This window comes from Hylobates moloch, unplaced genomic scaffold (genome assembly GCF_009828535.3).
Source record: "Hylobates moloch isolate HMO894 unplaced genomic scaffold, HMol_V3 SCAFFOLD_6, whole genome shotgun sequence".
NCBI lineage: Eukaryota > Metazoa > Chordata > Mammalia > Primates > Hylobatidae > Hylobates > Hylobates moloch.
Window position 1 is genome coordinate 50859051 of NW_026652281.1, and position 72089 is coordinate 50931139.

The window sequence follows — 72089 nt, forward strand, 5'->3', positions numbered from 1 at the left end:
CTGCACCTATCAACTCATCATTTATATTAGGTATTTCTCCTAATGCTATCCCTCCCCCAGCCCTCCACCCCCGCCAGGCCCTGGTGTGTGATGTCCCCCTCCTTGTGTCCAAGTGATCTCATTGTTCAACTCCCACCTATGAGTGAGAATATGTGGTGTTTGGTTTTCTCTTGTGTTACTTTGCTGAGAATGATGGTTTCCAGTTTCATCCATGTGCCTGCAAAAGACATGAACTCATCCTTTTTTATGGCTGCATAGTATTCCAAGGTATATATGTACCACATTTGCTTTATCCAGTCTATCATTGATGGGCATTTGGGTTGGTTCCAAGACTTTGCTACTGTGAACAGTGCTGCAATAAACATACGTGTGCATGTGTTTTTATAGTAGAATGATTTATAATCCTTTGGGTGTATACCAGTAATGAGATTGCTGGATCAAATGGTATTTCTAGTTCTAGATCCTTGAGGAGTCGCCACACTGTCTTCCACAATGGTTGAACTAATTTACACTCCCACCAACAGTGTAAAAGCATTCCTATTTCTCCACATCCTCTCCAGGATCTGTTGTTTCCTGACTTTTTAATAATCGCCATTCTAACTGGCATGAGATGGTATCTCATTTTGTTTGGATTTGCATTTCTCTAATGACCAGTGATGATGAGCATTTTTTCATAAGCTTGTTGGCTGCATAAATATCTTCTTTTGATAAGTGTCTGTTCATATCCTTCGCCCACTTTTTGATGGGGTTGTTTTTCTCTTGTAAATTTGTTTAGAAATAGTTCTTTGTAGATTCTGGATATTAGCCCTTTGTCAGATGGATAGATTGCAAGATTTTCTCCCATTCTGTAGGTTGCGAGATTAATGTGTTTATGTCCACTAACGCAACCTCCATTTTGTAGCCAATGGAACAAGAAGTAATTTTGACTTTCACATCTTATTATTTAAGAAATACATCTTGCAAGGCTATGGGTGCCATACATAGTGAGTCCTCTGTTAGATCTTGGCAATGTAACTTGAAAACCTTCTGGAAAGGATTCACCATTCTAGAAAATAATAATAATATTTGTGATTCCTGAGAGGAGGTCAAATATCAACATTAATAGAAGTTCGGAAGAAGTTGATTCTAATGTTCGTGGATGACTTTGAGGAGTTTAAGGTTTCAGCGGAAAGAGTAATTGCAGATGTGGTGGAGACAGAATGAGAACTAGAATTAAAAATGAGCCCGAAGATATGACTGAATTGCTGCAAGCTTATAATAACACTAACCTACGAAGAGTTGTTTCTTACAGATGAGCAAGGAAAGTAGTTATTGAGATGGAAACTTCTTCTGGTGCAGATTCTGTAAACATAGAATTTAGAATACTACGTAAACTTAGTTGATAAAAGAGTGGCAGGGTTTGAGAGGATTGACTCCAATCTTGAAAGAAGTTCCACTGTGGGTAAAATGCTATCAAACATTGTAAGCTACAGAGAAATCTCTCATGAAAGGAAGAGTCAAGTGATGCAGCAAACTTTATTGTTGTCTTAAAAAATTGCCACAGGCACCCCAACCTTCAACAACTACCACCCTTATCAGCCAGCAGCCATCAACATTGAGGCAAGACCATTTATCAGCAAAAATACCATAACTTATTGAATGTTCAGATGATTGTTAGTTTTTTTTAGCAATACGGTATGCTTTAATTAAGGTATGTATATCTTTTTCTTAGACATAATGCTATTTCACAGTTAATATACTACAGTATAGTGTAAACATAACTTTTATTTATTTTTTTTTTTTTAAAGTTTCATATAGTAAAAGGTTTTTTCTACATGCACTTCAACTTCACAGCAAGAGTGGCAGAGAATACCTAAACACAGAAGAGAGCATTCATGCAAGATATCTAATTCCTTGATATAATAACGCATACAATTCAAAATGATTACACTATCATTACATCTAGGGCTTTCTGCAACTACACAGTGGTGGTTATGGAAAGCATTGCCCCCAGCATCGACATCTAGAAAGCATCCACCACCTTCTACATGTGTTCTCTTTTTGCGTTTTTTCTTCATTTTTCTTAATCAACTCTGCTGTTGTTGCTGCTTCTTAGCAAAACTGGTAAAAACAAAATTGTAATCATTGAACATAGCACTCTGGCAATCAAGACGCTTAAAACCTTCAATCTTCTGGGGCGAAGCAAGCACTGTGCGACATTTAGAACTCTGATTAACAAACAAGGTGGTCACAAATTTTCCTGGCTTGAAGACTTCTACAACTTTCCTGATCAGGTCATCATAGGAGGTCTGACTTAAGTTTGTTTCAAAGCTAACATAAGAAAATTCTGGTTCTGGAGTGATGTGAATAGTCCAATAAGTTCCATCCGATTTCATTCCATTCATCGAATACCCACAAGGATTGAACATTGTGGCATCAATGACAGAACCTGGTATCAGGTCACGAATTCCACTCTCACGAGTGACATCCTTTGCAGTAACACCATCTTTCATGTAGAACTGGTCCATAACTGCTGGGTCAAGCTCACTCATCAGAATTTCCAAGGTTTGATCCGGCTGACTGATTACCCGACTCTCTGGGAAATCCAGAGTATATAAGTACCAACAGTCAGAATTCATACGTCCCATACAATATGCTGCTCCATTTGGGAAAATTGCATTAAGAAACTCTATTTCTTCCTGGAAATTCCGGTGTGGGTACCCTTGGTGAGAAGGCTTCATGAAATTCTTACGAGAATAAAAGAAGCTTTGAATTGAGTCAAACCCACTGTAATCCCTAGCAAGCTTCAACAGGGGAACCAGTGCTTTCAGCAAGAGGGTGGTACCACATGTCTTCAAAATGAAACGTCTCTTGGAGACAAACATGCTACTCTCACTGAGTACATAAGCTTCCTGCTTGTCAGTTTTTGTCACACTTATGATTGAACATTGCACATCCTTCAAAAGTATGTCCCACTCAGATCTTGGGATAGTGCGAAGATCCCCAGATCCTTGGTTTGCGTCGGGCTGCTGCCGAGAGAACCACACCTCCAGCAGCTTCTCGGTCCCTTCGAAAAAATGTGCAGCTTCCATCACCGTGAGACTAGCGAACAACCAACAACCACAGAAAATCAACTAAATTAAACCTCTTCTCCCGCCGCTGCCGCCGCCGCTGCGGATTGTTCCAGCTGTGTTACTAAAGTTCAGGTTCCTTTTTTTTTTTTTGCTATAATTTTATATTAACTTTTTTTAAAAAAAGGACTAATAAAATTTTCCCGGCTTTGTGTGAGCGAAAGTTGAACGTGAGTCTTTTGGAAATAGAAGCAGATACAGTTCAGTCTCTTGTATTCCGCTGCTTTCCCGTTAGAGAGAGTAGAGCGAGCGCTAGCTAATGTCGCCGGCCATACTGTGTAAGCCAAACATAACTTTTAAATGCACTAGGAAACAAAATAATTTCTGTGACTTGCTTTATTGCAACATTCATTTAATTGTGGTGGTCTGAAACCAAACTTGAACTATCTTCAAAGTCTGTATAAATGAAGCCTAGCAGGATACCATCCAAGCAGTTAATAGTGGTAGACAACAGATTCAAATCTGTATACTTGTGCACTATTTAAACCATTTAAATAAGCATATATCACTTCTCTAATAAAAAACAATCTTTCATTGGGTAGATCTGTCCAATATCTTGCTACCCACCTAATTATTAGTAAATGCTTCGTGATGTAATTATCTGGGAGGCAGAGCAAGATGGCAGGATAGATGACTCCACTGATCATATCCCCTGCAAGTACATCAACTTAACATCTATCTACACAGAAAAAAATAAAAAAACACCTTCATAAGAACTAAAAACCAGGTGAGCCCTCATAGTACCTGGTTTTAACTACACATCACTGAAAGAGGTACTGAAGAGATAGAAAAAAAGTCGTGAATCACCAGTGCCACCCAACCCCTATCGCCCCAGCATTGGCAGCATGTTGAGAAGAGCATCTCTGGGTGCTGGGGGAGGGAGAACACAGTAATTGTGAGCCACTGAACTCAGTGCTGTCCTGGTGGAGCAAAAAGCAAAACCAGATCAAATTCAGCTGATGCCCAACCACAGATGAGCATTTAAAAAAGCCCTAGCCAAAGGGGAATTACCAATCCCAAAGGTCCAAACTTGAATTCCCACAAACTTCACCACTAAGGGCCAAAGTGCCCTGAGTCTCTAAGTAAACATGAAAGGCAATCTAGGACATAAGGACTGCAACCCTTAGGCAAATCCTAGTGCTGAACCAGGCTAAGAGACAGTGGAGCACACAACCTACTGAGACAGCTGGGGCAGCTAAGGAAATGCTGGCATCACCCTTCCCCTAACCACAAGCTGCACAGCTCCTGACTCCAAAAGAGACCTCTTCCTTATGCTTGAAGAAAGAACAGGAAAGAGAGGGGAAGACCTTGTCTTGCATCTTGAGTACCAGCTCAGCCACAGCAGAATAGGGCACTGCTCAGTCATGAGGCCTCAATTCTAGGCCCTAGCTCCCAGACAACATTTCTAGACACAACCTGGCCCAGAATGGAATCTATTACCTTGAAAAGAATAAACTATTCTTGGCACCATTTATCACCTGCTAACTGAAAAGCCCTTGGGCCCTGAACGACCAGCAGCAATACCCAGGAAGTATATTGAAGGCCTTGGGTGAGCTTCTGAGATTCACTGGCTTCAGGTGAGATCCAGCATGTTACTGGCTGTGGTGGCTATAGGGTGAAACTCCTTCTGCTTGAGAAAAGCAGAAGAAAAAGTACAGGGGAATTTGCCTTGCACTTTTATGTACCAGCATGGCCACAGGAGAATAGAGAACATCAACTGGGCTCTTGAAGTCCCTGATTCCAGGTCTTGACTCTTATCAAGTATCTCAGGACCTGCCCTGGCCCAGAGGTGAGCACACTGCCCTAAAGGGTGAGTCCCAGGTCAGGCAGCATTCATCACATGCTTATTTAAGAATTATTGGGCCTTAAGAGAATATCAGCAGCAGTCAGGCAGAACTCCTCATGGCCTGTGGTGGCCGTGACTATGAGGTGAAATTTCTCTGACTTTGGAAAGGGGAGGAAAGAGTGGAAAGGACTGTATCTTGTGGTTTGTGTGTCAGCTCAGCCGCAGTACAAGAGTACACCCCATAGACTTCTAAGGTTTGTGACTCTAGTCCCTGACTCCCAGACAGAAACTGTGGATTCACTCGGGGCCTGAGAGAACTTGCCACCCTGAAGGGAAGGACACAGGCCTGGCTGTCTTTGCCACCTGCTGATTGTAGAGCCCCAGGGACTTGAGCAAACATAGGCAGTAACCAGGGAGTGGTTACAGCAGGCCTTAGATGAAACCCAGGGCTGTAATGGCTTCAGGTCTGATCCGGTGCAGTCATAGTGGTGGTGGCCACAGGGGTACTTGTGTCACTCCACCCCTAGCTGTAGGTGGCTCAGAACAGAGACAGACTGTTCGTTTACTAGAAAGTAAAGGAAGAGAACAAGAGTCTCCAAGGGGTAATGAAAAAATTCTCCCAGATCTTGCCCAAGACCATCAAGGTGGTACATCAGTGAGTCTACAATAACCACAGCGTTATTGGGCTTGGGGTACTCCCTGAAGCAAATGCAGGTAAGATCACAAAACCCAAGCCCTTGAAAATATCTAGAAAGCATTCCCAAGAAGGATAGGTATAGACAAGCCCAGATAGTGAAGACTACAATAAATACCAAACTCTTCAATGTTAAGACACTGAAGAAAATCTGCTAGCATTAACACCGTTCAGGAAAACATGACCTGACCAAATGAACTAAATAAGGCACCAGGAACCAATCCTGGAAAAAGAGATGTGTGACCTTTCAGACAGAGAATTCAAAATGGCTGTCTTGAGGGAACCTCAAAGGAATTCAAGATAAAACAGAGAAGGAATTCAGAATTCTATCAGATAAATTTAACACAGATGAAAATAATTAAAAAGGATCAAGCAGAAACTCTGAAGCAGAAAAATGCAATTGTCATACTGAAGAATGCACCAGAGTCTTTTATTAGTGGAATTGATCAAGCAGAAGAAAGAATTAGTGAGCTTCAAGGCAAGCTATTTGAAAATACACAGAAGAGACAAAAGAAAAAAGAATAAAAAAAAGAAGCATGCCTGAAACATATGGAAAATAGCCTCTATAAAAATAGCCTCAAAAGGGCAAATTTGAGTTCTGACCTTAAAGAAGTAGAGAAAAAGAAGTAGAAAGTTTATTCAAAGGAATAAAAACAGAAAACGTCCCAATCCTACTGAAAGATGGCAGTATTTGAATACAAGAAGGTTATATGAACACAAGCAGACTTAATCCAAAAAGATGACCTCAAGGCATTTAATAATCAAACTCCCAAAGATCAAAGAAAGGAGTCTAAAAGCAGCAAGAGAAAGGAAAGAACATACAATGGAGCTCCAATATGTCTGGCACCAGACTTTTCAATGGAAAGCCAGGAGAGAGTGGTAAGACATATTTAAAGTGCTAAGGGGTGGGGGCAGGGGGAAGAAAACTTTACCCTAGAATAAATATCTGGTGAAAATATCCTTCAAACGTGAAGTAGACAAACAAAAGCTGAAGGATTTCATCAGCACCAGATCTGTCCCACAAGAAACAGTAAAAGGAATAATGCAATCAGAGAAAAATAAGAATGTTAATTAGTAATAAGTAATCATCTGAATGTACAAAACTCGCTGGTAATAGTAAGTACACAGAAAAACGCAGCATAGGGTAACACTGCAACTGTGATGTGTAAACTACTCTTAAAGACTAAAAGATGAATCAATCAAAAATAATAACTACAACAACTTTTCAGGACATAGAAAGTATAATAAGATGCAGATAAAATCAACACAAAGTTTAAAAGTTGGGGGGATGGAGGGTGAAGTAAAGGTGTGGAGTTTTTATTTTACATACACTGACTCCAGGCTTCCCAGTGGAAGTGACAGCAACTCCAGCAAGGCAGGAGGTTGGACTTCTGTACGTACCCCTTTGAAGGGGACTGAATCCAGGGAGCCGAGCAGTGACTGTCTTTGGGCCCCACTTCCACAGCACCACACAGGATAAGACCCACTGGCCTGGAATTCCAGCCAGCCACTAGAAATAGCATTTCACCTACCTGGGACAGAGTTCCTGTGGGGAGGAATGGGCTGTCATCTTTTCTGTTTGGGAGACTCAGCTGTTCCAGTCTTAGGGCTTTGGAGAGTCCAAACTGGCCAAGGGCAGAAGGGATCCCCCAGCACAGCACAGCTACTCTACCAAAACATGGCCAGACTGCTTCTTCATGTGGGTCTCCAATCTGTACCTCCTCGCTGGGTGGGACTTTCCAACCAGGGCCTCAAGCCACCCTCACCAGTGTTCTCAAGCCGATAGAGATTTGAATACACCCTGAGAGGAAGTTCCCAAAGGGAGGGGCAAGCCACTATCTTTGCTGGCTGGGTGACTTAGACATTCGAGCCTGTGGGCTTTGGAAATCTCAAGCTGACTGGGGCAGAAGTGGTCCCCCAGCACAGCAGAGCTGCTCTATGAAAGGCATGGCCAGACTGCTTCTTTAGGTAGCTTTCCAATTATGTGTCTCCTCACTGGGCAGAACCTCTCAAACAGGTCCTCCAGCCACCCCTGCTGGTGTTCTCTGTATGACAGATATTTGAATTCTCCCAGGGATGGAGTTCTCAGGAAGAGGGGTGGGCTGACACCTTTGCTGTTTGTGTGACTGAGCCATTTCAGTCTGTGGGCTTAGGAGAGTCCAAACCAACCAGGGTCAGAGGAGATCCCCCAGCACAGCACAGCTGCTCTAACAAAATGTGGCCAGACTGATTCTTTGAATGGGTCCCCAATCCTGTTCCTCCTGACTAGACATTACTTCCTAACAGGGGTCTCCAGCCACTTCCTACAGGTGCTTTCAGCCAGCAACACCCCCATACCTCTCTGGGCTGGAAGTCCCAGAGGAAGGAGAAGGCTGCCTACTTTGCTGTTTTGCAGGCTTCACTGGTGATGGGGTGCTGAAAAAATCCAAGGCAACTGGGAACTGGAGCAGACCCCCAGCAAATGACAGCAGCCCTATGGAAAAGTAGCCAGACTATTAAAAGTAATAGAAAACAAAAATTCAAAGGTCAGCAACCTCAAAGATTGAAGGTAGATAAGCCCAAAAAGATGAGAAAAAATCAGCTCAAAAACAATGAAAATTCAAAAAGCCAGAGTGCCCTCTTTCCTCCAAATTACTGTATCACCTCTCCAGCAAGGACTCAAAACTGGGCTGAGGCTGAGATGGCTGAAATGACAGAAGTAGAACTCAGAAAATGGATAAAAACAAACTTCACTGACCTTAAGAAGCACCTTGTAACCCAATGCAATGAAGCTAAAAATCATAAGACATTATATAAGCTGACAAACAAAATACAGTATAGAGAAGAATGTAACTGAGCTGATAGAGCTAAAAAAAAAAATAAAAGAATTTCATAATGCAATCACAAGTATTAATAGCAGAATAGACCAAATGGAGAAAAGAATCTTAGAGCTTGAAGACTGTCTTTCTGAAGAAGACAGGCAGACAAGAATAGAGAAAAATGAATGAAAAGAAATGATCAAAACCTCTGAGAAATATGGGATTATGTAGAGAGTGAATCCATGACTGATTAGTGTACCTGAAAGAGATAGGGAGAATGGAAAGTTGGAAAATATATTTCAGGATATCATCCATGAGAAATTCCCCAACTTAGCTAGGCAGGCCAACATTCAAATTCAGGAAATGCCCAGAACCCCAGTTACACTACTCCACAAGGATCATTTCCAAGACACATCATCATAGAATCTCCAGTGTCAAAATGGAAAAAAAAAGTTAAGGGCAGCTAGGGTGAGAGGCCAGGACACCTACAAAGGGAAGCCCATTGGACTGCCAGCAGTCCTCTCAGTGGAAACCCTACAAGCCAGAAGAGACTGGGGGCTAATATTCAAAATTCTTAAAGAAAAGAAATTCCAATCCAGAATTTCATATCTGGCCAAACAGAGTTTCATAAACAAAAAAGAAATGAGAGCTTTTTCAGACAAGCAAATGCTGAGGGAAATTGTTACCACCAGACCTGCCTTACAAGAGTTCCTAAAGGCAGAACTAAATATAGAAAGGAAAGATCATTACTAGCCACTACAAAAACATGCTGAAGTACACAGACCAGTGACACTATAAAGCAACCACATAAACAAGTCTGCAAAATGGCAAGCTAACATGGCAGGATCAAATCTACACATATCAATACTAACCTTAAATGTAAATAGGCTAAATGGCCCAATTAAAAGACATGGAGTGGCAAGCTAGTTAAAGAACCAAGACCCATTGTTATGCTGTCTTCAAGAAACTCATCTCACATGCAGTGACACACATAGTCTCAAAATAAAGTGATGGAGGAAAATCTACCAAGAAAATTGAAAACAGAAAAATGCAGGGGTTGCAATCCTAGTTTCTGACAAAATAGATGTTAAACCACGAAGATCAAAAAAGACAAAGAAGGGCATTCATTACATAATGGCAAAGGGTTCAATTCAACAAGAAGACCTAACCATGAGCACCCAGATTCATAAAGTAATTTCTTAGACAACTTCAAAGAGACTTAGACTCCCATACAAGAATAGTGGGAGACTTTAACACTCCAATGACAATATTAGACAGATTATCAAGACAGAAAAGTAACAAAGATATTCAGAACCTGAATTCAGTTCTGGGTCAAATGGATATGATAGATATCTATGAACTCTACCCCAAAACAACAGAATATACATTCTTCTCATCAGCACATGGTACTGCTCTAAAATCAATCACATAATCAGAAGTAAAACACTCCTCAGCAAATGCAAAAGAATTAAAATCATAACAGTTCCTCGGACCACAGTATGATCAAATTAGAACTCAAGACTAAGAAATTCACTCAAAACCATACAATTGCATGGAAATTGAATAACCTGCTCCTGAATGACCTTTGGATAAATAATAAAATTAAGACAAAAATTAAGAAGTTCTTTGGAACCAGTGAGAACAAAAATGCAACATACGAGAATTTCTGTGACACAGCTAAAGCAGTGTTAAGAGGAAAATTTATAGCACTAAGTGCCCACATCAAAAAGTTAGAAAGATCTCAAGTTAATAACCTAACATCACAACTAAAAGACCTAGAGAACCAAGAGAAAACAAATTCAAAAACTAACAGAAGACAAGAAATTACCAAAATCAGGCTGAACTGAAGGAGATAGACACACACACACACACACACACACACACACACACACACACACACACACAAATTTCAAAAAATGAGCAAGTCCAGGGGCTGCTTTATTTGGAAAAAATAAAAACTAATAAAATAGACAGACTGCTAACTAGACTAATAAAGAAGAAAGAATGTTCAAATACAAAAAATCAGAAATTATAAGACAGATATTACCATTGACCACACAAAAATACAAATAAACATTAGAGAATATTATAAACACCACTATGCAAATAAACTAGAAAATCTAGAAAACATGAATAAATTCCTGGACACATTCACCCTCCGAAGACTGAACCAGGAAGAAATTAAATCCTTGAATGGACCAATAATGAGTTGTGAAATTGAAGCAGTGGTAAATAGCTTACCAAAAACAACAACAACAATTAAAAAAAAAGCTCAGAACAAGATGGATTTACAACTGAATTTTACCAGATGTACAAAAAAGAGCTGGTACCATTTCTGCTGAAACTGTTCCAAAAAATTGAAAAGGAGGGACTCCTCTCTAGCTCAATCTATGAGGCCAGCATCAACCTGGTACCAAAACCTGGCAGAGATACAACAAAAACAGAAAACTTTAGGCAAATATTATATTCTTGATGAACATTGATGCAAAAGTCCTCAAAAAGTACTGGCAAACAGAATCCAGCAACACATCAAAAGCATATCCACATAATCAAGTAGGCTTCATCCCCAGGATGCAAGGTTGATTCAACCTACACAAATCAATAAACGTGATTCATCACATAAGCAGAACTAAAGAAAAAAGACACATGATTATCTATATAGATGCAGAATAGGCCTTCAATAAAATTCAACATCACTTCAGGTTAAAAATTCTCAATAAAGTAGATATTGAAGGAAGAAACATACCTCAAAGTGATAAGAGCCATCTATGACAAACCCACAGCCTCCAATATACTGACTAGGCAAAAGCTGGAAGCATTCACCTTGAAAATCAACACAAGACAAGAATGCCCTCTCTCAACACTCCTTTTCAACATAATATTGGAAGTTCTGGCCAGAACAATCAGGCAAGAGAAAGGAATAAAGGGCATCAAATAGGAAGACAGGAAGTTAAACTATCCCTGTTTCAGATGACATAACCCTATATCTAGAAAACCCCATTTTCTCAGCCCAAAAGCTTCTTAAGCTGATAAGCAATTTCAGCAAAGTCTCAGAATACAGAATCGATGTGCAAAAATTGCTAGCACTCCTATGCCTCCAACAGCAGTGAAGCCAAGAGTCAAATCATGAATGAACTACCATTCATAATTGCCACAAACATAATAAAATATCTAGGAATATAGCTAACTAGGGAGATGAAAGCTCTCTACATGAATTACAAACCACTGCTTAAAGAAATCAGAGATAGGCCGGGCACGGTGGCTCACACTTGTAATCCCAGCACTTTGGGAGGCCGAGGCGGGCGGATCACGAGGCAGGAGATCAAGACCATGGTGAAACCCCGTCTCTACTAAAAATACAAAAAATTAGCCGGGCGTGGTGGTGGGCACCTGTAGTCCCAGCTACTTGGAGAGGCTGAGGCAGGAGAATGGTGTGAACCTGGGAGGCGCAGCTTGCAGTGAGCCGAGATTGCACCACTGCACTTCAGCCTGGGCGACAGAGCGAGACTCCGTCTCAAAAAAAAAAAAAAAAGAAATCAAGAGATGACACATACAAATGAAAAATCATTTCATGCTCATAGATAGGAAGAATCAATATTGTGAAAATGGCCATACTGTCCAAAGCAATTTATAGATTCAATGCTATTCCCATTAAGCTACCATTGATATTCTTCACAGAATGAGAAAAAAAATCTATTTTAAAATTCATATGGAACCACAGAAAGAGTCTGAATAGCCAAGGCAATCTTAAGCAAAAAGAACAAAGCCAGGGGCATCACACTACCCAACTTCAAACCATACTACAGTGCTACAGTAACAAAAACAGCATAGTACTGGTACAAGAAGAGACACATAGACCACTGGAAGAAAATAGAAAACCCAGAAGTAAGACTGCACATCCTACAGATATCTGATCTTCAACAAACCTGACAAAAACAAACAATGGGCAAAGGGCTCCCTATTCAATAGATGGTGCTAGAATAACTGGCTAGCCATATGCAGAAGATTGAAACTAGACCCCTTCCTTACAATATATACAAAAATTAACTCAAGATGAATTAAAGATTTAAATGTAAAGCCCAAAACTATAAGAACCCTGCAAGACAACATAGGCAATATCATCATGGACATAGGAACAAGCAAAGATTTTATGATGAAAACACCAAAAGCATCTGCAACAAAAGCAAAAAAATGATAAATGGGATCTAATTAAGCTTAACCGCTTCTAAACAGCAAAAGAAACTATCAACAGAGTAAACAGACAACATACAGGAGAAAATTTTTGCCAACTATGCATCTGACAAAGGTCTAATATCTAGCATCTATAAAAAACTTCAACAAATTGACAAGAGAAATAAACCATTAAAAAACGGGCAGAGGACATGGACAGACACTTCTCACAAGAAGACCTACATGCAGCTAACAAGCATATGAAAAAAAAACGCTCAGCATCACTGATCACTAGAGAAATGCAAATCAAAACCATAATGAGATGCCACCTACACCAGTAAGAATAGCTGTTTTTAAAAAGTAAAAAAATAACAGATGCTGGTGAGGCTGTGGAGAAAAAGGAACACTTATACTCTGTTGGTAAAAGTGTAAATTAGTTAAATCATTGTGGAGGATAGCATAGTGATTTCTCAAAGACCTAAAGACAGAAATACCATTTGACCCAGGAATCCCATTACTTAGTATATACCCAAAGGAATATAAATCATTCTATTATAAAGACACATGCATCCATATATTCATTGCAGCACAATTCACAATAGCAAAGCCATGGAATCAACTTAAATGCCCATCACTGGATAAAGAAAATGTGGTACATATGTACAGTTGGAATATATATATACACATATACATATATACATATATTTGGAATACATATACACAATGGAATACTATGCAGCCATAAAAAAGAATGAGATTGTGTTCTTTGTAGGAACATAAATGGAGCTGGAGGCCATTATCTTTAGCAAACTAGCACAGAAACAGAAAACCAAATACCACATGTTCTCATTTATAAGTGGGAAGTAAATAATGAGAACACAGGAACACATAGAGGAAAACAACACACACTGGGGCTTATCAGAGGGTGGAGCATGATGGGAGGGAGAGGATCAGGAAAAATAACTATTGAGTACTAGGCTTAATACCTGGGTGATAAAATAATGTGTACAACAAATCTCCATGACACATATTTACCTATATAACAAACCTGCATGTCTACCCCTGAATTTAAATAAAAGTGTTTTTTAAAAGACATAGAGCTGGCAGAATGGATTTTTTTTAAAAAAGACCCATTGATCTTGCCTAAAAGAAATTCACTTCAACTATAAAGACAGACATATACTGAAAATAAAAGAGTGGAAAAAGATATTCCATGCAAATGGAAATGAAAAAAGGGCAGAATAGCTATACTTATATCACGCAAAATAAAATTCAAAACAAAAACTGTAAGAAGAGACCAAGAAGGTCACTATATAATTCTGAAGTGCTCAATTCTGTAAGAGAATATAACAATTTTAAATATATATGCACTAAACACTGAAGCACCCTAATATATAAAGAAAATATTATTAGAGCTAAAGAGAGAGATAGGCCCCAATACAATAATAGCTGGACACTTCAGCACCCTACTTTCAGAACTGAACAGATTGTCCAGACAGAATATATACAAAAAAAAAATTGAACTTAATCTATACTATAGACCAAATTGATCTAACAGATATTTACGGAACAGTTCATCCAATGCCCACAGAAAACACATTTTTCTCCTCAGCACATGGATCATTCTCAAGGACCTTCTATATGTTAGGTCAAAAAATAAGTCTTGAAACATTCAAAAATTGAAATAATATCAAGCATCTTCTCTGACTACAATGGAATTAAACTAGAAATTAATAACAACAGGAATTTTTGACATTATACAAATAAGTGAATATTAAACAATATGCTCCTGAATAACCAGTGTGTCAACAAAGAAGTTAAAAAGAAAATTTTAAAGTTTCTTGAAACAAATAATAATGGAAACACAACATAACAAAATCTGTGGGATACAGCAAAAGCAGAACTCAGAGGAAAATTTGTAGCCATAAGTGCCTACATCAGAACAGAAGAAAAACTTTAAGTAAACAACTGAACAATGCATCTTAACTAGAAAGCAAGAGCAAACCAAACCCAAAATTAGTAGAAGAAATAATAAAGATTGGAGCAGAAATAAATGAATTTGAAATAAGAAAATAATACAAAAGATCAATGAAACGAACAGGTGGTTTTTTGAAAAGTTAAAGAAAATAGACAAACCTTTAGCCAGACTAAGAAAAAAAGGGAGAAGATCCAGATTTTAAAAATCAGCAATGAAAAAGGAGACATTAAAACTGATACTACAGGCAGTGGTTCATGCCTGTAAACCCAGCACTTTGGGAGGCCAAGGTAAGAGGATCACTTGAGGTCAGGAGTTCAAGACCAGCCTGGCCATATGGCAAAACCCCACCTCTACTAAAAATACAAAAATTAGCTAGGCATGGTTGTGCATGCCTATAATCCCAGCTACACAGGAGGCCAAGGCAGGAGAATTGCTTGAATATAGGAGGCGGAGGTTGCAGTGAGCCAAGATCATGCCACTGCACTCTAGCCTAGGTGACAGAGCTAGACATAGTCTCAAAAAAAAAAAAAAAAACCTGATACTACAAAAATCCAAAAGATCTTTAGTGATTTCCATGAGCAATGACATGCCAATAAATTAGAAAATCCTAGACAAATTACCAAAATTGAACCATGAAGAAATCCAAAACCTCAACAAGCCAATAACAAGTAATAAGATTGACACCATAATAAGAAGTATCCCAGAAAAGAAAAGCCCAGTAACCTAAGGTTTACTACTGAATTATACCAAATATATAAAAAGAACTAATACAGTCCCACACAAGTTATTCTAAAAAATAGAGAAGGGAATACCTCCAAACTTATTTGATAAGGCCAATATTATCTTGATACCAAAACCAAAGACACATCAAAGCATGAAAACTACAGGCCAGTATCTCAGATGACTAATGATGCAAAAATCCACAGCAAAATACTAGCAGACCAAATTCAACAATACATTTAAAATGTCATTCATTATGATCAAGTGAGATTTATCCCTGGGATGCAAGGATGGTTCAACATATGCAAATCAATGAACGTGATGCATCTTCACAACAGAATGAAGGATAAAAACCATATAATCATTTCAATTGATACAGAAAAAAGCATTTGATAAAATTTGACATCAATTCATGATTTAAAAACCTCTAAAAACAGGGTATAGATAAAACATGTCTCAACATAATAAAAGCCATATACAACAGACCTGCAGCTAGTATCATACTGAATGGTGAAAAACTGAAAGCCTTACCCCTAAGATCTGGAGACAAAACAAGGATGCCCACCTTCACCACTGTTATTCAACATAGTACTGTAAGTCCTGCCTAGAGCAGACAGACAAGAGAAAGAAATAGAGGGCATCCAAATTGGAAAGGAAGAAGTCAAATTGTCCTTGTTTACAGATTATAAAATCTTATGTTTGTTTGAAAAAAACTAAAGACTTTGTCAAAAACAAACTATCAGAACTGATAAATTCAGTAAATTTGCATGATACAAAATAAACATACAAAAATAAACAGCATTTCTATATACCAACAGCAAGCAATGGGAAAAGAAATAAAAAAAGTAATCCCATTTATAATAGCCACACTTAAAATTAAATATCTAGGAATTAACGAAAGTGAAAGATCTCCCTAATGAAAACGTGAAAACACTGATGAAAAACATTGAAGAGGACACCAAAAGATAGAAAAATATTTCATGATCATGAAGTTAAGAATCATTATTGTTAGAATGCCTATATTATACAAAGCAAGCTACAGATTCAATACAATTCCTATCAAAATAACAATGACATTCTTCACAAAAATAGAAAAACAATCCTAAAATTTATATGAAACTGAAAAGGACCCAGAATAGCAAAACATATACTAAGAAAAAATAACAAAACTGGAGGAATCACATTACCTGACATCAAATTATACTACAGAGCTATAGTAACCAAAACAGCATTGTACTGGCATAAAAACAGATATATACACTAATGGAACATAAGAGAGAATGCAGACACAAATCCACACAATTACAGTGAACTCAGCTGCCAAGAACACAAGCTGGGGAAAGGACAGCCTCTTCAATAAATTGTGCTGGGAAAACTGGATATCCATATGCAGAAGAAGGAAACTAGCCCCCTACCTTTTGCCATATACAAAAATCAAATCAAAATGGACTAAAGACTTAAATCTTAAGAACTCAAACTATGAAACGATTACAAGAAAACATTGGAGAAGATCTCCAGGTCATTGGTCTGGGCAAATATTTCTTGAGCAATACCCCACAAACACAGGCAACCAAACCAAAAATGGACAAATAGGGTCACATCAAGTTTAAAAGTTTCTTCCAAGCAATGGATAAAATCAATAAAGTGAAGAGACAAACCACAGAATGGGAGAAAACATTTGCAAACAACCCATCTGACAAAGGACTAATAAGCAGAAGATATAAGTAGCTCAAACAACTGCATAGGAAAAATATATAATAATCTAATCAAAAATGATGAAAAATTTGAATAGATATTTCTCAGAAGACATATAAATGGCAGACATATGAAAAACTGCTTAACATCATTGATAATCAGAGAAATGCTAATCCAAACTACAATGAGATATCATCTCACCCCAACTAAAATGGCATATATCCAAAAGACAGACAATAACAAATGCTGGAGAGGATGTGGACAAAAGGAAACCCTCGTACACTGTTGGTGGAAATGTATGTTAGTACAACAACCATGAAGAATAGTTTGGAGGTTTCTAAAAATCTAAAAATAGAGCTACCATGTGATCCAGAAATTTCACACTGGTTACATACCCCCTGCAAAAAGCAAATTAGTGTATTGAAAAGATACCTGCACTCCCATGTTTTTTTTTTTTTTTTTTGCAGCACCGTTCACAAGAGCTATTAATAAAATTTGGAAGCAACCTAAGTGTCCATCAACAGATGAATGGATAAAGAAAGTGTTGCACATGTACACAATAGAGTACTATTCAGCCATAAAATAATTAGATCATGTCATTTGCAACAACATTGATAAACTATGATCATTATGTTAAGTGAAATAAGCAGGCATAGAAAGACAAACATTGCATGTTCTCACTTATTTCTGGGATCTAAAAATCAAAACACTTAAGCTCATGGATGTAGAGAGTAGAAGGATGGTTACCAGAGGCTGAGATGAGTAATGGGGGTAGGAGGGCTGTGGGGACAGTTAACGGGTACAAAAAAAAATAGAATGAATGAATAGTACATACTATTTTATAGCACAACAAGGTGACTATAGTCAAATAATAATTGTACATTTAAAACAACTGAAAGAGTGTAATTGGATTGTTCATAACACTACAGATACCCCATTCTCACTGATGTGATTATTACAGATTGCATGCCTATCATGTTTTATCAGAGACTAGGATTGCAACCCCTGCTTTTTTGTTTTCCATTTGCTTGGTAGATCTTCCTCCATCCCGTTATTTTGAGGCTATGTGTGTCTCTGCACGTGAGATGAGTCTCCTGAATACAGCGCACTGATGGGTCTTGACTCCTTATCAAGCAAAAAAAAAAAAACAACAAAAACTCTACATGTTAACTTTATCCCCCTCAACTTTTAAACTTTGTGTTGTTTCTATTTGTATCTTTTATTGTACCATTTATGTCTTCAAAAGTTGCTGTAGTTATTATTTTTGATTGATTCATATTTTAGTTTTCTACTTAAGAGAAGTTTACACACCAAAGTTACAGTGTTATAATATTCTCTGTTTTTTCTGTGTACTATTACCAGTGAGTTTTGCACCTTCAGGTGATTACTTATTACTCATTAATGACCTTTTTTTCTGATTGAAGTACTCCCTTTAGCATTTCTTGTAGGACAGGTCTGGTGTTGGAATACCTCAGCTTTTGTTTGTCTGGGAAAGTCTTTATTTCTCCTTCATGTTTGAAGTATATTTTCACCAGATATACTCTTCTAGGGTAAAAGTTGTTTTCTTCAGAACTTTAAATATGTCATGCCACTCTCTCCCAGCCTGTAAGATTTACACTGAAATGCTTGCTGTCAGACATACTGGAGCTCCATTGTATGTTATTTTATTTTTTTCTCTTGCTGCCTTTAGGATCCTTTCTTTATCATTGATCTTTTGGAGTTTGAATATTGAATGCCTTCAAGAAATCTTCTTTGGATTAAATATGCTTGGTGTTCTATACCTTTCTTGTATTTGGATATTGCTATCTTTCTATAGGTTTGGGAAGTTTTCTGTTAGTATACCTTTGAATTAAATTTTCTACTTCTATCTCTCTCTCTATTTCCTCTTTGAGGTCAATAATTCTTAGATTTGCCCTTTTGAAGCTATTTTCTAGATCCCATAGGCATGTTTCATGGTTTTTTATTCTTTTCTTTTTTGTCTCCTCTGTGTGTTTTCAAATAGGCTGTCTTCAGGCTCACTAATTCTTTTTTCTGTTTGATTGATTCTGCTATTAAAAGATTCAGATGCACTCTTCAGTATGTCAACCGCATGTTTCAACTCCAGAATTTCTGATTGATTCTTTTTAATTGTTTCAATCTCTTTGTTAAATTTATCTAATGGAATTCTGAATTCCTTCTCTGTGTTATCTTGGATTTCTTTGAGTTTCCTCATAACAGCTATTTTGAATTCTCTATCTGAAATATCACATATCTCTGTTTCTCCAGAATGTCTCTGGTGCCTTATTTAGTTTGTTCAGTGAGATCATGTTTTGATGAATGGTCTTGATGCTTGTGGATGTTTGTCAGTATCTATGTATTGAAGAGTTAGGTATTTATTGTAGTCTTTGCAGTCTGGGCTTCTTTTTACCCATCCTTCTTGAGAAGCATTTACAGGTATTTTAAAGGACTTGCATACCTGTAGAGGTACCACCTTGGTGGTAATGAGTAAGACCTGGGAGAATTCCCTGGATTACCAGGCAGAGACTCTTGTCCTCTCCTCTTGCTTTCTCCCTAACAAATGGAGTCCCTTTCTCAGTGCTGAGTCAACTAGAGCTGTGGATGGGGTGACACAAGCACTTCTGTGGCCACCATCACTGGGACTGCACTGGGTCAGACCTGAAGCCAGCACAGTACAGGGTCTTTCCCAAGGCCCACTGTTACCACTACCTGGCTACCACCTATGTGTGCTAAAGGACCCAGTGCTCTATAATCAACAGGTGGTGAAGTTAACCAGGCTTATGTCCTTCTCTTCAGGGCAGTGAGTTCCCTTGGCCCCTGGGTGGATCAAGAGATGCCATCTTGGGACCAGGGACTAGAATCAAAAACCTTAGACATCTACCTGGTATCCTATTCTACTGCAGCTGAGCTGGCACGCAAACCATGAGATGTAGCCCCTTCCACTATTTCCTTCCCTTTCCACAGGCAGAGGACTTTCACCCTGTGACCACCACCACCACAGGCTCATGGTGAGTACTGACAGACTACTGTTAATGTTCATTTAAGGCCCAAGGTCTCTTAATTTAGCTTGTGGTGAATGCTGCCAGGCCTAAAAATCACCCTTCAGGGAAGTGGACTCCCTTCTGGTCCGGAGCACATCCAGAAATGCCATACAAAAGCCAAGAACTTGAACTGGGGACCCCAAGAGTCCACTTAGTGCTCTACACCCCTGTGGCCAAGCTGGTACCTAAGATGCAAGACAAAATCCATTTTACTTTTCCCTCTGCTTTTCTCAAGCAGATGGAGTCTCTTATCACAACCACCACAGTTGGGAACGTGCTGGGTCTCATCTAAAGCTAGAAAGTCTCAGAGTTTCACCCAAGGCCCATAAGTATTACTGCTAGTTATTCAAGGCCCAAGGGATCTTTAGTCAGCAGGTGTTGGGTCCCCCCAGGACTAGGCCCTTCCCTTCAAGGCAGCAAGTTTCTTTCTGGACCAGTGTTTGTCTAGAAATATTGTCCGGGAACTAGGATTTGGAATGGAGATCTCACATTTCTGTCTGGTGCCCTATCCTACAGTGGCTGAGCTGGTATCCAAAATGTAAGACAAAGTCCTCTTTACTTCCCTCTCCTCTCTTCAAGCAGAAGGAAAATATCTCTTTTGGAGTCATAAGTTTTGCAGCCTGGAGTTGAAGGAAGAGTGGTGCAAGCACTCCCTTAGCCATCAAGGCTACTGTCTCAGTAGGTCATGTACCTTCCAAGTTCACTGGTTCTAAGCCCAGCTCACCACTATGACTCACCTAGGAGTTGCAGTCTTTGTGGCCTAGAATGTCTTTCAAGTTTATTTAGGGCCCCAAGCACTTTAGTCCACAATGGCAAGGTTTGCTAGAACTCAAGTTCCAACCACTGGGATGGGTGATTCACCTTCTGCTAAGGCTACTTTATATGTTCCCTCTGTAGGCAGGCATCAGCTGAGTTCAGCCCAATTTTGCTTTCTGCTGTGACAGGGCAGCACTGAGTTCAATGTAATGTCTCAAAACCGCTGTCTTCTCCCTATCCCAAAGGCACAGATTTTCTCTCAGCACCACGCAGCTGCTGCCAAGGGATGGGGGAGGGACGGTGTTGGCAATTCAGCACTGTCTTTCCTACCATATTCAGTGCCCCTTTCAGCGATATGAAGTTACCACCAGGTAGTGTGTGTGCTCACCTGATTTTCGGTTCTTATGAAGCTGTTTTCTGTATGTAGATAGTTGTTAAATTTGGTGTTCCTGTAGGACAGATAACCAGTGAAGCCTTTCATTTGGCCATCTTGCTCTGCCCCTCTCCAGTAATTACCTTTAATATTAATTTTCATTCAAGAAAATTCCCTCCCTTACCCAAGGGAAGCTGTGAGGGACTGTGCCACGAGGAACAGTGCACTCCAGCCCAGATACTATGTTTTTCCCACATTCTTCACAATACACAGGCCAGGAGATTCCTTCAGGTGCCTACACCACCAGGGCACCTGGTATTTTTCCCGCCTTCTAGATCACAAAGTTAGTTCAAATAAAATGTTGTAAAAAAATAGAAAATGTTCATGTGGTATAACAGAAAATTTCAATTTGTTACTCTTAGAATTAATATTTATACTGATATTGTAGCATTATATATATTTTAACCGTCAAGCTAAGTACAAACTATTCCACCCAAAAAGCAAAGCATTGTTTTAAAATGGGCTAGTTCTCACTAAGTAATATCTGATTCCAATAATTATTCCCACCCACCAACTGCAAAGGTAGTGTGATTCTTGTTTCCCTTCTACCTATCTTTTCCATCAACTCTTAAAGCAAATACATTTAATACTTCTCAATGGAAATATTGTAATAACCCCTCAACTCCATTCATGATATTTCTTTCGTTTTTTTCATTTTATTAGAACTTCTCTTTCTTTCCTTTTTAATACATTTGGCCACTGAGTTTTAATTAAATTTCTAGAATGCCTTGTATTGAACATGTCAATACTGTGTTCAAACCAACTTCTATGTTCCTCAGTGCCTTTACAATAAAAATCTAAATTTCAGACCAAGGCATGGAAATCTGTTGCAAATTCATTCACACTTGACTTCCAGCCACATTGCCATTAAATCTCTGAACTCTAATCAGGCCAAATGTATCATTTCCCAAACATATGCATGCCTATTTTTATCCTCCAATTTTGTGCAAGTGGCTTCACTTATATAATTTGCTTGTTGATTTAACCTGTAATGTCATACATCTCAGCCTATTTAAGCCTTTGGAGAACCTATCCATCTTTCACAGCCAAACTCAATGCTCACCTTTCTGAAGCACAATCTGTGTTAGTCTTTCTTTCTTCTAAATTACCAAACCATTTTTAAAATTTACCATATTCTGCTTCTTGAAATCCATATTACATTCAAATTTTGGTTTGTGATAAAAGTAACTAATAGTGCTTTTCATAAAATAGACTCTCAATAAATGTGTGTGATTAATGAATTAATTATGTGGACTAGAAATGGTTCATGGGCTGTAAGAGAAATTGTGTCCCACCAGAACTTTGGTAAGAGAAAGCCTGGTGATTCTAATGAAAATGCAACTATCACGTCTCATTTTTTAAAATTTCGTAGCCAAGAGCTAGAAACTTATGTGATTATACTTTAACTTTAATTTTAAAATGAGACTATGCATAAAAATGTAAATATATGTAATCAAGCCTACATATCAAACAAACGCAACAGGTAACAATCAAAATCCAGTCTTTTTGTTCCTATTACTGCTTTACCTTCTAAAAATATTTTCTTAAAAATTTAAAACCCAGAAAAAAGGGGCCAGCCTTCAAACAACAGCAACCCAAAATGGCAGCCATCACAAGCTCAGGAGTAAAAGTCCCTCGCAATTTCCAACTGTTGGAAGAACTCAAAGAAGGCCAGAAAGAAGTAGCAGATGGCACAGTTAGCTGGGATCCAGAAGATGAGGAAGACATGACACTTACAAGATGGACAGGGATGATAATTGGGCCTACAAGAACAATTTATGAAAACCGGGGGGAGTAGCTGGCAAGATGGCTGAATAGGAACAGTTCCAGTCTGCAGCTCCCAGTGAGATCAATGTAGAAGGCGCGTGCTTTCCGCATTTCCAACTGAGGTACCCAGCTCATCACATTGAGACTGGTTAGACACTGGGTGCAGCCCATGGAGGGCAAGTGGAAGAAGGGTGGGGCATCACCTCACCTGGGAAACAAAAGGGGTCGAGGAACTCCCTCCCCTACCCAAGGGAAGCTGTGAGGGACTGTGCCATGAGGAACAGTGCACTCCAGCCCAGATACTATGTTTTTCCCCCATTCTTCACAATACAGAGGCCAGGAGATTCCTTCAGGTGCCTACACCACCAGGGCAATGGGTTTCAAACACAAAACTGGGCAGCCGTTTGGGCAGACACCAAGCTAGCTGCAGTTTATCTTTCATGCCCAAGTGGCAGCTGGAACACCAGTGAGACAGAAAAGTTCACTCCCCAGGAAAGTGGGCTGACGCCAGGGAGCCAAGTGGTCTAGCTCAGGGGATCACACCCCCACACAGCCCAAAAGGCTAAGATCCACCAGCTTAAAATTCTCACTGCCAGCACAGCAGTCTGAAGTTGACTTAGGATGCTTGAGCTTGGTGGGGGGAAGGGCGTTTGCCATTACTGAGGCTTGAGTAGGTGGTTTTCCCCTCATAGTGTAAAGAATGCTGCCGGGAAGTTCAAACTAGGCAGAGCCCACCGCAGCTCAGCAAAGCAGCTATAACCAGACTGTCTCTTTAGATTCCTCTTCTCTAGGCAGCGTATCTCTAAAAAAAAGGCAGCAGCCCAAGTCAGGGGCTTATAGATAAAACCCCCACCTCCCTGGGGCACAGCACCTGAGGAAAGGGGAGGCTGTGGAGCAGCTTCAGCAGACTTAAACATCCCTACCTGCTGTCTCTGAAGAGAGCAGCCCCCCATGGCATTTGAGCTCTGCTGAGGGACAGACTGCCTCCTCAAGTGGGTCCCTGAACCCTATGCCTTCTGACTGGGAGACACCTCCCAGCGGGGGTTGACAGACACCTCATACAGGAGCACTCTGGCTGGTATCTGGTGGGTGCCCCTCTGGGACAAAGCTTCCAGCAGAAGGAATATGCAGCAATCTTTGCTGTTCTGCAGCCAATGCTGGCAACACCCAGGCAAACAGAGTCTGGAGTGAACCTCCAGCAAAGTCCAGCAGACCTGAAGCAGAGGGGCCTGACTGCAAAAGGAAAACTAACAAACAGGAAGGAATAGCATCAACATCAAAAAGGACATCCACTCAGAAACCCCATCCAAAGGTAGATAAATCAAAGATCAAGGGTAGATAAATCCACAAAGATAAGGAAAAACCAGTGCAAAACGGCTGAAAATTCCGAAAACCAGAATGTCTCTTCTCCTCCAAAGGATCACAACTCCTCTCCAGCAGGGGAACAAAACTGGACATAGAATGAGTTTGACAAATTGACAGAAGTAGGTTTCACAAGGTGGGTAATAACAAACTCCTCCAAGCTAAAGGAGCATGTTCTAACCCAATGCGAGGAAGCTAAGAATGTTGAAAAAAGGTTAGATGAATTGCTAACTAGAATAACCAGTTTAGAGAAGAACATAAATGACCTAATGGAGCTGAAAAACAGCATGAGAACTTCGCGAAGCATACACAAATATCAATAGCTGAATCAACCAAGCCGAAGAAAGGACGTCAGAGATTGAAGATCAACTTAATGAAATAAAGCATGAAGGCAAGATTAGAGAAAAAAGAATGAAAAGGAATGAACAAAGCCTCCAAGAAATATGGGACTATGTGAAAAGACCACACCTACATTTGATTGGTGTACGTGAAAGTGACAGGGAGAATGGAACCAAGTTGGAAAACACTCTTCAGGATACTGTCGAGGAGAACTTCCCCAACCTAGCAAGGCAGGCCAACATTCAAATTCAAAAAATACAGAAAACACCATAAAGATAATGCTTGAGAAGAGCAACCCCAAGACACATAATTGTCAGATTCACCAAGGTAGAAATGAAGGAAAAAATGTTAAGGGCAGCCAGAGAGAAAGGTCAGGTTACCCACAAAGGGAAGCCTATCAGACTAACAGTGGATCTCTCTGCAGAAACTCTACAAGACAGAAGAGAGTGGGGGCCAATATTAAACATGCTTAAAGAGAAGAATTTTCAACCCAGAATTTCATATCTGGCCAAACTAAGCTTCATAAGTGAAGGAGAAATAAAATCCTTTACAGACAAGCAAATGCTGAGAGATTTTGTCACCACCAGGCCTGCCTTACAGGAGCTCCTGAAGGAATCATTAATATGGAAAGGAAAAGACGGTACCAGCTACTGCAAAAGCATACCAAAGTGTAAAGACCATCAACACTATGAAGAAACTGCATCAACTAACTGGCAAAGTAACCAGCTAGCATCATAGTGACAGGATCAAATTCACACATAACAATATTAACCTTAAATGTAAATAGGCTAAATGCCTCAATTAAAAGACAGAGACTGGCAAATTGGATAAAGAGTTAAGACCCATCAGTGTGCTATATTCAGGAGACCCATCTTATGTGCAAAGACACACATAGGCTCAAGAAAAAGGGATGGAGGAATATTTACCAACCAAATGTAAAGCAAAAAAAGCAGAGGTTGCAACCCTAGTCTCTGACAAAACAGACTTTCAACCAACAATATATGAACCCAATATAGGAGCACCCAGATTCATAAAGCAAGTTCTTAGAGACCTACAAAGAGACCTTGACTCTCACACAATAATAGTGGGAGACTTTAACACCTCACTGACAGTATTAGAGAGATCAACAAGACAGAAAATTAACAAGGATATTCAGGACTTGAACTCAGCTCTCGACCAAACCTAATAGACATCTACAGAACTCTACACTCCATATCAACAAATATACATTCTTCTCGCACCACATCACACTTATTCTAAAACTGACCGCATAATTGGAAGTAAAACACTCCTCAGCAAATGCAAAAGAATGAAAATCATAACAAACTGTCACTCAGATCACAGTACAATCAAATTAGAACTGAGAACTAAGAAACTCCTCAAAAGCACACAACTACATGGAAACTGAAAAACCTGCTCCTGAATGACTACTGCGTAAATAACAAAATTAAGGCAGAAATAAATAAGTTATTTGAAACCAATGAGAACAAAGACACAATGTACCAAAATCTCTGGGAGACATTTAAAGCAGTGTGTAGAGGGAAATTTATAGCATTAAATGCCCACAAAAGAAAGCAGGAAAGATCTAAAATCGACACCGTAACATCACAATTAAAAGAACTAGAGAAGCAAGAGCAAACATATTCAAAAGCTAGCAGAAGACAAGAAATAAATAAGATCAGAGCAGAACTGACGGATACAGAGACAAGAAAAACTCTTCAAAAAATCAATGAATCCAGGAGCTGGCTTTTTGAAAACATCAACAAAATAGATAGACTGCTAGCCAGACTAATAAGAGAGAAGAATCAAATAGACACAATAAAAAATGATACAGTGGATATCACCACAGATCCCACAGAAATACAAACTACCATCAGAGAATATTATAAACACCTCTACCCAAATAAACTAGAAAATCTAGAAGAAATGGATAAATTCCTGGACACATACACCCTCCCAAGTCAAAACCAGGAAGAAGTCGAATCCCTGAATAAACCAATAAAAAGTTCTGAAATTTAGGCAGTAATTAATAGCCTACCAATGAAAAAAAAGTCCAGGACCAGACAGATTCACAGCAGAATTCTACCAGAGGTATGAAGAGTAGCTGGTACCATTCGTTCTGAACCATTCCAAACAATAGAAAAAGAAGGACTGCTCCCTAACTCATTTTGCAAGGCCAGCATTATCCTGATATCAAAACCACAGATACAACAAAGAAAGAAAATTTCAGGCCAATATCCCTGATGAAATCAATGCAAAAAATCCTCAATAGAATCCTGACAAACCGAATCCAGCAGCACATCAAAAAGCTAATCCACCACAATCAAGTTGGTTTCATCCCTGAGATGGAAGGCTGGCGCAACATATGCAAATCAATAAACGTAATCCATCACATAAACAGAACCAATGATAAAAACCACATTATCTCAATAGATGCATAAAAGGCTTTTGACAAAATTCAACAGCACTTCATGCTAAAAAATTCTAAATAAACTAGATATTGATGAAACTATGTCAAATTAATAACAGCTACTTAGAACAACCCCACAGCCAATATCATACTGAATGGGCAAAAACTGGAAGCATTCCCTGTGAAAACCGGCACAAGACAAGGCTGCCCTCTCTCACCATTCCTATTCAACATAGTATGGGAGTTCTGGCCAGGGCAATCAGGCAAGAGAAAGAAATAAACATGCTACCTGACTTCGAACTATACTACAAGGCTACAGTAAACAAAATAGCATGGTACTGATACCAAAACAGATACATAGACCAATGGAACACAACAGAGGCCTCAGAAATAACACCACACATCTACAACCATCTAATCTTTGACAAACCTGACAAAAACAAGCAATGTGGAAAGGAGCCCCTATTTAATGAATGATGTTGGGAAAACTGGCGAGCCATGTACAGAAAACTGAAACTGGACCTCTTCCTTAATTAACTCACGATGGATTAAAGACTTAAATGTAAAACCTAAAACCATAAAACCCTAGAAAAAAAACCTAGGCAATACCATTCAGGACACAGGAATGGGTGAAGACCTCATGACTAAAACACCAAAAGCAATGGCAACAAAAGCCAAAATAGACAAATGGGATTTAATTAAACTAAAGGGCTTCTACACAGCAAAAGAAACTATCTTCAGAGTAAACAAGCAACCAAAGAACGGGAGAAAATTTTTGCAATCTACCCATCTGGCAAAGCGCTAACATCCAGAATCTACAAAGAACTTAAACAAATTTACAAGAAAAAAACAACCCCATCAAAAAGTGGGCGAAGGATATGAACAGACACCTATCAAGAGAAGACATTTATGCAGCCAACAAACATACGAAGACAAGCTCATCATCAATGGTCATTAGAGAAATGCAAATCAAAATCACAATGAGATACCATCTCACACCAGTTAGAATGGTCATCATTAAAAAGTCAAGAAACTACAGATGCTGAAGAGGATGTGGATAAATAAGAACGCTTTTATACTGTTGGTGGGAGTGTAAATTAGTTCAACCATCATGGAAGACAATGTGGCGATTCCTCAAGGATCTAGAACTAGAAATACCATTTGACCCAGCAATCTCATTACTGGGTATATACCCAAAGGATTAGAAATCATTCTACTATAAGGACACATGCATACATATGCTTATTGTGGCACTGTTCACAATAGCAAAGATTTGCAACCAACCCAAATGCCCATCAATGATAGACTGGATAAAGAAAATATGGCACATATATACCATGGAATACTATGCAGCTGTAAAAAAGGATGAGTTCATGTTCTTTGCAGGGACATGGATGAAGCCGGAAACCATCATTCTCAGCAAACTAACAAAAGAACAGAAAACCAAACACTGCATGTTCTCACTTATAGGTGGGAGTTGAACAATGAGAACATATGGATACAGGGAGGGTAACATTGCACACTGGGGCCTGTCAGGGGCTGGAGGAATAGGGGAGGGATAAGATTAGTGGAAATACCTAATGTAGATGACGGGTTGATGGGTGCAGCAAACCACCACGGCATGTGTATACCTATGTAACAAACCTGCACATTCTGCACATGTATCCCAGAACTTAAAGTATAATTTAAAAAAAATCTCTTTACCAATTCTTTCTTCTCTACACACTCACAGGTGATTTTCAGTGAAGCAGTTCAAGAATCATGAGACATTTTCATATTGCATATGGTTTCATCTCACTGTCTAATTTCACATCTACTGTATCTGGATACCTAATTGAAACTAATTTTAATTTCCTTCAATTTAAATATCTTCTCTCTTTTTCTCTCTCTCTCTCTCACACACACACACACACACACAAACACACACAAGAATAACTATGAATGAAATTATCCTTTGTTTATATCATCCAGAGATGACTACAATTCATTTGAGTTAAGAGAAATTATTGGAAAATATTGACTGTTTATACAACCTTGGTACTGAAACTTCCTTGATGCAAAAAAAAAAAAAGTGAAAGAAATAAATTGAAGAAAGATATCTCAAAATAATAAGAGCTATCTATGACAAACCCACAGCCAATGTCATACTGAATGGGCAAAAACTGGAATCATTCCCTTTGAAAACTGGCACAAGACAGGGATGCCCTCTCTCACCACTCCTATTCAACATAGTGCTGGAAGTTCTGGCCAGAGCAATCAGGCAGGAGAAGGAAATAAAGGGTATTCAATTAGGAAAAGAGGAAGTCAAGTTGTCCCTGTTTGCAGATAACATGATTTCATATCCAGAAAACTCCATCATCTCAGCCCAAAATCTCCTTAAGCTGATTAGCAACTTCAGCAAAGTCTCAGGATACAAAATCAATGTACAAAAATCACAAGCATTCTTGTACACAAATCACAGACAAACAGAGAGCCAAATCATGAGTGAACTCCCATTCACAACTGCTTCAAAAAGAATAAAATACCTAGGAATCCAACTTACAAGGGATGTGAAGGACCTCTTCAAGGAGAACTACAAACCACTGCTCAATGAAATAAAAGAGGATACAAACAAATGGAAGAACATTCCATGCTCATGAGTTGGAAGAATCAATATCATGACAATGGCCATACTTCCCAAGGTAATTTATAGATTCAATGCCATCCCCATCAAGCTACCAATGACTTTCTTCACAGAATTGGAAAAAACTACTTTCAAGTTCATATGGAACCAAAAAAGCGCCCACATTGCCAGGTCAATCCTAAGCCAAAAGAACAAAGCTGGAGGCATCACGCTACCTGACTTCAAACTATACTACAAGGCTACAGTAACTAAAACAGCATGGTACTGGTACCACAACAGAGACATAGATCAATGGAACAGAACAGAGCCCTCAGAAATGATGTCGCATAGCTACAACTATCTGATCTTTGACAAACCTGACAAAAACAAGAAATGGGGAAAGGATTCCCTATTTAATAAATGGTGCTGGGAAAACTGGCTAGCCATATGTAGAAAGCTGAAACTGGATTCCTTCCTTACACATTATACAAAAATTAATTCAAGATGGATTAAAGACTTAAATGTTAGACCTAAAACCATTAAAATCCTACAAGAAAACCTAGGCAATACCATTCAGGACATAGGCGTGGGCAAGGACTTCATGTCTAAAACACCAAAAGCAATGGCAACAAAAGCCAAAATTGACAAATGGGATCTAATTAAACTAAAGAGCTTCTGCACAGCAAAAGAAACTACCATCACAGTGAACAGGCAACCTACAGAATGGGAGAACATTTTTGCAACCTACTCATCTGACAAAGGGCTAATATCCAGAATCTACAATGAACTCCAACAAATTTACAAGAAAAAAACAAACAACCCCATCAAAAAGTGGGCAAAGGACATGAACAGACACTTCTCAAAAGAAGACATTTGTGCAGCCAAAAAACACATGAAAAAATGCTCAGCATCACTGGCCATCAGAGAAATGCAAATCAAAACCACAGTGAGATACCATCTCACACCAGTTAGAATGGCCATCATTAAAAAGTCAGGAAACAACAGGTGCTGGAGAGGATGTGGAGAAATAGGAACACTTTTACACTCTTGGTGGGACTGTAAACTAGTTCAACCATTGTGGAAGTCAGTGTGGCGATTCCTCAGGGATCTAGAACTAGAAATACCATTTGACCCAGCCATCCCATTACTGGGTATATACCCAAAGGACTATAAATCATGCTGCTATAAAGACACATGCACATGTATGTTTATTGCGGCACTATTCACAATAGCAAAGACTTGGAACCAACCCAAATGTCCAACAACGATAGACTGGATTAAGAAAATGTGGCACATATACACCATGGAATACTATGCAGCCATAAAAAATGATGAGTTCATGTCCTTTGTAGGGACATGGATGAAACTGGAAAACATCATTCTCAGTAAACTATCGCAAGGACAAAAAACCAAATGCTGCATGTTCTCACTCATAGGTGGGAATTGAACAATGAGAACTCATGGACACAGGAAGGGTAACATTACACTCCGGGGACTGTTGTGGGGTGCTGGGAGGGGGGAAGGACAGCATTAGGGGATATACCTAATGCTAAATAATGAGTTAATGGGTGCAGCAAAACATGGCACATGGATACACATGTAACAAACCTGTACATTGTGCACATGTACCCTAAAACCTAAAGTATAATAATAAAAAAATAAATAAAAATAAAAAAATAAAAATAATTTTAAAAAATGAAGAAAGAAGATAAACTTTCTTAAAGGATATAGAATTCCATGATAATCCAAAATGGATTCAATTTGTACTTAATCATTAATACTGTTCTTGGATAATCTATTATGTCTATTTAAGAATATTTAATAATAACATTTACACTGGCTGAGCACTATCAGCATATTAGTTTTTATAGTAAACTTATAGAAGACCAATTCCTATTCTCATGTCTATTTAATAAATATTGACTTCTTGTTTAGGTATCAGACAAGATTTATTGACATGACAATTCCACATTTTCTGAGAAGGATTAAAATTTTTATTAGGCCCCAAAACTAGAAGGCAATATCAATACTAGTCTTGTCACACTCATTTATCATAAAATTCATTCAAACCGCAGATTGAGGTTTCCATAAAACAATTAGTCCTGTTTCTCGTTCCATGCAAACAGGACAGACAGAAGCTATTCAAACATCTTTCTCAAACAAGATGCGAACAAAGAACTCTCGAGCCTAGATGCAATGTTGAATTTAGTAACAGTGCTCCCAAAACCAACCAGATATCTCAAAAGGCAAGGTGAGAAGGGGGAGAGACACAGCAGTGCAGTCACTGTGCTGCCAGGTGAGGACAGCAATCATCACCATCTGGACTACTGTCACATTGTCAAAGTGGAAAACACTAAATTAATTTGCATGCATGAAGATCCTCTCTTGATTTGCATGCAATTGTCATCTAAGAGATAATAAAGGGCAATATGAAAGGATTTTATTTTATGTATCTGTTTGCTTTTTAATTTCCCACTTAACATAGAGCAAAGGGAAGAAATCTAAGAAGGCCCTGAAATATAATCTGAAACAATAACCAATAACTGGATTGCTAAGAGAAAATAAGGATCCATAAATGAGCATACCTGAAAAGAATGAAGCCACCTTAGGCTTTAGTTGATTTGCTTATTTCCTTTAAATAATATATGCAAAGTTTCTATATAATGTCAGCATATATTAAGTATTTAATAAATGAGCACTGTTGTTATTATGATTGATATTATTATAATGAATTTCTAGCAAAGGAATATTTGCAAAGCAAATACTCTTGATAAGGACACCACAAGTATGTTGAAAGAATAAATAATAGTTTGCTCCTTTATTGAAACATTAATTTTATTGTGTTCTCTTGTTAAGAGGGAAGGAGAAGATGGGGACAGGTAGGAATAATAGAACAAAATATGTATATATCATCAGGTAAAGACTAAGCTAAAACTAATCAATTTTTACTATTTAATAATTATAGGCTTTCACTAAAGCCAGAAACCAGATATTAAGTGCATATATATGCAATATATATATAAATATATATACATATACATATACATATAAACATATATACATATACATATATCTATAAATATATACATATACATATATAAATCTATATATACATATACATATATATATATTTGGTTTGATATGCTCCAGATAGGCTTCCATATTATTCAACCCAGAAACTAAAAATCAAAATAATTATTATGCATTCAGAAATTGTCATGGCCTTAACCTCAGAATAGTAAAGTTTTACAGACATCCCCAAATCAGTAACTTGATTATCCTAAGTTATCAACACAACAGGTACTTTCATGTTATCCTAACAAAACAATTATTTACCTACAGCACTGCCTGGTAGAGAGTAAGTGCTCAGTAAATATTTGTTAAATTAATGAATGAACCAGAAAAATAATGTAATGGCATTTTGCAAATGATCAACAAATGTATTATTTTTTGAATGGAATAACTCTGCATAAACATAAGAGGTACAAAACCAGCCAAGGAAAGGATCCTAACATACACTCTTCAAAATACTGTTTAATCTTAGAGAGTCTGATAGTATTTAACTCAGTTATGTTTTGCGATATAAGCAGAAGCATCAAAACAGCTTTACAAAATTCTCTATGATAACACCTTGTCTCATATCCCTCTCTCACCAAATCAAGTCATTAAATATCACTTTTTTTGTATTGTGGAAACTTGTCCTTATCTGATGATATATGCATATACATTAAATTATTACAGGAAAGGTGACGTGGTTTAATAATTAGTCTTGAAAACTGCTTCTCAAACAAGATACCACTCTGAAAATAATAAAATAAAATAAAATAAATAAAATAAAATAAAATAAAAAGACTAATGAGAAAGATTGCTTTCATTCACTACCTGTGTGTTATCCATGGAAAATACAGACAGATTTTAGGTGTCTGGGAGGAATGCTATTTGCTTAGAAAGGTGTTTTTCAGGCAAAAAGTAGATGTTAAAATTTAACATTTTACTTCAAACTCTGTCATTTATACATTTGGAAAATTAACTTGAAATATAGGTTGCCATTTTCTACATACATAATAGGTTAACATTTGCTTCTATCAAGGTGGCATCAAAGTTTAGTAATCTCAGAAGATGACAATGTAAGTATACATAACTGCAAGAATACATTACCAAGTAATTGAATGCAATTTAAAATGTAAATGGTGATTTTATTTTGGTGTAGATAAATGAAAAGAATCAAGTTTACTTCTTTTTTCAAAAGTATCTTTAATTGCCTTAGGTCAAATCTATTCCACATAGATTATCTGTCATTCAAATCAAAGGGTGATAATTTTGGTCTCAAAAATAGCAATTTTGAATTTGAAAAGCATATCTCTTTTTTGGAATCACTGCTGCTGTGTCCACATTTTACCTTTGCAAGAGAAAGATAAATATACAAAGATCATGTAACAATTTTATTGTCATTGTAAAACAACAAATACAAAATTTTTCTCTGTTACTAAGAACAGAGTTGAAATTAATTCATAAAAATTAGAATTCTTTATACTTAAATTTAACCTATAGAAAACACATCAAATTCTCCAGAAGAAAAAAAAAGGAGGGATATTTTGAAACTAGTTTCCAAGTAATGCTGATAACCTTCCCTGACTGGAATAATCTCATAATGCTATATAGCCACAATTAACAGTACTGACAATATTTTCCCATTTTATTTGGGTACCAGGTATTTCTATCTCAGCGTCCTATCATAGTCTCCAAATCTTACCATATTCATAGCTAAACTTGTTATCTTCCTTCCCCAACTTTAATCTATTTTATCTCAGATAATCTCTATCAGAGTTAACAGCATATCCAATATCATTCTCCTAAACTATAAATTTTAGTCTTTCTCAGAGACTCCTTTCTTCTCAACCCTCTGTGAATCAGCATGATCTTTCAATGTTGTCTCTAAAATTTCTCTTGAATCTGGCTGAGCTTCTTGCCTCCATGTTACTAAAATTGCTTCATCGTCTTTCAACAAGACTAATACAAAAGTCTCCAAACTGCTGTCCCTGTCCCCACTTGCTTTCAATTTGGTCCACTCTCTAAAGTGCTCCCAGAATTACATTTATTAAAAAGTACTTATTATATAATAATATCTCATCTTATTAAAGACTTCTTTCAGCTCACTATGGTCTTTAAAGAAAAGTTTCAAAATCTTTTTTTTTTTTTTTTCTTTGAGACAAGGTCTGGCTCCATTGCCCAGGCTGGAGCACAGTGGCACAATCTCATTTCATTCCAGCCTCAACCTCCCAGGCTCAACCTCAGCCTCCTGGGTAGCTGGGGCTACAGGCACATGCCATCATGCCAATCTAATTTTGTTTATTTTTTGTAGAGAAGAGGTCTCACTATGTTGCCTAAGCTGGTGTCCAACTCCTGCACTCAAGCAATCCTCCCACCTCAGCCTCCCACCTCACTCGGGCCCATGAGCCACTGCGCACACCCAAGTTTCAAAATCTTCAACATGTCATATATTGCTCTTCAAAATTTGACTACACTTTATAGCATCAACTTCGACTTCCCCAAACCTCCATACCTAATAACCTATGGATTTCTTACTTATGAGTTTAATGCTTAGGAGTGGTTATACACGCTATTTTTTCTGCATGGATTACTCTTTTCTAGAAAATTCCTACACATTCTCTAATCCTAACTCAATTTTCATTTCCTCTATGAAATCTTCCCCAGTTCCTCCAGCGTGAGACACTGTTTCCTTTACAGAGCTTTCATGGAAACAAGGAAGTTCACCATGAGAAAGGAAGACAGAGGATTCTGAAAACAGGAAATTTAAAATCCAGAGGAGGAAAAGGGAATTCCTGGAAAGATGCTGAAAGAAATTTCCTGGAAAACTACGCAGTAAGCCGGGGGAAAACCAACAACCTAAAAAGGAGGAAATGACATTGGCTGGGGGCAAAAGAAAAAGCATGCTATCAAATTTCCAGGTGTCTCGATCTATTGAGAGGAAACCTCAGAGTGTTTTTTTTCAGAGAATTTGGAAGAAAGAGATAGACACCTAGAAACTTTCCTCCCTCCAAACTAATAAGGCTACAGTTACATCCAGGATACATTAAAATTTGTATAAGAAGAGGAATGTAATCAGCTTCCATGTGACTCAGCTCTGAACAATAATTGCTAATAAAAGTAATATAATCTCTGAATATTAAGTAAACAAAAATGTGTTAATCATAGCTATATGATCCCTGAATATTAAATAAACTTAAATGTGTGATATAATTAAATTGGGAGACATTTTACACAATTAACTCTTCATCCTCCATAAGAGGATTGGATGATATCTAAGACTGAAAAATCAAGAAACAGAGGTATACTCACATGTTTTAGGTGTAGGACGTGAAGGCCAGAAGAAACCGCAAAAGATTCCTAAGGACCAAGCAGGACCTGTGTTCCACAACTCCAGGGGCATCATTCAGATTGAGTTCTCTGGGAGTGGTGCCCCCAGAGTTGTGAAACAGGGGACTTAGGATCAGAAGACCAGAATGGGGACAGTGAGGTAGGGGAACACTGTTTTTCATTACACCCTTGTAGTATTATTTGACCTCGTAAATTATGTATGTAAGAAAAATATTTCACTGTAGGAGAATAATGGTGGTGGCATTCAAAGTAATACATCTTTGATCTTAAATATCATTTTCTGCCAGGAGCGGTGGCTCACTCCTTTAATCCTAGCAGTTTAGGAGGCCAAGGTGGGCGGATCACTTGACGTCAGGAGTTCAAGACCAGCCTGGCCAACATGGTGAAACCCCGTCTCTACTAAAAACACAAAAATCAGCTGGGCATAGTGGTGCATACCTATAATCCCAGCTACTCGGAAGGCTGAGGCAGGAGAACTGCTTGAATCTGGGAGGTGGAGGTTGCAGTGAGCCAAGACCATGCTATTGCACTCCAGCCTGGATGACAGAGGGAGACTCTGTCTCAAAAAAAGAAAATAAAAAATCATTTTCTACCCCAACTAAGTTGGTAAATCCCCATTATGTACTCCTATAAAATCTTCAACTTAACTTTCATAAGAGACAATAATAGTACAGTGTAATTATTATCCAAACTATATTTAAATAGGATAACAGCAAGTAACTCTCAAAAGTAAAGCAGTGACAAACATTTAACACCCATTATTTTAAGAGACAATTCCAACAAAAACAAATAGCTCAAGACTGACAGAGGTAAATATACTTAAAAACTCTAACAAGTTGGATTAAGAAATTTTAGCAAAATTTGCAATAAAAATCCTAATTGTTATATGATATCATCAAGTACAGATATAGCTCTTATATCTGACACAATTAGGGTAACAGTTTAATCAGAAAAGTTGGTTAAAATAAAAAAACAGGAATCATTTTAAAAAATAGTTAAATCCTGTGGCAGACAATGTTGATCCTGACATAAAAACCATGTCACTTCTTTCTTAGCTGACCCATGACAATTTTGTTTGGGTGGCAATGTTTTCCCCGCAGGTAGGCTCCTCCTCAGCCTCAAGATATAAACCCGGATCAGTCTGCATCACTTTAGCAAACTGGTTGAATATTGCCATCATTTAAGGATGGGCATGTGATGCAATACTGTACCCTGAGACAAGAGGAAATCTGCTAAGGAGTTATATAAGGCCCTTCTCCATGATGACTGGAGAACAAGATGTGAAGAGAAGCTGTGCCGCCTTCCATCTGCCTGGGATGATGCCACCTAAGGATGTAAATTTGATTCCATGACAGCCTCACTGCTACCCAGAAAATCTCAGAAAAGCAGTCCAAGAGACCCGATCATCCTTTACATGTTAATTCATCAAAACTGAAATCGTCTAAGCATGAAATTCTTATGTGAAATAATTAAATACATTTACTACTTGAGCAATTTTTATTAGAAGATTCTATTCCTTGACTATGAAAGCATCCTAACTGATGCAGACATACTTTAAGGTTTAACTTTTCACCGAAAGCTTATATTTTTACTTAAGTGGTCATTTGATACAGGGTTTGGACCTTTCCTTTGAGTACAACTAGACTTTTACAGCGTTCTTTTTAATCATTAATGTTTTTCATACACACCTACCTTAATTATAGTTTTTACTGACTTGCCTTAATCATTTTTCCAATGCTTTAACGTAAAATTTTTATTTTGCTTAATCAGTAATATTTTACACATCAGATTATGTGAGAGATATACTCAATCTAAAGATGAATAATTTTTTAAATGCCTAATATAAGCCATTAAGCACAAAAAAAGAACATTACCAGGAAGTTTGAAGCCCAGGACTAGAACTGCTGGCTATGAAGGTATGTATGAACATCATCAACTTTACCAGACAGTGTCAAATTGTTTTTCAAAGTGCTTTCACCAGTTCATACCCTACCTGCAATGCAGGAGTGGTTCACTTGCTCCATATTATTGTCAAGACTTAAGGTTGCCAAACATTTTTGTTTGTGTCAATCTGGTGGGTGTGAAATGGTATATTGTTACGGTTTTCAAACTAATTTTCATAGAAACAGATTTTTTCACTTATTTAGTTGTTTTACACAGCATATAATTATAGTGGCAAGCATAAAGATGTTTAGGAACAGATACTATAGACTCTCTTGGTAAACACACAACTCAGCCAAAGGGAGAAGTTTAGCAGGCACGCTGTAGAAAAGCCTAATAGGTGTGGGCCTTTATCAAGGCCTTTATCAACATGGACATCAAGTTCTCAGAAGGAATGTAGAATCCTGATTAATCAGATTAGTCCATTAAGTTAAGATCAGTTCAGAGAGCTTCTCCTGTCCTTTCCAAACAGAATCCTGCTATAGATGGGATGTCATTTCCAGGCTGGATGGAACACTGCTCAGATGCAGTGTGTGCAATTGCTTCTACTCTTAAGACGATTATTTGTCATTTTTGTGTTCTACTCTGGAGAATTCTATTTTTATTTTTTAAAAATGATTAAATATTTTAAAAATACAGTAAAATACAAACAAGAGTAATCTTAATGTAATGCTATGTTTGCCATGAATCTTTTTTTTTTTTTGAGAACCACAACATTAAAGATACAATTGAATCCCTGTGGATCCAGAACCAACCACATATTTCACATTTGCCCCATGATAAACACACTGTGAATTTAATACTTACTATTCTTTTATTTGTCAAGATCATTCAGGAAACAGAGAGCACACTAAGAAGCGCTCCATGAACGAAGTTTAATGAAGAGACAATTTAAAATAGTATGGAAAGGGTTTAAATTAATAAAAGATGGAAAAGCATCCTAAGAGTAATAAGAGTAGAAAGCCTTTCCTAATCCTAGGCCTGAAAGATAAACATATAGAGTTAGTTCCTGGGACCCTGAGCAAAGTATATCTGTTAGAGAAGACTTCATGACAGAATCTGTGGCCTGGAGAAATGTGCCATGCCCAGTGAAGCTCTGGGCAGAGCAAAAAGTAGGGACTGGACTCCCAGTAGCTAACTTCAGCTGGAAGCAGTAGGATCAAAGTAAAGTACATAAAAGCAGATAGTAGAGGTATCATAGAGCAAAAGAAAAAATAGATTAGAAGAAACAAAAAAGATGAACATGGCTAATTTTAAAATTTTGTTCCTACGAGTGGCCATAAGTAGGATAAAAATAACAAAGGAAAGGAATTTTATACTAGATTTGCTATAAAAACAATTGAAATGTTTATGATACACAAGAGGACAGAGTTAATGTGCTATAATAGATTATCCCTCACTATACTCATTTTATTTAGTCATTTCAATTCAATGAGGTTAGAGCTTTAAAGTTAGAAATTAAATTTTTTGTTTAAACAAAAACTTTCATAGCATTAAAGAATTGTTTAAAATATAATATATAATTGTCTCATTCTGAAAGTGAATTTATAATGTTACATATGAACATCTTAAGTTTCATTATACATATATACAGATATATATTATAGCTATGGGTAACTTTTAAATAACTAAATTTTAATAAATAATATAAATAAATAAAATAAATAACTTTTCTAAATAATAAAACTGCACACACACAGAACATTTGTTAGTATAAGTTACTCCAAAAGCAAAGTCTGAGTCAAGGACTTAGATGCAGCTGATTTATTTGAACAACTAATTCCAAGAAGCACAAGGCAACAGACAACACAAGATAGGGAAAGAAAAAAACTGTAGGCAAGACCATGAAAAGTGAAATAACTTTAGGGGTTCACATTCATTTAGCCCATTGATATAGGCACAAATACCTATAAATCATTTAATTTCATATTTATATCATTGGTAATTTATCTACCAAGTTACCCACAATGCAATGTTCAAAATAAGAAATTCAATTATATAATTTGAAATACTAACTGAAATAAAAAAGACATGATCATTTCAACTGATTTTTTAAAATAATTTTAAGTAAATCGTTGATAGAAATTTTAAAAAATAATGATAGAAAGCTATTTGTTCAACATAAAAAGCAGAATTAATCAAAAACTTACTGTTGATAGTATACCTAACAGGCTTTTGGAAGAATTCCCTTTAGAGTGGGAATACATACTAGCACCCATGCATGGAGTTGCTAGCCAATGCAATAATATAAAAAATGGAAACGAATTTCAAGAATTATAAAAACAGCATTAAGGCTGTTTATCCTCAGTTGTTTTCATTTCCTACATGCACATAAAATTCAAGAGAATTAGCAGATAAAGTGATATAGCTGTAATGCAAGTTCAGTTTGGTACAACAATCATTAGAAAAGCAGAAATAATGATTTTACTGTAAAAGAGAAATAATGCATCAGAAAATGTAATATTAGTTTATTCAACACATTTTGAGAGCCCACTATGTGACAGATCCTATTCTAGGTACTAGGGGTACAGCAGTGAACAAAAGAGACAAAAATGCCTGTCTACTCCAAGCTTACATGCTAGTTAAAAAATAGAAATTACAGTAATATTAGAAAAAAGAAAATATTTAATTCACCATAGAAACAAAAACTATGAGGTACCTAGCAATGGACCAAACAAATAGAACACCAAAATAATGGAGAAATATGGCGTGTTCATAGATTGAAATAGTATCATAAAGATGTCGATTGGTCTATAAGTTAAATATAAATTAAATACAATTTCAATCAAAATATAACAATTTGGAGGGGGAGAGGAGACTTTAAAATTCATTTGAAAGATTTGAAGGTGCTGAGAATAAATAAAATAATTTTTGAAGAAGAGAAGGGGTTCCACTTCAAGAAATCAAGACTAATATGGTTTATATCTGTGTCCCCACCCAAATGTCATGTTCTATTTTAATCCTCAATGTTGGATTGGGATCCAGTAGGAGATGACTAGATCATAAGAGCAGTTTTTCATGAGTTAACACAATCCCCCTTGGTGCCATCATCACAACAATGAGTTCTCATTTGGTTGTTTAAAAGTATGTGGCAACTCCCCCATCTTTTCCCTTCACCTTCTACCATGATTGAACGTTTCCTTAGGCCTCCCCAGAAACTGAGCAGATGCCAGCATCATGCTTTCTGTATAGCCTACAGAACTATGAGCCAATTAAACCTCTTTTCCTTCTAAATTACCCAATCTCAGGTATTTTTTTATAGCAGTGCAAGAACAGACAACTACTAAGACTTTACTGAAAAAATTACGGTTGCAAAGACAATATTGCTTTGGTCAGGGATACAAAAATAAGCCAATTGAAAAAAATAGAAACTACAGAAATAGACTCACGTATACCGAATAAATGACTGAAGTTATATAAAAATCTAATGTGGAAGGATTAACTATTCAATAAATAGATCTGGGTGAAATAGACTGATCTACATGGGGAAAAAATGTCTGTAAGGGTCAAATGTTTATTATCTTGAGGTAGGAAAGAATTTCTTATATAAGATACTGAGAGGTGAAGCTGGCTGGGTTTTTGGGTCAGGTAGGGACTTGGAGAAGTTTTCTGTCTCGCTAAAGGACTGTAAACACACCAATCGGCACTCTGTGTCTAGCTAAAGGTTTGTAAATGCACCAATCAGCACTCGGTAAAAACGCACCAGAGTTCTGTGTCTAGCTAAAGGTTTGTAAATGCACCAATCAGCACTCTGTAAAAACACACTACTCAGTGCTCTGTGTCTAGCTAAAGGTTTGTAAATGCACCAATCAGCACTCTGTAAAAATGGACCAATCAGCACTCTGTAAAATGGACCAATCAGTGCTCTGTAAAATGGATCAATCAGCAGGATGTGGGTGGGGCCAAATAAAGGAATAAAAGCTGGCCACGCGAGCCAGCAGCGGCAACCTGCTTGGGTCCCCTTCCGTGCTGTGGAAGCTTTGTTCTTTTGCTCTTCACAATAAATCTTGCTGCTGCTCACTCTGGGTCCGCACTACCTTTATGAGCTATACACTCACTGTGAAGGTCTGCAGCATCACTCCTGAAGTCAGCGAGACCATAAACCCACTGGGAGGAACAAACAACTCTGGACACACCACTTTTAAGAGCTGTAACACTCACTGAGAAGGTCTGCAGCTTCACTCCTGAAGTCAAGCAACACCATGAACCCACCAGAAGGAAGAAACTCCAGACATATCTGAACACCTCAAGGAAAAAAACTCTGGACACACCATCTTTAAGAACTGTCTCACTGCGAGGGTCCGAGGCTTCATTCTTGAAGTCAGCAAGACCAAGAACCCACCAGAAGGAACCAATTCCAGACACTTTTTGGTGACCACGAAGGGACTATTGCCTATCGCCAAGCAGTGAGTACCATCAGACCCCTTTCGCTTGCTATTCTCTATTTTTCCTTAGAATTTGGGGGCTAAATAGCAGGCACCTGTCGGCCAGTTAAAAGTAACTAGCGCAGCCGCTGGTCTACAGACACGGGTGTCAAGCTTTCTGTGAAAAGGCTCTCTAACAACTCCCAACTTCGGAGTTGGGAGCGTTGATTTGCTGGGAACCATCTTTGGCTTTTCCTGTACTTCTGGGCTGAGCCAAGGGTTGACAGAGAGGAAAGCCATTCAGCTCCAGGGTCCCGACAACAAGTTGGTTGACCCTACAGCCATGAGCAGAACTCTCAAAGTCAGGTAGCCCAAGTGAGACTCGCTCATCTATCCTATCTATCCTGACCCTTGCCTCCTGGGTCCTAATGCCTGTCAGACAAACTTCCCCTCACCTCTCTTTTCCAAGGCTAGTCCTACTTCTAAAAACCACTACCTGTCTCTGGTATTTTTCTAGTTTCTCCTTTAAGAATGATTTCTAGTGTAAACTTCAGGACTCTGATACTTTCTTTAGGCACCCAGGCTCACCAATCAGAAACATAATTTTTGCCCAAAGCCCCGTCAGGGTGGGGGACTATCTGGAATTTTAGGATCCCCCCTCAGACTAGCAGGCCTACCAAAAGCTATTCCTGAAGAGAGGATATGGGGAGCCTCAGAAATGATATCCTTCCTATTCAAGTGAGGACAAAAGGTGTTACTCTTCTAACCCTGGAGTTCCCTTCCCTCTCTCAGGGTATGGCTCTCCGCTTCATTTTTGGGGCACAACATCTTTATAGGACAGGGGTAAAGTACCAATACTAACAGTAGAATGCTTAGGACTCTAACAGATTTTCAAGAATGTGTCGGTAAGGGCCACTAAATCTGATTTTTCTCGGTCCTCTTTGTGGTCTAGGAGGACAGCCAAGGGTGCAGGTTTTTGAGAATGCATCAGTAAGGGCCACTAAATCTGACATTCCTCGGTCCTCCTTGTGATCTAGGAGGAAAATTAGTGTTTCTGCTGCTGCGTCGGTGAGTACAACTATTCCAATCAGCAGGGTCCAGGGACCAGTGAGGGTTCTTGGCCAAGAGGTGTTTCTGCTGCTGCGTCAGTGAGTGCAACTATTCCAATCAGCAGGGTCCAGGGACTGTTGCAGGCTCTTGGGCAGAGGGAGAAATAAACCAAAACCGCAGGCGGTTTTGTCTTTCAGATGGGAAACACTCAGGCATCAACAGGCTCACCCTTGAAATGCACCCTAAGCCATTGGGACCAATTTGACCCACAAACCCTGAAAAAGAGGCTGCTCATTTTTTTCTGCACTATGGCCTGGCCCCAATTTTCTCTCTCTGATTGGGAAAAATGGCCACCTGGGGGAAGTATAAAATTACAATGCTATCCTGCAGCTTGACCTTTTCTGTAAGAGGGAAGGCAAATGGAGTGAAATACTTTATGTCCAAGCTTTCTTTTCATTGAAGGAGAATACACAACTATGCAAAGCTTGCAGTTTACATCCCACAGGAGGACCTCTCAGCTTACCCCCATATCCTAGCCTCCCTATAGCTCCACTTCCTATTAATGATAATCCTCTAATCTCCCCTACCCAGAAGGAAATAAGTAAAGAAATCTCCAAAGGACCACAAAAATCCCCGGGCTACTGGTTATGTCCCCATCAAGCTGTAGGGGGAGGGGAATTTGGCCCAACCCGGGTACATGTCCCTTTCTCCCTCTCTGATTTAAAGGAGATCAAGGCAGACCTGAGGAAGTTTTCAGATAATCCTGATAGGTACATAGATGTCCTACAGAGTCTAGGGCAAACCTTCAATCTCACCTGGAGAGATGTCATGCTATTGTTAGATCAAAACCTGGTCTTTAATGAAAAGAATGTGGCTTTAGCTGCAGCCCAAGAGTTTGGAGATACCTGGTATCTTAGTCAAGTAAGTGATAGAATCACAGCTGAAAAAAGGGACAAATTCCCTAATGGTCAGCAAGCCATCCACTGTATGGATCCCCACTGGGACCTCGACTCAGATCGTGGGGACTGGAGTCACAAACATCTGTTGACCTGCATTCTAGAAGGACTAAGGAGAATTAGGAAAAAGCCCATGAATTATTCAATGATGTCTACCATAACTCAGGGAAAGGAAGAAAATCCTTCTGCCTTCCTCAAGCAGCTAAGGGAGGCCTAAAGAAACTATACTCCCCTGTCACCCAACTCACTAAAGGGTCAATTGATAAGTTTATTACCCAATCAGCCACAGATATCAGGAGAAAGCTCCAAAAATGAGCCCTGGGCCCTTAAGAAAATCTGGAGGCATTAATAAACCTGGCAACCTCAGTGTTCTATAATAGGGACCAAGAGGAACAGGCCCAAATGGAAAAGCAAGATCAGAGAAAGGCCTCTGCCTTAGTCATGGCCCTCAGACAAACAAACCTTGGTGGTTCATAAAGGACAGAAAATGGAGTAGGTCAATCACCCAGTAGGACTTGTTATCAGTGTGGTTTACAAGGACACTTTAAAAAAGATTGTCCAATGAGAAGCAAGCCGCCCCCTCATCCATGTCCACTGTGCTGAGGCAATCACTGAAAGGTACAGTGCCCCAGAAGGCAAAGGTTCTCTGGGCCAGAAGCCCCCAAACAGATGATCAGAACAACAGGACTGAGGGTGCCCAGGGCAAGTGCCAGCTCATGTCATCACCCTCACTGAGCCCCAGGTAAATTTAACCATTGAGGGCCAGGAAATTTACTTCCTCCTGGACACTGGCGCAGCTTTCTCAGTGTTAATCTCCTGTCCCGGACAACAGTCCTCAAGGTCCATTACCATTCAAGGAATCCTGGGAAAGCCTGTAACCAGGTATTTCTCCCACCTCCTCAGTTGTAACTGAGACTTTGCTGTTTTCACATGCCTTTCTTGTTATCCCGAAAATCCCACAACCTTATTAGGGAGGGATATATTAGCCAAAGCTGGAGCTATTATCTACATGAATATGGGGAACAAGTTACCCATTTGTTGTCCCCTACTTGAGGAGAGAATCAACCCTGAAGTCTGGGCATCGGAAGGACAATTTGGAAGGGCAAAATTGCCCACACAGTCCAAATCAGGCTAAAAGATCCCACCACTTTTCCTTATCAAAGGCAATATCCCTTAAGGCCTGAAGCTCATAAAGGATTACAGGATATTGTTAAACATTTAAAAGCTCAAGGCTTAGTAAGGAAATGCAACAGTCCCTGCAACACCCCAATTCTAAGAGTACAAAAACCAAAGGGTCAGTGGAGAGTAGTACAAGATCTTAGACTCATCAATGAGTAGTAGTTCCTCTATATCCAGTTGTACCGAACCCCTATACCCTGTTCTCTCAAATACCAGAGGAAGCAGAATGGTTCACTGTTCTGGACCTCAAGGATGCCTTCTTCTGTATTCCCCTGCACTCTGACTCCCAGTTTCTCTTTGCCTTTGAGGATCCCACAGACCACACATTCCAACGTACATGGACAGTCTTGCCCCAAGGGTTTAGGGATAGCCCTCATCTGTTTGGTCAGACACTGGTCCAAGATCTAGGCCACTTCTCAAGTCCAGGTACTCTGGTCCTTCAGTATGTGGATGATTTACTTTTGGCTACCAGTTCGGAAGCCTCATGCCAGCAGGCTACTCGATCTCTTCAACTTTCTAGCTAATCAAGGGTACAAGGCATCTAGGTTGAAGGCCCAGCTTTGCCTATAGAGGTCAAATATCTAGGCCTAATCTTAGCCAGAGGGACCAGGGCCCTCAGCAAGGAATAAATACAGCCTATACTGGCTTATCCTTGCCCCAAGACATTAAAACAGTTGTGGTCATTCCTTGGAATCACCAGCTTTTGCCAACTATGGATCCCTGAATACAGCAAGATAGCTAGGCCCCTTTATACTCTAATCAAGGAGACCCAGAGGGCAAATACTCATCTAGTAGAATGGGAACCATGGGCAGAAACAGCCTTCAAAACCTTAAAGCAGGCCCTAGTACAAGCTCCAGCTTTAAGCCTTCCCACAGGACAAAACTTCTCTTTATAAGTCACAGAGAGGGCAGGGATAGCTCTTGGAGTCCTTACTCAGACTTATGGGACAACCCCACAACCAGTGGCATACCTAAGTAAGGAAATCGATGTAGTAGCAAAAGGCTGGCCTCACTGTTTAAGGGTAGTTGTGGTGGTGGCTGTCTTAGTGTCAGACACTATCAAACTAATACAAGGAAAAGATCTCACTGTCTGGACTACACATGATGTAAATGGCATACTAGGTGCAAAAGGAAGTTTATGGCTATCAGATATACTTAGGTACTAGGCCTACTTAGATACCAGGTGCTACTCCTTCAGGGACCAGTGCCTCAAATACATATGTGTGTGGCCCTCAACCCTGCCACTTTTCTCCCAGAGGATAAGGAACCAACTGAGCATGACTGCCAAAAAATTATAGTCCAGACTTATGCGGCCTGAGATGATCTCTTAGAAGTCCCCTTAGCTAATCCTGACCTTAACCTATATACCGATGGAAGTTCATTTGTGGAAAATGGGATACTAAGGGCAGATTATGCCATAGTTAGTGATGTAACCGTACTTAAAAGTAAACCTCTTCCCTAGGGACCAGCGCCCAGTAGCAGAACTAGTGGCACTTACCCAAGCCTTAGAACTGGGAAAGGGAAAAATAATAAATGTGTATACAGATAGCAAGTATGCTTACCTAATCCTACATGCCCATGCTGCAATATGGAAAGAAAGGGAGTTCTAACCTCTGGAGGAACCCCCATTAAATACCACAAGGAAATTATGGAGTTATTGCACACAGTGCAAAACCCAAGAAGGTGGCAGTCTTACACTGCCAAAGCCATCAGAAAGGTGAAGAAGAAAAGGCAGAAGGAAACTGTCAGGCAGATGCTGAGGCCTAAATTGCTGCCAGGTGGAACCTCCCATTAGAAATACATATGGAAGGACCCTGGGTATCAAACAACCCCCTCCAAGAGATTAAGCCCCAGTATTCCCCAACTGAAACAGAATGGGGACTTTCACAGGGGCATAGTTATCTCCTTTCAGGGTGGTTAACGACAGAAGAAGGAAAGGTACTTATACCCAAAGTCAGCCAGTGGAAAATACTTAAATCCCCCCACCAAACTTTTCGTATGGGTATTGAAAACACTCATCAAATGGCCAAATCCCTATTTACAGGGCCAAATCTCCTCCAGACCATTTGACAGGTAGTCAAAGCCTGTGAGGTGTGCCAAAGGAATAATCCCTTGGTCCTTCATAAGGCCCCTTTGGGGGAACAAAGAATAGGTCACTATCCTGGAGAGTACTGGCAGTTAGACTTCACCCATGTGCCTAAGTCAAAGGGATTTCAATTCTTGCTTGTCTGTGTTGACACATTTACCAATTGGATAGAAGATTTCCCCTGCAAGACAAAGAAGGCTCAGGAAGTGACTAAAGTCCTAATACATAAAACAATTCCTAGATTTGGGCTTCCCCAAAGCTTACAGAGCAACAATCGTCCAGCTTTTAAAGCCACGATAACTCAAGGAATTTTGAGGGTGCTAAGGATACAATATCACCTTCACTGCTCCTGAAGGCCACAATCCTTAGGGAAGGTTGAAAAGGCAAATGAAACCCTCAAGAGGCACTTAAGGAAACTAACACAAGAAACTCATCTCTCATGGTCTACTCTTTTGCCCATGGCCTTGTTGAGAGTCCAAAATTCTCCTCACAAAATGGGGCTCAGTCCATATGAAATGAGGTATGGGCGACCTTTTCTCACAAATGGCCTCCTACTTGATCAGGAAACAGCCAACCTGGTCAAAGATATAACTTCTTTGGCAAAATATCAACTAAACCTTAAAAACCTACCTGAAGGATGTCAAGAGAAAAGGGAACAGAGTTGTTTCAACCAGGAGATCTAGTGTTGGTCAAATCTCTCCCCTCTACCTCCGCATCTATGGACTCTTTGTGGGAAGGACCATAGTCAGTAATCCTCTCTACCCCCCCTGCAGTTAAGGTGGCAGGAATGGAATCTTGGATTCACCACACTCGAGTTAAATTTTGGACACCCCTGAGGAACCTGCGGGGCTGTCAGGAGTCCCAAGATCATCCAGACCAGCATCGATACACCTGTGAACCATTGAAGGACCTGCATCTCCTATTTCAAAAGGAAACATCCCAGACTAAAAAGGCTCCTACCACTGATCCTGAAGAAAAACCCCTTCCTCCTTAAAAAAGATAAGTGAAAACCTACATAATCTTTATCTTTAACACCTCTCCTTGCCCCTTTAATGGAATCCTTTTACTATTTCATCATATTATTAAGCAGCATACTAACCATACTCTTTGTGATACGGCTATATACTGTAGCTCCTGCTGGGATGAAAATCCTAATCACATGAACCTTCTTTCTATCTTCCTTCCTTCTGACAGCAATTTACTCTTACCTTTAACTCAGACTAGATAAAATGATCTCATCTTCCAGAGCACCCTCTTTACCTTCCTATTTACTCTTTGCCTAGCTATCCCTCCTGCTTCCTTAGGTGCCTCATACAATCATGCCTCCCCTTCCACTAGCTCCTAATTACCTCTACAAGACTCTCAACGTAACCCACTCTCTGTTAAACCAGTCCAATCCTTCCCTGGCAAATGACTGTTGGCTTTGTATCTCTCTATCAACCTCTGCTTATGTTGCCACTCCCATTCCTGCAAAAAAAACTGGGTCTTTACCGACTTAACCTACCACCCTCATTATGAAGGAAAAGATCCTTTCTGATTTCTAAATATGCAATCATTAGCCGACTTCCCCATCTCTGATAGGACCAAGAATACCCTAACAGGACATGCAATCCAACTTTTGCATTCTTACATTTCCAACCTCATCTATTACACAAGCAATGAAAAGCCCATACATGGCCCTGTAACTATGAATACCATCTAAACTTTCCAAGTCCCTTTATGCATCCAATGCCACCTGTTATCAGGCATGCCCCTGGGGCACCTATTACCCCACCAGTGTAATTACACCCTACAACGTCAAGCCCGAACTGATCACAGTAACTTCCAAGTCACCCAAACAGCTCCATTCCGATGGCTTGTCCACTTCTCAGGGCCCCTAAAAATCATCACCTCCTCCCTACTTAACAAATAGTCCAGGTTTTGTAATGGCAATCATACTCCCTGCATGACCATAAACCCCTGGACTCTCTCCAGCAGCGCCCCCACCACTAGTGAATGCCTTCTCATCCCCTCTTTCAATCACTCTCTTGAATGATTCCTAGTAGATACAAGATGATTTTTTCTCCAGTGAGAAACTAGAACACAGGGAGCGACTCAGTTTGCTCCCAACACCCCTTTCCAGCCACTAAACAGAGTTACCTTGGCAAATACTCTAGGAGTATGGGAAAATGAAAACAACAAACTCACACACCTTTTTAACATACACAACCAGTTCTGTCTACCCAGCCAAGGTATATTCTTATGTGGAATGTCAACCTACTCTGCCTCCCACTAACTGGACAAACACCTGCACCTTAGTCTTTCTAAGTCCCAACATTAACATTGCCCCAGGAAATCAGACCCTATCAGTATCCCTCAAAGCTCAAGTCCATCAGTGCAGAGCCATCCAACTAGTACCGCTACTTATAGGGTTAGGAATGGCTACTGCTACAGGAACCAGAATAGCCAGTTTATCTGCTTCATTATCCTACTACCACACACTCTCAGAGGATTTCTCAGACAGTTTGCAAGAAATAACAAAATCTATCCTTACTCTACAATCCCAAATAGATTCTTTGGCAGCAGTGACTCTCCAAAACCACCGAGGCCTAGACCTCCTTGCTGCTGAGAAAAGAGGATTCTGCACCTTCTTAGGGGAAGAGTGTTGTTTTTAAAATAACTAGTCAGGGATAGTATGAGATGCCACCCGGCACTTACAGGAAAAGGCTTCTGAAATCAGACAATGCTTTTCAAACTCTTATACCAACTTGTGGAGTTGGACAACATGGCTTCTCCCCTTTTTATGTGCCATGGCAGCCATCTTGCTATTACCCACCTTCGGGCCCTGTATTTTTAACCTCCTTGTCAAATTTGTTTCCTCTAGGATCGAGGCCATCAAGCTACAGATGGTCTTACAAATGGAACCCCAAATGAGTTCAACTAACAACTTCTACTGAGGACCCCTGGACCGACCCACTGGCCCTTTCACTGGCCTAGAGAGTTCCCCTCTGGAGGACACTACAACTGCAGGGCCCCTTCTTCACCCCTATCCAGCAGGAAGTAGCTAGAGCAGTCATTGCCCAATTCCCAACAGCAGTTGGGGTGTCCTGTTTAGAGGAGGGATTGAGAGGTGAAGCCAGCTGGGCTTCTGGGTCAGGTGGGGACTTGGAGAACTTTTCTGTCTAGCTGAAGGATTGTAAACACACCAATCAGCGCTCTGTGTCTAGCTAAAGGTTTGTAAAAACACCAATCAACACTCTGTAAAAACGCACCAATCAGCACTCTGTAAAATGGACCAATCAGTGCTCTATAAAATGGACCAATCAGCAGGACATGGGTGGGCCAAATAAGGGAATAAAAGGTAGCCACCCAAGCCAGCAGGGACAACCTACTCAGGTCCCCTTCCACGCTGTGGAAGCTTTGTTCTTTTGCTCTTCAAAATAAACCTTGCTGCTGCTCACTCTTTGGGTGGTCACTACCTTTATGAGCTATAACACTCACTGCGAAGGTCTGCGGCTTCACTCCTGAAGTCAAGCAAGACCACGAACCCACCGGAAGGAAGAAACTCTGGACACATCTGAACATCTAAAGGAACAAACTCTGGACACACCATCTTTAAGAACTGTAACACTCACCGTGAGGGTCTGAGGCTTCATTCTTGAAGTCAGCGAGACCAAGAACCCACCAGAAGAAATCGATTCTGGACACAATAATACACAAGCAGACAACAAAGGGAGATGCTTGATACATTTCACTTTATTAAAATTACAAAGCAAAACAGACATTACAAAAAAGGAAAAAGACAAACCCACCTGCCAAGAGAAAACCCTTACAATATACAAAACATTCAAGTCATTGGCAGCATAGTTAAAGTAATCCCACAAATCAACATAATAAACAATCCTATGGAAAAATGGGAAAAGATGTAAACAGGAAATTATCAGAAGAAACATGAACGACCAATAAAAGAAAAGATGCTCATACTCACTAGTAGTCAGAGGAACAGGAAATAAAATAGCCCATCAGATTGGCAACAACAAAAAAAAATTGTTTTAAGTATCTCTCAATATCAAGCACTGGTGAGGATGTGAAGCAAGAGGAACTTCCAGTCTGCTCAAAGGAGTGTCAACTGTTAAAACCACTTTGGAGAGAAATTTGGTATTATCTAGAAGTCAAAAATACTCATCATCATGGCCGGGCGCGGTGGCTCAAGCCTGTAATCCCAGCACTTTGGGAGGCCGAGGCAGGCGGATCACGAGGTCAGGAGATCGAGACCATCCTGGCTAACACGGTGAAACCCCGTCTCTACTAAAAATACAAAAAAATTAGCCGGGCATGTTGGCGGGTGCCTGTAGTCCCAGCTACTCGGGAGGCTGAGGCAGGAGAATGGCGTGAACCCGGGAGGCGGAGCTTGCAGTGAGCCGAGATGCGCCACTGCACTCCAGCCTGGGGGACAGAGCGAGACTCCGTCTCAAAAAAAAAAAAAAAAAAAATACTCATCATCCACAACCCATAAATGCTAATTCCAGGTATAAAAACTAGGAAAACTGTTACCAAGGTTCACAAGGAATCATATATATGTATATAAATAATTATTTTAACATTGTTCATTCAAATTGTTTATACAATCTGGGTGTGGTGGTTCACGCCTGTAACCCCAGCACTTTGGGAGGCTAAGGTGGGAGGTTCACTTGAGCCCAGGAGTTCGAGACCAACTCTCCATTTTAAATATTAAATACATTTTGTAAAATACATATTTCTTGTGAGTATGATAATGCCTTTGTTGTCCCCACATCCATTCCCACAAATTTTCCCACCCCTTAAATTCACATTTTTGTCTTTGTGAGGCTATTTGTATCCAGGCCTATTAACTCACGAGCAAGGTTTTAAGACATGACATAAAAGTTTTGTTTCAACTAAGAAATAAGCAACAGTTGGAGACAAACTACAGTGGATATGGTGGTAGTCCAGCCTGATCTTTCTTCAGGGTCAGGCCCAGCCATTCCCAGCCCACCTATGAATGCCCCTCTGCTGATACAGCCCTTGGCCACAGAGAACTGCCTCACCCAATAATCTTAAGATATAAATGCCAAGTCTCTTGCCACAGTTTGTAGATACTCTGAAGAGCCAAAACAATTCAAGGATACCCCAGCCTCAGCTTCATTGGATCCAATCAGGACTCAGTTGCAATGACGTTCTGCTGCCCAATTTGACATCCCTTACTTCTTTACAGATCTCTTTCCCAAGAGCACTCACCAATACATCTTCTACATGCAACTCTATCTTAATGCCTAATTTCAGATAATCCACTCTAACACAAAAGTTTTCCAAAATAAATACCCCGTTCTTAAGAAATTACATTAAGAAGAAAATACTTGAAAAGAAATGTGCTTTATATATATCAACAGGTTCCATATTGAATGTTATTGTAATTTTTTCAAAAGATATCTATGGTTCTTCAGTGACACAATGGTAACATACCAACATCTAAGCGTAAGTCTACCTAGCCAAAAATCTGGATTTGGAGAAATTTCTAAACAATTTGAGAAAACTATCAAATATTCATTCATATGAAACTCTTCATTTCAAAAGCCTAAAAGTTTTACATTTTGTCAATAATTATATATTTTGGAAGTAAAGTATTGAATGCCCAGCCCAGCTTTTTGATATACACATAATTATATAAATTTTCATTAAAATTACTATTTTCAGAGGCAGTTCCAAGATGGCCAAATAGGAACAGCTCCAGTCTACAGCTCCCAGTGTGAGCAACACAAAAGGTGGGTGATTTCTGCATTTCCAACTGAGGTATGAGGTTCATCTCACCGGGGATTGTCTGTGGGTGCAGGACAGTGGGTGCAGCCCACCAACCGTGAGCTGAAGCAAGGCGAGGCATCGCCTCACCCGGGAAGTGTAAGGGGTCAGGGAATTCTCTTTCCTAGCCAAGGGAAGCTATGACAGACGGCACCCAGAAAATCGGGTCACTCACACCCTAATATTGCACTTTTCCAATGATCTGAGCAAAAGGCACACCAGGAAATTATATCCCATGCCTGGCTCCAAGGGTCCCATGCCCACGGAGCCTTGCTCACTGCTAGCGCAGCAGTCTCAGATCAAACTGCAAGGCAGAAGCAAGGCTAAGGAAGGGGTGCCTGCCATTGCTGAGCCTTGAGTGGGTAAACAAAATGGCTGGAAAGCTCGAACTGGGTGGAGCCCAGTGCAGCTCAAGGAGGCCTGCCTGTCTATGTAGACTCCACCTCTGGGGGAAGGACATAGCCAAACAAAAGGCAGCAGAAACTTCTGCAAACTTAAATGTCCCTGTCTGACAGCTTTGAAGAGGGTAGTGGTTCTCCCAGCACAGAGTTTGAGATCTGAGAATGGACAGACTACCTCCTAAGTGGGTCCCTGACCCCTGAGTAGCCTAACTGGGAGGCACCCCTCAGTATGGGAAGACTGACAACTCACACGGCCGGGTACCCCTCTGAGATGAAGCTTCCAGAGGAACGATCAGACAGCAACATTTGCTGTTCACCAATATTCGCTGTTCTGCAGCCTCTGCTGCTGATACCCAGGCAAACACTGTCTGGAGTGGACCTCTGGCAAACTCCAACAGACCTGCAACTGAGGGTCCTGAATGTTAGGAGGAAAACTAACAAACAGAAAGGACGTCCACACCAAAATCCCATCTGTACGTCACCATCATCAAAGACCAAAGGTAGATAAAATCAAAAAGATGGGGGAAAGGGAGCAGAAAAGCTAAAAATTCTAAAAATCAGAGCGCCTCTCCCCCTCCAAAAGAACACGGCTCCTTGACAGCAATGGAACGAAGCTGCAGGGAGAATGACTTTGATGAGTGGAGAGGAGAAGGCTTCAGATGATCAAACTTCTCTAAGCTAAAGTAGTAACTTAGAACCCATCACAAAGAAGCTAAAAACCTTGAAAAAAGATTAGACGAACGGCCAACTAGAATAACCAGTGTAGAGAAGTCTTTAAATGAACTGATGGAGCTGAAAACCATGGCACGAGAACTACGTGACGAATACACAAGCTTCAGTAGCCGATTCCATCAACTGGAAGAAAGGGTATCAGTGATTGAAGAGCAACTGAATGAAATGAAGTGAGAAGAGAAGTTTAGAGAAAAAAGAGTAAAAAGAAATGAACAAAGCCTCCAAGAAACAAGGGACTATGTGAAAAGACCAAATCTACGTCTGATTGGTGTACATGAAAGTGACAAGGAGAATGGAACCAAGTGCGAAAACACTCAGCAGGATATTATCCAGGAGAACAACCCCAACCTAGTAAGGCAGGCCAACATTCAAATTCAGGAAAGACAGAGAATGCCACAAAGACACTCCTCAAGAAGAGCAACTCCAAGACACATAATTGTGAGATTTGCCAAAGTTGAAATGGAGGAAAAAATGTTAAGACAGCCAGAGAGAAAGGTCAGATTACCCACAAAGGGAAGCCCATCAGACTAACAGTGGATCTATTGGCAGAAACCCTACAAGCCAGAAGACAGTGGGGGCCAGTATTCAACATTCTTAAAGAAAACAATTCTCAACCCAGAATTTCTTATCCAGCCAAACTAAGCTTCATAAGTGAAGGAGAAATAAAATCCTTTACAGACAAGGAAATGATGAGAGATCTTGTCACCACCAGGCCTGCCCTAAAAGAGCTCCTGAAGGAAGCACTAAACATGGAAAGGAACAACCAGTAACAGCCACTGCAAAAACACGCCAAATTGTAAAGACCATCGATGCTAGGAAGAAACTGCATCAACTAATAAGCAAAATAACCAGCTAACATCATAATGACAGGATCAAATTCACACATAACTATATTAACCTTAAATGTGAATGGGCTAAATGCTCCAATTAAAAGACACAGACTAGCAAATTTGATAAAGAGTCAAGACCCATCACTGTGCTATATTCAGGAAACCCATCTCACGTGCAGAGACACACATAGGCTCAAAATAAAGGGATGGAGGAAGATCTGCCAAGCAAACGGAAAACAAAAAAAAGCAGGGGTTGCAATCCTAGAGACTGATAAGTCTGACAAAACAGATTTTCAACCAACAAAGATCAAAAGAGTCAAAGAAGGCCATACATAATGGTAAAGGGATCAATTCAACAAGAAGAGCTAACTATCCTAAATATATATGCACCCAATACAGGAGCACACAGATTAATAAAGCAAGTCCTTAGAGACCTACAAAGAGACTTGGACTCCCACACAATAACAATGGGAGACTTTAACACCCCACTGTCTGTTGATAGACAGATCAATGAGACAGAAAGTTAACAAAGATATCCAGGAATTGAACTCAGCACTGCACCAAACAGACCTAATAGACATCTACAGAATTCTCCACCCCAAATCAACAGAATATACATTCTTCTCAGCCCCACATCACACTTATTCCAAAACTACCACATAGTTGGAAGTAAAGCACTCCTCAGCAAATGTAAAAGAACAGAAATTATAACAAACTGTCTCTCAGATCACAGTGCAATCAAACTAGAACTCGGGATTAAGAAACTCACTCAAAACCACTCAACTACATGGAAACTGAACAACCTGCTCCTGACTGACTACTGGGTAAATAACGAAATGAAGGCAGAGATAAAGATGTTCTTTGAAGCCAATGAGAACAAAGACACAACATACCAGGATCTCTGGGACACATTTAAAGCAGTGTGTAGAGGGAAAATTATAACACTAAATGCCCACAAGAGAAATCAGGAAAGATCTAAAATCGACACCCTAACATCACAAGTAAAAGAACTAGAGAAGCAAGAGCAATCACATTCAAACGCTAACAGAAGGCAAGAAATAACTAAGATCAGAGCAGAACTGAAGGAAATAGAGACACAAAAAACCCTTCAAACAATCAATGAATCCAGGAGCTGGTTTTTTGAAAAGATCAACAAAATTGATAGACCATTAGCAAGACTAATAAAAAAGGAAACAGAGAAGACTCAAATACACCCAGTAAAAAATGATGAAGGGGATATCACCACCGATTCCACAGAAATACAAACTACCATCAGAGAATACCATGAACACCTCCACACAAATAAACTAGAAAATCTACAAGAAATGGATAAATTCCTGGACACATACACCCTCCCAAGACTAAACCAGAAAGAAGTTGAATCCCTGAATAGACCAATAACAGGCTGTGAAATTGAGGCAATAATTCATAGCCTACCAACCAAAAAAAGTCCAGGACCAGATGGATTCACAGCCAAATTCTACCAGCGGTACAAAGAGGAGATAGCACCATTCCTTCTGAAACTATTCCAATCAATATAAAAAGACGGAATCCTCCCTAACTCATTTTATGAGGGCAGCATCATCCTGATACCAAAGCCTGGCAGAGACACAACAAAAAGAGAATTTTAGACCAATATCCCTGATGAACATCAATGCGAAAATCCTCAATAAAATACTGGCAAACCAATCCAGCAGCACATCAAAAAGCTTATCCGCCATGAACAAGTCGGCTTCAACCCTGGGATGCAAGGCTGGTTCAACAAATGCAAATCAATAAACATAATCCAGCATATAAACAGAACCAAAGACAAAAACCACACGATTATCTCAATAGATGCAGAAAAGGCCTTTGACAAAATTCAACAGCCGTTCATGCTAAAAACTCTCAATGAATTAGGTATTTATGGGACATATCTCAAAATAATAAGAACTATTTGTGACAAACCCACAGCCAATATCATACTGAATGGGAAAAACTGGAAGCATTCCCTTGGAAAACTGGCACAAGACAGGGATGACCTCTCTCACCACTCCTATTCAACATAGTGTTGGAAGTTCTGGCCAGGGCAATCAGGCAGGAGAAAGAAATAAAGGGTATTCAGTTAGGAAAAGAGGAAGTCAAATTGTCCCTGTTCGCAGATGACATGATTGCATATTTAGAAAATCCCATCGTCTCAGCCCCAAATCTCCTTAAGCTGATAAGCAACTTCAGCAAAGTCTCAGGATACAAAATCAATGTGCAAAAATCACAAGCATTCTTTTTTTTTTTTTTTTTGAGATGGAGTCTCGCTCTGTCGCCCAGGCTGGAGTGCAGTGGCGCAATCTCGGCTCACTGCAAGCTCCGCCTCCCGGGTTCACGCCATTCTCCTGCCTCAGCCTCTCTCTCCCAGTAGCTGGGACTACAGGTGCCCGCCACCACGCCTGGCTAATTTTTTCTATTTTTAGTAGAGACGGGGTTTCACCATGGTCTCAATCTCCTGACCTCGTGATCCGCCCGCCTCAGCCTCCCAAAGTGCTGGGATTACAAGCATGAGCCACCGTGCCCGGCCACAAGCATTCTTATACACCAATAACAGACAGAGAGCCAAATCATGAGTGAACTCCCATTCACAATTGCTTAAAAAAGAATAAAATACCTAGGAATCCAACTTACAAGGGATGTAAAGGACCTCTTCAAGGAGAACTACAAACCACTGCTCAACAAAATAAAAGAGGATAAAAACAAATGGAAGAACGTTCCATGCTCATGGATAGGAAGAATCAATATGAACATGGCCATACTGCCTAGATAATTTATAGATTCAATGCCATCCCCATCAAGCTACCAATGACTTTCTTCACAGAATTGGAAAAAACCACTTTAAAGTTCATATGGAACCAAAAAAGAGCCCGAATTGCTAAGTCAGTCCTAAGCCAAAAGAACAAAGCTGGAGGCATCACACTACCTGACTTCAAACCATACTACAAGGCTACAGTAACCAAAATAGCATGGTACTGGTACCCAAACAGACATATAGACCTATGGAACAGAACAGAGTCCTCAAAAATAATACCACACATCAGAAACCATCTGATCTTTGACAAACCTGACAAAAACAAGAACTAGGGAAAGGATTCCCTATTTAATAAATTGTGCTGGGAAAACTGGCTAGCCATATGTAGAAAGCTGAAACTGGATCCCTTCCTTACATCTTATACAAAAATTAATTCAAGATGGATTAAAGACTTAAGTGTTGGACCTAAAACCATACAAACCCTAGAAGAAAACCTAGGCAATACCATTCAGGACATAGGCATGGGCAAGGACTTCATGTCTAGAACAATAAAAGCAATGGCAACACAACCAAAATTGACAAATGGGATCTAATTAAACTAAAGAGCTTCTGCACAGCAAAAGAAACTACCATCACAGTGAACAGGCAACCTACAGAATGGGAGAAAATTTTTCCAATCTACTCATCTGACAAATGGCTAATATCCAGAATCTACAATGAACTCAAACAAATTTACAAGAAAAAAACAACCACATCAAAAAGTGGGCAAAGGACATGAACAGACACTTCTCAAAAGAAGACATTTATGCAGCCAAAAGACATATGAAAAAATGCTCAGCATCACTGGCCATCAGAGAAATGCAAATCAAAACCACAATGAGATACCATCTCACACCAGTTAGAATGGTGATCATTTAAAAATCAGGAAACAACAGGTGCTGGAGAGAATGTGGAGAAATAGGAACACTTTTACACTGTTGGTGGGACTGTAAACTAGTTCAACCATTGTGGAAGATAGTGTAGCGATTCTTCAAGGATCTAGAACTAGAAATACCATTTGACCCAGTGATCCCATTACTGGTATATACCCAAAAGATTATAAATCATGCTGCTATAAAGACACATGCACATGTATGTTTACTGCGGCACTATTCACAATAACGAAGACTTGGAACAGACCCAAATGTCCATCACTGATAGACTAGATTAAGAAAATGTGGCACATATACACATGGAATACTATGCAGCCATAAAAAAGGATGAGTTCACGTCCTTTGCAGGGACATGGATGAATCTGGAAACTATCATTCTCAGCAAACTGTCACAAGGACAAAAAACAAAACACCGCGTGTTCTAACTCATAGGTGGGAATTGAACAATGAGAACACTTGGACACAGGAAGGGGAACATCACACACTGGGGCCTGTCTTGGGGTTGGGAGTGGGGAAGCGGATAGCATTAGGAGATATACCTAATGTAAATGAGTTAATGGGTGCAGCACCCCAACATGGCAACCTACCCTAGAACTTAAAGTATAATAAAAAATAAAAAATAAAAAAATAAAATAAAAATATGACAAACAAGCTTTTCTGATCTGAAAAATTAAATTAAATATTTCCTTAATTTTATCATTCTTTAAAATTTGTAATGAAAATACCACTTTAAATCTAATAATATTGATATAGGAGTTAAGAAGGAATTACTTAGGCTAATAGCAAGGGCATGGGAGCCCTCGGTAAGGCTTTTCTTTCCTTTTTTTTTTTTTTTTTTAAAGAAAAGCAGCCCCAAATCATTTTCTAAAAAAGAGCAGACTGTAAAATGAGGCTGCAGACATAGACAAGCAAGCTAGGAGCTTGCATGGGTCAATACCAGCAGGAACTAGGGACTAGATATTTTCAAAATATCTAGTCGGCTTCTTTTTCCCTTTTCTTTGTCAGCCAAGAGTACATAAAGAGCAGACAAGATGGCACTGATCAACTGGAAAGTCCATTTGCATAGTGAGATTAGGGTGCACTATGTAAACATCACATCTGACAGAACCAATCTGTGAGCCTACATACATCAGACAGCACCGTCTCCAGCCTGCCTATAAAATTTGCTGTAGTCTGCTGCTCTCCTCTCTCGTTTCTTGGGTCTATTACTTCCACTCCTTAACTCACCCACATGTGTCCATGTCCTGAATTATTTCTCAGCACACAACAATAAACCCCAAGGTATATATCCCATAGTATATACCAGTTGCTTGGTCACATGGTCGCTTCAGTATTAAATACCATGGCCGGGCATGGTGGCTCACGCCTGTAATCCCAGCACTTTGGGAGGCTGAGGCGGGCGGATTAGGAGGTCAGGAGTTCAAGACCAGCCTGGCCAACATAGTGAAACCACGCTCTACTAAAAATACAAAAATAACCTGGGCGTGGTGGCATGCATCTGTAATCACAGCTACCTAGGAGGCTGAGGTAGGAGGATTGCTTGAACCCGGGAGGCAGAGGATGCAGTGAACCGAGATCTGGGTGACAGAGCAAGACTCTGTCTAAAAATATAAAAAATAAAAATAAAGAGCTCATGTATTAGAGACAAAAGAGGCATAGCAACATGGCCACATTCTCCAGTGATCGCCCCCCTGCAGGAACACCAAATTGAACAACTATCCACACAAGAAAGCACCCTCATAAGAACCAAAAAAAAAAAAAAAAGAAAAAAGAAAAAAAAAAGGTGAGTGATTACTGTACCTGCTTTTAACAAAATATCAAGGAAAGAGGCATTAAGGAGGGTAGGAAAGACAGTCTTGCATTGCCTATACCACCCTTCCGTCATTCTGTGGCAGCACAGTCCAGACAATTAGTATGCTTTGGGGAGGCAGAGTGAAGTGAGTGTTGAATTTTGCATTGGAACTCAGTGCTACCTGTCATAGCAAAACACAATGCAAGGCAGACAGCTTTGCTAGTATCCACAGAGGAAACATTTAGACCAGCCCTGGGCCAGAGGGAAACTCTCTGCCCCAGCAGGAGGAACCCAAATCACAGCTGGTTCTACCACTGGCTGACTAAAGTGACCTAGGGCCTGGAATAAAACTGAGTGGCTGTCTGGCCAAAAGGACTACTGTCCTTGGGCAAGGCCTGGCGCTGCACTAGTCTCAGAGGCAATGAGACTTGGGGTGCATGTGACCCAGTGTTACACCAGCTGTGACAGCTGAGAGATTACTCATGTCACCCCTCCCAGAACTCTTGGCAGTGCAGCTTGGGGAGAGATTCCTGCTTGGGGAAAAGAGAGGGAAGAATACAGAGGACGTTGTCTTACGAGTTGGGTACTAACCTAGCCACAGTAAAATAAACACCAAGAAGAGCCCTAAAGCCCCTGACTCTAGGCCCTAGCTCCTGAACAGGATTTCTAGACCCACCCAGGGCCAGAAGAGAACTTGCCGACCTGAAGGGAAAGACACAAGCCTGGCTAGACTCACCACCTCCTGACTAAAGTGCCCTTCGCCCTTGATACACATCAGCTTTAGCCAGGCAATAGTCGCCACAGACCTTGAGCAAGACCCAGTCCTGTGCTGGTTATAGGTCAGACCCAACAGGGTCCCAGTCATGATGGCCATAGGTGTGCTTGTGACACCCCTTCCCCAACCCCAGGCAGTTCAGCACAGAGACTCCATTTGTTTGGGGGAAAGTAAGGGAAGAGAAAAAGAGTCTCTGCCTGATAATCCAGGGAATTCTCTCAGATCTTATCCAAACCACCACCAAAGTGGTACCACTAGGAGTCTCTGTGACTCTTGTAGAGTCACAGTGTTACTGGGCTTGGGGTGCCCCCTAATGTAGACATGGCTGCACTGACCAAAATCTTAGACCACAACACAATTCCCTTTGAATACTTGGAAAGCCTTCCTAATATGGATGGGTGCAAACAAGTCCAAACTGCAAAGATTGGAATAAATACCTAGCTCTTCAATGCCTAGACATCAATTAATGTCCACAAAGATCAAGAACATCCAAGAAACATGATCTCACCAAACAGACTAAATAATAAATCAATGGCCAATCTTAGAGTGACAGAGATATATGAATTTTCAGACAGGGAATTCAAAATAGCCATCTCGAGGAAGCTAAACAAACTCCAAGATAACACAGACAAGGAATTCAGAATTCTACCAGAGAAATTTAACAAAGAGTAATTAATTTTTTTAAATATCAAGCAGAAATTTGGGAGCTTAAAAATTAAATTGACAACTTGAAAAATAAATGCGAAGTCTTTAGCGAGGAGAATTGATCAAGCAGAAGAAAGGATTAGTAAACCTGAAGATAGATTGTAGAAAAATACAGTCAGAGGAGAAGACAGAAGAGAGAATAAAGAAGAACAAAGCATACCTACAAGATCTAGAAAACAGCCTCAAAGCGTCAAATCTAAGAGTTGTTGGCCTTAAAGAGGAAGGAGAGAGAGAGAGAGAGAGGCAGAGAGAGAGAGAGAGAGAAAGTTTATTCAAATAAATAATAGCAGGGAACTTTTCAAACACAGAGAAAGATATGAATACCCAGATACAAGAAGGTCACAGAATACCAATAAGATTCAACCCAAAAAAGATGATCTCAAGGTATATAATAGTCAGATTCTCAAAGGCAAGGATAAAGAAAGAATCCTAAACGCCACAAGAGAAATGAAGCAAATAATATATGAAGGAGCTCTGTTATGTCTGGCAGCAGACTTCTCAGCAGAAGCCTTCCTAGCTAAGACAGAGGAAAATGACATATCCAAAGTGCTGAAGGAAAACAAACTCAACCTAGAATAGTATATCCAGCAAAATTATCCTTCAAACATGAAGGAGAAATAAATACTTTCACAGAAAACAAAAGCTGAGAGATTTTGTCAAATACCAGATCTGTCTTACAAGAAATACTAAAGGGAATTCTTCAATCTGAAAGAAAAAGATGTGAATGAACAATAAGAAATCCTCTAAAGGTATAAAACTAAATCACTGATAATAATAAGTACACAGACAAATATGGAATACTTTAAAACTATAATATAATTGCAGTGTGTAAAATACTCATATATTTAGTGGGAAGACTAAAAGACAAACCTACCAAAAATTAATAACTACAACTTTTTAAGAGATTGACAATATAAAAATATATAAATTGAGGTGACAAAAAGTCAAAAAGCAGGAGGATGGAGTTAAAGTGTAGAGTTTTTTAGTATTCTCTTTGCTTATTTGTTTTATTTTACTTCCTTGTAATCAATTTGTCATCAGTTTAAAATATTTGGTTATGTTATTTGCAAACCTCATGGTAAACATAAAAAATCTTTAATAAATACACAGATATTTTAAAAACAAGAAATTAAAACATAGTATCAGAGAAAATTACTTGTGTTTTTCTTTCACCCTTTCTGTCATCTTTCTGTCAGTGAATAAATTGAGAAAGAAATTTTTAAAGTTTCTTGAAACAAATAAAAATGGAAACACATGTACCAAATTCTTGGGATGCAGCAAAAGCAATAATAAAAGGGAATTTTAAAGCAACAAACATATACCAAAAAAATAGAGAAACTTCAAATAAACAAAATAACAATGTATCTTAAAGAACTAGAAAAACAAAAGCAATGAAAACCCAAATTAGTAGAAGAAAATAAATAATAAAGATCAGAGCAAAATAAATAAAATTTAGGATAAAAAATAAAAATGATCAATAAAACAAAAAGATAAACAAAATCTTTTGTGAAAAGATAGACAAAATTGACAAACCTGTAGCCATATTAACTAAGAAAAAAAACAGAAAAGACTCAATAAATAAACCCACAGATGAAAAAGGAGACATTACAACTGATACCACAGAAATCAAAAGGATCATTAAAAACTATTGTGAACAACTATATGCCAATAAATTAGAAAAACTAGTAGAAACAGATAAATCCCTAGGCACATTACAATCTGCAAAGTTTGAACCATGAAGAAATCCAAAACCTGAATAGACCAGTAATAAGTAAAGAGATAAAACAGTAATAAAATGTCTCCCATCAAAGACAAGTCCAGGACCCAATGACTTCACTGCTAAATTCTACCAAACATTTAAAGAAGTAATCATATCAATCATACTCAAACTACATCAAAACATTGAGGAGGAGGGAATACTTTCAAACTCATTCTACAAGGCCAGCATTACACTAATACGGAAACCAGACAAATCTACAATAACAACAACAAAAAAACCCTACAAGCCAATATTCCTGATTGAATGAACACAAATGCAAAAATTCTCTACAAATACTAGTAAACCAAATTCAACAACACATTAAAAAGATCATTTATCATGATCAAGTAGGATTCATGTGAGATTCGTTCAACATATGCAAATTTTTAAATGTGATAATCACAACAACAGAATGAAGGACAAAAACCACATGATCATTTTAGTAGATGCCAAGAAAAATCAACCGATAAACTTCAGCATCAGGCCTGGCACAGTAGTGCCTCATGCTTGTAATCCCAACACTTTGGGAGATTGAGGCAGTAGGATCCTTTGAGGCCGGGAGTTTGAAACCAGCCTGGGCAACATAGCAAAATCCCACCTCTATAATAAAGAAAGAAAGATAAGAGAAACATTTTCCACAGGGCATCCATTGGCATAAAAAATTCATATCAGTTTATGGTAGACACTTTCAAAAACTTGGGTAGACGGAACATACTTCAATATGATAAAACCCATATATTACAAACCCACAGCTAGAATCATATAGAACAGGGAAAATCTAAAAGCCTTCCCTAAGTTCTAAAACAATATAAGTATGCCTACTTCAACCACTTTTATTCAACATAGTACTAAAGTCCTAGCTAGAGCAATTAAACAAAAGAAAGAAAGAAAGGGCATACAAATTGGAAAGGAAGAAGTCAATTTATTTTTGTCTGCAGATAATAAGATCTTATATTTGGGACAATTTAAAGACTCCACCAAAAAAAAAAATATTATAACTGATAAATTCAGTAAAGTTGCAGGATACAAAACTAACGTACACAAATCAGTATATCTCTATATTCCAACACTGAACAATCTGAAAAGAAATGAAGAAAGTAATATCATTTACAGTCGCTACAATTAAAATAAAATACCTAGGAATTAACTTGACCAAATAAATGAAAGATTTCCACAATGAAAATCATAAAGCATTGATGAAAGAAATTGAAGAGAACACACCAAAAAAGGAAAAGATATTTTATGCTCATGAATTGGAAGAATCAGTATTATTAAAATGTCTATACCACTCAAAGTAATCTACAGATTCCATTTAATCCCTATCAAAATGAATACATTATTCAAAGAAATAGAAAAACAATTCTAAAATTTATATGGAACCACAAAAGACCCAAAATAGCCAAAGCTACCCTGAGCAAAATGAACAAAGCTGGAAGCATTACATTACCTGACTTTATATTATACTACAGAACTACAAGAATCAAAACATCATGGTGCTGGCATGAAAACAGATGCACAAACCAGTGAAACAGAATAGAGAGCCCAAAAATAAATACATGCATCTAAATTCAACTCATTTTTGAGGAATGTACCAAGAACATATATTGGGGAAATGAAAGTCTCTTCAATAAATGGTGCTGGGAAAACTGGATATCCATATGCAGAAGAATGGAACTAGACCCCTATCTCTCACCATATACAAAACCAAAATCCAAATGGATTAAAGACTTAAATCTAGACTTCAAATTATGAAACTACTACAAGAAAACATTGGGAAAACACTCCAAGGCATTGGTCTGGCCAAAGATTTCCTGAGTAACACCTCAAAAGTACAGGCAACCAAACCAAAAATGGACAAATGGGACCACATCAAGTTAAAAAGCCTCTACACAGCAAAGGAAACAATCAACAAAGTGAACAGACAACCCAAAGAATGGGAGAAAATATTTGCAAAACACCAATCTGACAGGGTATTAATAACCAGAAAGCTAAGGAGCTCAGACCACTCATTAGTGAATAATAATAATGATCGGATTAAAAATGGGCAAAAGGTCTGACTAGCGATTTCTCAAAAGAAGACATACAAATGGCAAATAGGTACATGAAAAAATGCTCAACACCACTAATCATCAAATAAATACAAACCAAAACTACAATGAAATATCATTTGACTCCAGTTAAAATGGCTCATATTCAAAAGTCAGGCAATAACAAATGCTGGCGAAGATGTGGAGAAAAGGGAACCCTCATACACTGTTGGCCAAAGTGTACATAGTACAACCACCATGAAGAACACTTTGAAGGTTCTTCAAAAACCTAAAAATGGAACTACTATATGATCTAAAAATCTCACTTCTGGGTATATTCAAAAGAAAGAAATTAGCATAACAAAGAGATCTGCCCTCCCGTGTTTATTGCAGCACTACTCACAATAGCCAAGATATGGAATCAACCTAAGTGTCCATCAATAGAGGAATGGATAAAGAAAATATGGTACAGAGGTGGAGCCAAGACGGCCGCATAGGAACAGCTCCCGTCTATGGCTCCAAGCATGAGTGACGCAAAAGACGGGTGATTTCTACATTTCCATCTGAGGTACCAGGTTCATCTCACTAGAGAGTGCCAAACAGTGGGTGCAGGACAGTAGGTTTGGCGCACCATGAGCGAGCCCAGCCGAGGCAGGGCGAGGCATTGTCTCACTCGGGAAGCACAAGGGGTCTGGGGGTTCCCTTTCCTAGTCAAAGAAAGGGGTGACAGACGGCACCTGGAAAATCAGGTCACTCCTACCCTAATACTGCGCTTTTCCAACTGGCTTGGAAAACAGCACACCAGGAGACTGTGTACCCCACCTGGCTTGGAGGGTCCTATGCCCATGGAGTCTCGCTGATTGCTAGCACAGCAGTCTCAGATCAAACTGCAAGGTGGCAGTGAGGCTGGGGGAGGGGCGGCGGCCATTGCCCAGGCTTGCTTAGGTAAACAAAGCAGCCAGGAAGCTCGAACTGGGTGGAGCCCACCACAGCTCAAGGACGCCTTCCTGCCTCGGTAGGCTCCACCTCTGGGGGGCAGGGCACAGACAAAAGTCAGCAGTAACTTCTGCAGACATAAATGTCCCTGTCTGATAGATTTGAAAAGAGTAGTGGTTCCCCAGCACGCAGCTGGAGATCTGAGAATGGGCAGACTGCCTCCTAAGGTGGGTCCCTCACCCCTGAGCAGCCTAACTGTGAGGAACACCCCAGTAGGGACAGACTGACACCTCACTTGGCCGGGTACTCCTCTGAGACAAAACTTCCAGAGGAATGATCAGACAGCTGAATTTGCGGTTCACGAAAATCCGCTGTTCTGCAGCCACCCCTGCTGACACCCAGGAAAACAGGGTCTGGAGTGGACTTCTAGCAAACTCCAACAAACCTGCAGCTGAGGGTCCTTTCTGTTAGAAGGAAAACTAACAAACAGAAAGGACACCCACACCAAAAACCCATTTGTACATCACCATCATCAAAGACCAAAAGTAGAAAAAACTACAAAGATGAGGAGAAAACAGAGCAGAAAAACTGGAAATTCTAAAAAGCAGAGCGCCTCTCCTCCTCCAAAGAAATGCAGTTCCTCACCAGCAACAGAACAAAGCTGGATGGAGAATGACTTTGACCAGTTGAGAGAAGAAGGCTTCAGATGATCAAACCACTCCGAGATACAGGAGGAAATTCAAACCAATGGCAAATAAGTTAAAACCTTTGAAAAAAAATTAGATGAATGTATAACTAAAATGACCAATGCAGAGAAGTGCTTAAAGGAGCTGATGGAGCTGAAAGCCAAGTTTTGAGAACTACATGAAGAATACAGAAGCCTCAGTAGCCGATGTGATCAACCGGAAGAAAGGGCATCAGTGATGGAAGATGAAATGAATGAAATGAAGTGAGAAGGGAAGTTTAGAGAAAAAAGAATAAAAAGAAACGAGCAAAGCCTCCAAGAAATATGGGACTATGTGAAAAGACCAAACCTACGTCTGATTAGTGTACCTGAAAGTGACGGGGAGAATGGAACCAAGTTGGAAAACACTCTGCAAGATATTATCCAGGAGAACTTCCCCAATCTAGCAAGGCAGGCCAACATTCAGATTCAGGAAATACAGAGAACGCCACAAAGATACTCCTCAAGAAGAGCAACTGCAAGACACATAATTGTCAGATTCACCAAAGTTGAAATGAAGGAAAAAATGTTAAGGGCAGTCAGAGAGAAAGGTCGGGTTACCCACAAAGGGAAGCCCATCAGACTGACAGCTGAACTCTCGGCAGAAACCCTACAAGCCAGAAGAGAGTGGGGGCCAATATTCAACAATCTTGAAGAAAAGAATTTTCAACTCAGAATTTCATATACAGTCAAACTAAGCTTCATAAGTGAAGGAGAAATAAAATACTTTACAGACAAGCAAATGCTGAGAGATTTTGTCACCACCAGGCCTGCCCTAAAAGAGCTCCTGAAGGAAGCACTAAATGTGGAAAGGAACAACCAGCACCAGCCACTGCAAAAACAAGCCAAATTGTAAAGACCATCAAGGCTAGGAAGAAACTGCATCAACTAATGAGCAAAATAACCAGCTAACATCATAATGACAAGATCAAATTCATACATAACAATATTAACTTTAAATGTAAACAGGCTAAATGCTCCACTAAAAGATACAGACTGGCAAATTGGATAAAGAGTCAAGACCCATCAGTGTGCTGTATTCAGGAAACCCATCTCACGTGCAGAGACACACATAGACTCAAAATAAAGGGATGGAGGAAGATCTACCAAGCAAGTGGAAAACAAAAAAAAGCAGGGGTTGCAATCCTAGTCTCTGATAAAATAGACTTTAAACCAACAGAGATCAAAAGAGACAAGACCATTACGTAATGGTAAAGGGATCAATTCAACAAGAAGAGCTAACTATCCTAAATATATATGCACCCAACACAGGAGCACCTAGATTCATAAAGCAAGTCCTGAGTGAGCTACAAAGAGACTTAGACTCCCACACAATAATAATGGGAGATTTTAACACCCCACTATCAATATTAGACAGATCAATGAGACAGAAAGTTAACAAGGATATCCAGGAATTGAACTCAGCTCTGCACCAAGCAGACCTAATAGACATCTACAGAAATCTCCACCCCAAATCAACAGGATATATATTTTTTTCAGCATCGCACCACACCTATTCCAAAATTGACCACATAATTGGAAGTAAAGCTCTCCTCAGCAAATGTAAAAGAACAGAAATTATAACAAACTGTCTCTCAGACCACAGTGCAATCAAACTAGAATTCAGGATTAAGAAACTCACTCAAAACCACTCAACTACATGGAAACTGCACAACCTGCTCCTGAATGAAGACTGGCTACATAACGAAATGAAGGCAGAAATAAAGATGTTCTTTGAAACCAATGAGAACAAAGACACAACATACCAGAATCTCTGGGACACATTCAAAGCAGTGTGTAGAGGGAAATTAATAGCACTAAACGCCCACAAGAGAAAGCAGGAAAGATCCAAAATTGACACCCTAACATCACAATTAAAAGAACTAGAAAACCAAGAGCAAACACATTCAAAAGCTAGCAGAAGGCTAGAAATAACTAAAATCAGAGCAGAACTGAAGGAAATAGAGACACAAAAAAACCCTTCAAAAAATTAATGAATCCAGGAGCTGGTTTTTTGAAAAGATCCACAGAATTGATAGACCGCCAGCAAGACTAATAAAGAAGAAAAGAGAGAAGAATCAAATAGATGCAATAAAAAATGATAAAGGGGATATCACCACCGATCCCACAGAAATACAACTACCATCAGAAAATACTACAAACACCTCTACGCAAATAAACTAGAAAATCTAGAAGAAATGCATAAATTTCTCGACACATACACCCTCCCAAGACCAAACCAGGAAGAAGTTGAACCTCTGAATAGACCAAAAACAGGCTCTGAAATTGTGGCAATAATCAATAGCCTACCAACCAAAAAGAGTCCAGGACCTGATGGATTCACAGCCAAATTCTACCACAGGTACAAGGAGGAGCTGGTACCATTCCTTCTGAAACTATTCCAATCAATAGAAAAAGAGGGAATCCTCCCTAACACATTTTATGAGGCCAGTATCATCCTGATACCAAAGCCTGGCAGAGACACAACAAAAAAAGAGAATTTCAGACCAATATCCTTGATGAACATTCATGCAAAAATCCTCAATAAAATACTGGCAAACACAATCCAGTAGCACATCAAAAAGCTTATCCACCATGATCAAATGGGCTTCATCCCTGAGATGCAAGGCTGGTTCAACATACGCAAATCAATAAATGTAATCCAGCATATAAACAGAACCAAAGACAAAAACCACATGATTATCTCAATAGATGCAGAAAAGGCCTTTGACAAAATTTAACAACCCTTCATGCTAAAAACTCTCAATAAATTAGGTATTGATGGAACATATCAAAATAATAAGAGCTATCTATGACAAACCCACAGCCAATATCATACTGAATGGGCAAAAACTGGAAGCATTCCCTTGGAAAACTGGCACAAGACAGGGATGCCCTCTCTCACCACTCCTATTCAACATAGTGTTGGAAGTTCTGGCCAGGGCAATCAGGCAGGAGAAGGAAATAAAGGGTATTCAGTTAGGAAAAGAGGAAGTCAAATTGTCCCTGTTTGCAGATGACATGATTGTATATCTAGAAAACCCCATTGTCTCAGCCCAAAATCTCCTTAAGCTGATTAGCAACTTCAGCAAAGTCTCAGGATACAAAATCAATGTGCAAAAATCACAAGCATTCTTGTACACCAATAACAGACAAACAGAGAGCCAAATCATGAGTGAACTCCCATTCACAATTGCTTCAAAGAGAATAAAATACCTAGGAATCCAACTTACAAGGGATGTGAAGGACCTCTTCAAGGAGAACTACAAAACATTGCTCAATGAAATAAAAGAGGATACAAACAAATCGAAGAACATTCCATGCTCATGGGTAGGAAGAATCAATATCCTGAAAATGGTCATACTGCCCAAGGTAATTTATAGATTCAATGCCATCCCCATCAAGCTACCAGTGACTTCCTTCACAGAATTGGAAAAAACTACTTTGAAGTTCATATGGAACCAAAAAAGAGCCCGCATCGCCAAGTCAATCCTAAGCCAAAAGAGCAAAGCTGGAGGCATCACGCTACCTGACTTCAAACTATACTACAAGGCTACAGTAACCAAAACAGCATGGTACTGGTACCACAACAGAGACATAGATCAATGGAACAGAACAGAGCCCTCAGAAATAATGCCGCATATCTACAACTATCTGATCTTTGACAAACCTGACAAAAACTAGAAATTGGATAAGGATTCCCTATTTAATAAATGGTGCTGGGAAAACTGGCTAGCCATATGTAGAAAGCTGAAACTGGATCCCTTCCTTACACCTTATACAAAAATTAATTCAAGATGGATTAAAGACTTACATGTTAGACCTAAAACCATAAAAACTCTAAAAGAAAACCTAGGCAATACCATTCAGGACATAGGCATGGGCAAGGACTTCATGTCTAAAACACCAAAAGCAATGGCAACGAAAGCCAAAATTGACAAATGGGATCTAATTAAACTAAAGAGCTTCTGCACAGCAAAAGAAACTACCATCACAGTGAACAGGCAACCTACAGAATGGGAGAAAATTTTTGCAACCTACTCATCTGACAAAGGGCTAATATCCAGAATCTACAATGAACTCAAACAAATTTACAAGAAAAAAACAAACAACCCCATCAAAAAGAGAGAGAAGGACATGAACAGACACTTCTCAAAAGAAGACATTTATGCAGCCAAAAAACATATGAAAAAATGCTCAACATCACTGGCCATCAGAGAAATGCAAATCAAAACCACAATGAGATACCATCTCACACCACTTAGGATGGCAAT

General features: G+C 39.4%; 2 protein-coding genes across 2 annotated transcripts; one reads left to right on the top strand and one right to left on the bottom strand.

The window, feature by feature from the left end:
- Nucleotides 1-1991: 1991 nt before the first annotated feature.
- On the bottom strand, nucleotides 1992-3375 carry LOC116470978 (S-adenosylmethionine decarboxylase proenzyme). The gene has a single exon (XM_032156759.2). It carries the CDS (start codon nucleotides 3069-3071, stop codon nucleotides 2067-2069), a length of 1005 nt encoding a protein of 334 aa, XP_032012650.1. The 5' UTR covers nucleotides 3072-3375; the 3' UTR covers nucleotides 1992-2066.
- A 19403-nt stretch (nucleotides 3376-22778) lies between these two features.
- On the top strand, nucleotides 22779-23721 carry LOC116470375 (ubiquitin-conjugating enzyme E2 variant 1-like). The gene is made up of 2 exons (XM_032755758.2): nucleotides 22779-22939; nucleotides 23676-23721. The coding sequence occupies exons 1-2, from the start codon at nucleotides 22779-22781 to the stop codon at nucleotides 23719-23721; spliced, it is 207 nt and encodes a 68-aa protein (XP_032611649.2).
- Nucleotides 23722-72089: the final 48368 nt, after the last annotated feature.

Excerpts from the sequence above, each read along its gene's own strand:
- LOC116470978 (XM_032156759.2), bottom strand. The coding sequence starts at position 3,071 with ATGGAAGCTGCACATTTTTTCGAAGGGACCGAGAAGCTGCTGGAGGTG.
- LOC116470375 (XM_032755758.2), top strand. The coding sequence starts at position 22,779 with ATGGCAGCCATCACAAGCTCAGGAGTAAAAGTCCCTCGCAATTTCCAA. Across the intron at positions 22,940-23,675 it reads TGGACAGGGATGATAATTGG|CCCACCGCAGCTCAGCAAAG; the intron begins GCCTACAAGAAC and ends AACTAGGCAGAG.